The sequence below is a fragment of the Carex rostrata genome, chromosome 20 (assembly GCF_964058835.1).
Source record: "Carex rostrata chromosome 20, lpCarRost1.2, whole genome shotgun sequence".
Classification (NCBI taxonomy): domain Eukaryota; kingdom Viridiplantae; phylum Streptophyta; class Magnoliopsida; order Poales; family Cyperaceae; genus Carex; species Carex rostrata.
The window spans coordinates 5,911,968-5,975,002 of record NC_135937.1 but is presented as its reverse complement, the minus strand read 5'-3'; the positions used below and the strand labels follow the sequence as shown (position 1 = coordinate 5,975,002).

General features: G+C 33.6%; 6 protein-coding genes and 1 non-coding gene across 14 annotated transcripts; 4 read left to right on the top strand and 3 right to left on the bottom strand.

Moving 5' to 3' along the window:
* Nucleotides 1-2,314: 2,314 nt before the first annotated feature.
* LOC144572245 (zinc finger protein GAI-ASSOCIATED FACTOR 1-like) lies at nucleotides 2,315-16,619 on the top strand. 6 transcript variants are annotated; one of them, XR_013517706.1, is made up of 7 exons: nucleotides 3,079-3,291; nucleotides 3,398-3,460; nucleotides 4,331-4,762; nucleotides 4,854-5,250; nucleotides 5,331-5,539; nucleotides 6,029-7,081; nucleotides 16,547-16,619. XR_013517706.1 is itself a non-coding variant. In XM_078321722.1 (7 exons), the coding sequence occupies exons 4-7, from the start codon at nucleotides 4,612-4,614 to the stop codon at nucleotides 6,820-6,822; spliced, it is 1,551 nt and encodes a 516-aa protein (XP_078177848.1). In that variant the 5' UTR covers nucleotides 3,079-3,291; nucleotides 3,398-3,460; nucleotides 4,331-4,472; nucleotides 4,528-4,611; the 3' UTR covers nucleotides 6,823-7,147. The 6 variants fall into 6 exon arrangements, 5 of the variants coding, with proteins under 5 accessions (XP_078177847.1, XP_078177846.1, XP_078177848.1 ...); XM_078321722.1 differs by lacking the exon at nucleotides 16,547-16,619 and having other exon boundaries at nucleotides 4,331-4,472; nucleotides 4,528-4,762; nucleotides 6,029-7,147; XM_078321721.1 differs by lacking the exons at nucleotides 3,079-3,291; nucleotides 16,547-16,619 and adding an exon at nucleotides 2,315-2,464 and having other exon boundaries at nucleotides 4,316-4,762; nucleotides 6,029-7,147.
* On the top strand, nucleotides 12,656-16,619 carry LOC144572246 (zinc finger protein ENHYDROUS-like). 3 transcript variants are annotated; one of them, XM_078321725.1, is made up of 5 exons: nucleotides 12,656-12,748; nucleotides 13,656-14,219; nucleotides 14,311-14,707; nucleotides 14,788-14,996; nucleotides 15,496-16,619. In XM_078321725.1, exons 2-5 carry the CDS (start codon nucleotides 14,069-14,071, stop codon nucleotides 16,269-16,271), a joined length of 1,533 nt encoding a protein of 510 aa, XP_078177851.1. In that variant the 5' UTR covers nucleotides 12,656-12,748; nucleotides 13,656-14,068; the 3' UTR covers nucleotides 16,272-16,619. The 3 variants fall into 3 exon arrangements, with proteins under 3 accessions (XP_078177851.1, XP_078177850.1, XP_078177849.1); XM_078321724.1 differs by lacking the exon at nucleotides 12,656-12,748 and adding an exon at nucleotides 12,881-12,903; XM_078321723.1 differs by lacking the exon at nucleotides 12,656-12,748 and having other exon boundaries at nucleotides 13,564-14,219.
* A 1,072-nt stretch (nucleotides 16,620-17,691) lies between these two features.
* On the top strand, nucleotides 17,692-19,045 carry LOC144572248 (uncharacterized). The gene is made up of 3 exons (XM_078321728.1): nucleotides 17,692-18,188; nucleotides 18,277-18,352; nucleotides 18,724-19,045. The coding sequence occupies exons 1-3, from the start codon at nucleotides 17,760-17,762 to the stop codon at nucleotides 18,870-18,872; spliced, it is 654 nt and encodes a 217-aa protein (XP_078177854.1). The 5' UTR covers nucleotides 17,692-17,759; the 3' UTR covers nucleotides 18,873-19,045.
* Nucleotides 19,046-20,283: 1,238 nt separating this feature from the next.
* TRNAR-UCG (transfer RNA arginine (anticodon UCG)) lies at nucleotides 20,284-20,357 on the top strand. Its single transcript has one exon. It is a non-coding gene; the product is annotated as a tRNA-Arg (tRNA).
* Nucleotides 20,358-21,032: 675 nt separating this feature from the next.
* LOC144572117 (E3 UFM1-protein ligase 1 homolog) lies at nucleotides 21,033-24,205 on the bottom strand. The gene is made up of 12 exons (XM_078321535.1): nucleotides 24,144-24,205; nucleotides 23,927-24,001; nucleotides 23,458-23,523; nucleotides 23,254-23,322; nucleotides 23,092-23,181; nucleotides 22,932-22,997; nucleotides 22,794-22,840; nucleotides 22,652-22,715; nucleotides 22,447-22,524; nucleotides 22,278-22,340; nucleotides 21,380-21,472; nucleotides 21,033-21,296 (listed from the first exon to the last, which is right to left on the bottom strand). The coding sequence occupies exons 2-12, from the start codon at nucleotides 23,996-23,998 to the stop codon at nucleotides 21,192-21,194; spliced, it is 813 nt and encodes a 270-aa protein (XP_078177661.1). The 5' UTR covers nucleotides 23,999-24,001; nucleotides 24,144-24,205; the 3' UTR covers nucleotides 21,033-21,191.
* Nucleotides 24,206-28,540: 4,335 nt separating this feature from the next.
* Nucleotides 28,541-35,538, bottom strand: LOC144572116 (E3 UFM1-protein ligase-like protein). The gene is made up of 20 exons (XM_078321534.1): nucleotides 35,150-35,538; nucleotides 34,302-34,613; nucleotides 33,648-33,914; nucleotides 33,501-33,548; nucleotides 33,349-33,414; nucleotides 33,148-33,251; nucleotides 32,936-33,029; nucleotides 32,802-32,858; nucleotides 32,315-32,699; nucleotides 31,839-31,984; nucleotides 31,235-31,300; nucleotides 30,889-30,957; nucleotides 30,715-30,804; nucleotides 30,558-30,623; nucleotides 30,429-30,475; nucleotides 30,286-30,349; nucleotides 30,088-30,165; nucleotides 29,934-29,996; nucleotides 29,280-29,372; nucleotides 28,541-28,808 (listed from the first exon to the last, which is right to left on the bottom strand). The coding sequence occupies exons 1-20, from the start codon at nucleotides 35,321-35,323 to the stop codon at nucleotides 28,698-28,700; spliced, it is 2,400 nt and encodes a 799-aa protein (XP_078177660.1). The 5' UTR covers nucleotides 35,324-35,538; the 3' UTR covers nucleotides 28,541-28,697.
* Nucleotides 35,539-41,184: 5,646 nt separating this feature from the next.
* Nucleotides 41,185-42,046, bottom strand: LOC144572636 (putative membrane-associated kinase regulator 4). The gene has a single exon (XM_078322283.1). The coding sequence runs from the start codon at nucleotides 42,003-42,005 to the stop codon at nucleotides 41,208-41,210; it is 798 nt and encodes a 265-aa protein (XP_078178409.1). The 5' UTR covers nucleotides 42,006-42,046; the 3' UTR covers nucleotides 41,185-41,207.
* Nucleotides 42,047-63,035: the final 20,989 nt, after the last annotated feature.

The window sequence follows — 63,035 nt, the reverse complement described above, 5'->3', positions numbered from 1 at the left end:
GATTTTTATTTTTACTCAAAAAATAAATAATTTTATTATAAATAATCACTTTTTCCGAAAAATTATATTTATGTCCAAACCGCATATATTCCTGGCGGGCCGAATTTTTAATTCGGACCGCATATATTCTAGGCGGTCCGAATCGAAAATTTTTTTTTTTCTTTTCTTTTCTTCCTTAAGCACTATAACTAAAATGCAAGTTAACAATAGTTATGCCAATACACCAATTATTAAGGTTAGGAACTTTAAACTTCGAAGTAGATAGGTAATTATAATAGGTTAGTTAAATAAAACGCGTTTAATTTATCGTCTCACGAATAATTAGGGTGTTCTAGGATGAAACTTGGCAGTGTTGTTCTAGGATGTCGAGACTGTATGTCGGTAAATTTGCATGATTTTTAGAGCTGTTTTGCTAAGAAAACCAGAGGTTCAAAGTTGGACCCCGGATGAAACATTCATCGGTTGGGGCTATTTTTGCGGGCTTATATCTCCCGTTCTGTTCGGATATTCTGCATGAAACTTGGCAGTACTGTTCTAGGATGTCGAGACTATATGTCGGTACATTTTCATTATTTTTGGAGCTTTTTTGCTAAGGAAACCAGAGGTGCAAAGTTGGATCCCGGATAAAACATTCATCGGTTGGGGCTATTTTTGCGAGCTTATATCTCCCATTCTGTTCGGAGATTCTGCATGAAACTTATCAAAATCATATTTTTATATAAATAATAAAAATTTTAAGCTAATTGTAGCACTGCCAAGTTTCATGCAGAATCTCCGAACAGAAAGGGAGATATAAGCTCGCAAAAATAGCCCCAACCAATGAATGCTTCATCTGGGGTCCAACTTTGCACCTCTGGTTTTCTTAGCAAAACAGATCTAAAAATCATGCAAATTTACCGACATATAGTCTCGACATCCTAGAACAACACTGCCAAGTTTCATGCAGAATCTCCGAACAGAACGGGAGATATAAGCTCGCAAAAATAGCCCCAACCGATGAATGTTTCATCCGGGGTCCAACTTTGCACCTCTGGTTTTCTTAGCAAAATAGCTCTAAAAATCATGCAAATATACCGACATATAGTCTCGACATTCTAGAACAACACTGCCAAGTTTCATGCAGAATCTCCGAACAGAACAGGAGATATAAGCTCGCAAAAATAGCCCCAACCGATGAATGTTTCATCCAGGGTCCAACTTTGCATCTCTGGTTTCCTTAGCAAAACATCTCCAAAAATCATGAAAATTTACCGACATACAGTCTCGACATCCTAGAACAACACTGCCAAGTTTCATCCTAGAACACCCTAATTATTCGTGAGACGATAAATTAAACGCGTTTTATTTAACTAACCTATTATAATTACCTATCTACTTCGAAGTTTAAAGTTCCTAACCTTAATAATTGGTGTATTGGCATAACTATTGATAACTTGCATTTTAGTTATAGTGCTTAAGGAAGAAAAAAGAAAAAAAAAAAAAATTCGATTCGGACCGCCTAGAATATATGCGGTCCGAATTAAAAATTCGGTCCGCCAGGAATATATGCGGTTTGGGCATAAATATAATTTTTCGAAAAATGTGGTTATTTATAATAAAATTATTTATTTTTTGGGTAAAAATAAAAATCTCGGTCGCTTGGAATACTTTGACTGATTGAAATATTATACCAGATATTATTTTATCACGCTAAAATAAATTAAATAACAAACACATTTATGTTAGTTCAAGAGACGACAAAATTAATTCCAACTTCTTTTCTACTGGTTTACAAAAGAGGAACAAATATTACTGTCCGGATATATAATTATCCACACAACTGGGTAATTAAATAACTAGAAAAGGACAAAATTAAAAAAAATAGCAAGAGCAAACTGACATGGAGCCCCTGAAAATTTTCACCCATAAATACCTTGCGTGAAGTAACATGCTAACCTCGTTATATGTATTAATAAACACTGTCAATTAATACATTAATACAGTGGTTAGGTATTTAGCTGAAGTCGGTGCCTGTCAAGTGTCAACAAAGCCTGCCATTGCACAGCACAGTCAACAAATTACATAACTGCCCCTCTCTGTGAAAAGTGAAAAAGACATTTCTACCTTTTACAATATGCTGTTGGGAACTTGGGATTGAAAAAAGTTACCTTTACAATAAAGAACAGCATAAATAAGTAGCCTAGCGCAAAACGACAAGAGCTAAACGACAAGAGAAGAAGGTTCAACGGAGATTCCAAAACAGTCCAGGCCCGGGATCCCGGTAAACTTACCTCCGTAGGCCTCAGCACGAGTTAATGCTCCTCATCCTACCGCTGTAATTACAAGTCCTCTCCCTTTCCATTCGTTTGGCGCCACCGACGGCTCCTCTCGCACTCCGGCTTCGGCGACAGAGGCGGCGACCTGACGCTTCGATACATCGAGCTTCCTTTTCCTCGTTGTAGCCGCTATTTTTATCTACATCCAGGTCTCTCTCTCTCTCTCGATTCGACTTCTCTATGATTCTTCTCCTGGCATCCGTACTTGGTAGAATTTGTGATGTGATTTTAACAGCATAGAATTGTACATTTTCGATAAGTTGGGATGTTTTGATCGATCTTAGTTCGTCTCTTAGGTTGCAATTTGTTCAATTTTTTTTTTTTTTTTTTTAGACTGAGCAATCTGTTGCATTTCATTTGACTAAAAACTAGTTAGAGCAAATCGATCAAGTCGCAACCATCGTGCAATCTAATTTAGTAGTTCCACTCCTATCAGGTGCGCTTATTTGCAACACAATCGCAGTATGTTGATCGATTAGCAGCAGCAGTAAGTACTGTTTGCTTGAACTTGATTATTTTCGTTTCTCTATTTTTTTTCCCGTATGCTCTAAATTGTGGTTCAACTTTTAACTGCTATGTCAAAATTATACTGATACTGAACCTAACTGGTAACGTAAAGAGAGAGTGCATGGTTTTTTCTTTTTAATCAGGAAAAGGCTGAAGACCAATGCGTGAGTGAGTCACGAATATTAATTGATCAATAAACAAGCAACAGGAGATAATTGTAGCTTTAGAAGTTAACATCATTTATTTTATTTTTTCTTATCTTGTGTCTTGTATTCAGTTTGGCACTTGAATGATTCAGCAAATTGGTATGATAGAATCATAGAAGTGCAGAAGAAAGTATATATGATAGTTTGTAGAAGAGGAACATTAATGAAATAGAAGGTCCAAACTACCATTCTACCTTGCATCCCAACATTTTACATCTGATGCCACCATGTGTTGTAAAATCCAGGTTCGAGGAAAGCTTTGGGTATTTTCCTGGTCCCAGTATTTTTGTGCCATTTAAAAGCTGATCTGCCCATTAATTTCAATTATTTTATAATTAATTCTAACTATGAACTTTTGGTTTATCTTAGGAAAGAGGCTACGGCAAAATGAAGAGCGCACTCAACTAAAGACACTAATTCAAGATCTTCAAAGTATGTGTCCTTTATAGTTTCAGTTCTTCTCTTCACCTTCAGTTTTTTTTTTTTTGTTTCCCCTTTTTAATAAGGAGTCAAGGGTTCCAAACTTGAGCTACTAAAAGATGCATAAAGCAGAGGCAAGCCCTGAGCTCCCTTAGAGTGACTATGAAGACTGAAGACAAATTTTGTTATAACCAACTAGTTAGCCTTAGCCCCATTCTGAGTGGCTTAGTATTAGCAAATCTCAATTACTTTTGGTCATTAGCTTTAGTGTTGCTATGGTTGCTGTATGAACTGTTTACTGTTTTTGTGGCCTAAAACATCTACTATTCAAACGATGTGATTCCATGATGGATATCATAATCGCCTTCTTTTGTATTTAACCAATTTTAGTTAAATGAAATGGGCATTTTGGACAATTATACCTTATCGGGTTCAACTCTGATTACCCCTTGTACCTCTCATTTACCATTTTGATGATTGTCCCTAGTGGGAAATGCACTGTACCAGTGCCAAATTACCCCCTTGTAATTGATAGAGTCATATTGTTACTAGTGCCGGTCGGTACCAGAGCTCGAAGTACTGGTACTGGTTTTGAAAATGGTAGGGACCAATTTGTAAAGGTTTTAGAAAATAAGGGGTCTAATAGTTGCAATTTCATTATAAAAACAAATTAAGTCATGCCTTGAGCCACCGAACTTCTACCAAACAAGAAATAGTTTAAGTCAAGGTATAACTTTAGAAATCAACCAAACATGAATAATTTAGGCCGACCTAAGTTGGAATAACCAACTTAGCCCTCATTAGCTTTAGTCCACAACGAAACACCACCTTATTTATTTATTTTTTGTTTCTCTCTCTCCCTTCCAGGAAATTTTCTTCCAGCCGCAGAAGACAACCATCTCACCGTGTACCGTATCAGTCTCTTGTCCGTTTTTGCTTTGGCTTATTCAGAGATTCATCACTTCAGAAAAGAGATAGAGAGAAAGAGACCAAGAACCTTCACAATTTAGCTTTGCGAGTGAATGTTAACTGGAATTCTCGATCGGAGATTTTTGGGTCGCAACTGCTGGCAATCTAAGAAGTTGAGAATCAGAGTTGGAAAGAAAGATTGAAAGTAGCTTGAGCATGTTGCTGTTGTGAGAGCTTTTAGAATTGTGCACGTCATGCCTATGGAAGTTGAGAATTCCTCAGCCATGACCGACTCCAACTCCGGCTCAGCCGAGGTCAGTGGTTCCTCCTCTGGGCCCCCCCTGTCAGTCCCACTGCCTATTGGTCCCCCAGCAAAGAAAAAGAGAAATCTCCCTGGCATGCCCGGTAAGTATTTCTTCTATTAACACTCCTGCACCCAATTTAAACCAAATTATTGCATCTTTTTACTTTTTCTTATGTTTCCTTGCTCTTTTAGATCCGGATGCAGAGGTCATAGCACTCTCGCCAAAAGCCCTACTAGCAACAAACCGGTTTGTATGCGAGATATGCAACAAGGGGTTTCAACGTGACCAGAATCTACAGCTGCACAGGAGAGGCCACAATCTGCCATGGAAGCTGAGGCAGCGCACGGGCAAGGAACCAAGAAAGAGAGTGTATGTCTGTCCTGAGGCAACATGTGTGCACCATGAGCCATCCCGGGCACTCGGCGACCTGACCGGGATCAAGAAGCACTTTTGCCGCAAGCATGGCGAGAAGAAATGGATGTGCGAGAAATGCTCCAAAAGGTATGCTGTCCGGTCTGATTGGAAGGCCCACACTAAAACCTGCGGGTCCCGCGAGTATCGGTGTGACTGTGGCACTCTATTCTCCAGGTACAGTTATGATTAAATTTTATTTCTGATGTAACCCAATTTGGCATTGGTTGATTCTTGGAGTTCTCCCGGTTTCGTAGGAGGGATAGCTTCGTCACGCATAGGGCCTATTGTAATGCTCTGGCGGAGGAGAGTGCCAAGGTGGTGGTGGCACCGCTGAGTCAGCCGCCCAAAGAGGAGAGGATCTTAGTTCCGGTGATGTCGCCACCACCACCACCACCACCACCTGCCTGTGGAGGCATGGAATTGGCAATGCCTTTGCAACAAATGGCGCCAACCGAGGAAGAAGGTATGTTAATTGTCTTGTAGGATACTGTTTGTCTTATTTGTCGTGGGATTAGATTGTGTTTTGAACTAAAGCTGCGATTTGTATCAAGAGAAAGCGCAAAAATTTCAGCAAGGTTTTGTTGGATCTGGCCAATAAAAAAAACTAGACCTTATTTCAATTATAGGATTTTTCATTGTTGTGAGGTTTGAATGTGGAGTTCCTTTTAATCATTTTTTTCTGAGACATATTTCAAAGGACCTCTCTCAGTTAGACCTTCCATCTGCCTTTTATCCCTCTCTTGTAAGCTAGCTTTCCCATCCCTCTGCAACCTCAAATGAGGGCGAGGAAGATAATTTGTTACTCTGAAAAATGATTATTTCTCTTTCTATTTCACTTCTCATAATTCTCAATTAGTTTAATCCCCAATGCCCAATAAAGTGAATCATCTCACTTTCAATTTTCAACCCCTTATACATATTATATTCTATATTGTATTCTATTTCCTTGCAGATGCTGAGAATCCACCAAATGTACTACAGCATCCTCCTGTAGCTGCCCTCGCCGCGGCCCCCGCCCCTCCTCCGCCACCTCCTGCCCCTCCAACCCTGACCAACCCAACCCGTACCACCGCCACCACTGGTAAATCCACAAGCACTCTAAGCAGCAGCAGTGGAACTACCACCTCTACAACACCAAGTCGTTTTGCGAGTTTATTTACCTCTGCCACGCCTACTGGGCCAACCCCACAACCCACGTCTTATACTAACCTGATTAGTCATGTTCCCGAGCCACCTGCCCTCTGCCTCTCAACTGCCCCAACAACCTCAGTTTTCCCGCAACCACCTCCAACAGACCGTCGCTCATTCACTTCATCAATCCCCACCCAGCACATGTCTGCAACAGCTCTTCTGCAGAAGGCTGCACAGATGGGTGCCACATCCTCTGGTTCATCCTTCCTCAAAGGTTTCGGCCTTGACATATCATCACCATCCGCAAGTGAACAGCACCAGGATCGAGGGATTAGAGAGAGTGGGTTTCAACAGTGGGGCCAGCAGCTACCTGAGAGTCTGCCATTGCTATCAGCCAGGTTTGGTCTGGGGTTGCATTATGATAATAGCGCAATGAACTTGCCAGATCTGATGATGGGCTCCTCATCACTTTTTGTGTCGAAGCCTGCAACTGTGGACTTTCTTGGGCTGGGAATGGGGCCCACTGTGGGATCCCCGACCGGAGGAGGTTTTCCGGGCTTGATACAGAGCAGTTCAGCTGGTGAGCCCTTTGGTGGTGGGACCACGCAAGGGTAGTTATGGATTGAGGCTTCACCGCTTCAGTAACCATCCATTTAGTGCCAGGTTAGATTTGAAGATAAATATATAGGTGTAGAATGGGAGGCTATTGACCCTCATTTCCCTCTCGAGTACTATTTTCTTGCAATTATTTTGCTCGTTCTTTTTAGTAGGATGGAGGGAAGGCAAAATGCAGATCTTAGGAGTTATAACTTTTCTCTTTGCGCCCTTTTAATTTTGTTAATTATGGGCACTTCCCTTCTTTTTTTGTTTCTAGGTTTATTTATAAGTTGATAAAATCATACCAAACTTAGTGGGCTTTGTATATAACTCCATGTCTCAATAATCATGGGCTTCTTACTACTGTTGCAAATATGTCAAAAATTAAGAGAGGGATGGAGATAAAAGGTTACATGGAAGAGACAAAGGACGGGCCAATGTGCTTTTGTTCTATTGGGGCCTGCATGCACCATGCCAGATTCATGGAGGTTTCTTTTCTCTCTCTTTTATGTGAAAAAGTAGTGAATAGTGATAGATATGCATGATATGTCTAATCTGTCTATGAAGTGTTTAATAGATCCAATGTCGAACATGGCAAACTTTAAACCAGCATTGACATTAAGAAATGAAGAAGAATCTTATTTGTAAGCACCGTTCTTTTACATAAGTATAAATGGAGGTATAAATTTTGTATAAATTTGTAAATTGTAATTGATAGCTTAACCTTCTAGTATAAATAGCTAGTTACCAGCCAGTATAATACATACAAAAACCTCTTCAAAGGTAAGTTCTTTGCTTGTTGGCACTCTGGTACACACCTTTTGATCAGTATGGCACCCTAAGATTTACGGTTTCTTACAACTCTTGGCCTTTTTCTAGGATACTATTGAACATGATCTGTTGTACTAAACTGAATGATACTGGTATCGTCATGGTTGCATGGTTCGTTCTACTTCTGGTACACGGTTATACTGAGGCAGGGTTATCCTTGGATGTGAGTCTGATTTTGGTTGCATAGCTTTCTATAGTGGCATTGAATTCATTCTAGAATAGAATATGTGATTACATACCAGATAATTCTTACTAAATAATTTAATAGTGCATATTTTCCTTTCATGCCACCAAATTGCTCCATGCCTTATCTTCTAGACTGGAGTTCTGTGAATTGGACTACTTTTTCCACGCTGCGCGTTGGTTCTGGCCTCGAATCAAAATGGTTGACTAATGGTAAGATATTACATTTGCTGGCCTGCTCACAAAAGTAGCTAATTTATCCTCAAATCAAAATGGTTGTACTAATGGTAAGATATTACAATTGCTGGCTTGTCACAAAAGTACTTCATTTAAGATTTTTTAGGCACAAATCTAACCAGATGTTGATTTGAAGAGCAAAGAAAATTAATCCCAGTCTCTTTCAAGGAAGTGGTAAACATAGGCATTGGCCTCGGGAAGTTTATGATCTTTTTGTCATTTTCATAAGATGAGACGAGGTCAATTCTGTATTAATTGAATCCAAACTGTCTCAAGAAATCGTAGCATTTAATTGTCCGTAGGTTTGCTCCAAAATAAAAAATTAAAGAAGGAATGGGAGCTAAAAGAAGGGAAAATATCAATCAAATCAGGAGTTCTAAATAAAGGGAAAGATAGCTTTATATACCGTCTTTGTATTCCCTCTCTTTCTTGACCTTTTTTTTTGCCTTTATTTAGTAAACAATCACAATTCGGTAATACTTTTTATTTCCTCTCATAATGTAGTTAAAAACGAGTCATAATAATGTCACCTTTTGTTGCAAAACCTGATCAATGACATGCATCTATTCATTATGCTTAACATTCCTTCATACTTCATGGTTTCTAAATGTTGATATCTTTGAATATTTAACTAATGTTAGAGGCTTAACAGTTATTTTGAGCTAGTTGAATCAAATGTTTGATTTTGTTCAGCTATTTTATTTGAAAAAATAATATAAATGTTTCACTTTTACTTGTCAAATATAAATTGGAGTTGAGATTCATATAAAAAAATAATCTACAAATTACATGTTTTATATGATTTTCAAAAAGTTTATTTTTCTTAAACTTTTTAAATCAATTTAAATTAAAGATAATGCCACTTCTATCAGAAAGTATTAAATTAAGTAATCTTCTTGTCATGTTTGATTGCGGAGTAAATTTAAACGAGGATTAAATTGCTTGCAACACCTCAATATGCATATTTTATACCTTATTAGGTAGTCTAAGTGTGACTTAAATTAATTCAAATTGAGGAGTAAGATGTTGGAAAATTAACCTTTGCCTGTGACAGTGGGCTATATATGCAGAGCAAGTTAATTTGTCTAGATAACTTATTCCGGATTAACTCACTTCTTGCACCATTTTACTCATATTTACTATTCATTGGATGGTTGCACCATTTTACTCATATTTACTATTCATTGGATGGTTTAAGTGTGGAGTAAGGGAATTATAATGTTACTCTACAACCAAACATGAGACTAAGGTTCAACAATAAAGATGAGCCCCACGCCACATTTACCGTGGTCAGGAGAATACTGGACAAAGCGACATGAAGTAACATGGCGTTAAAAGGACTTCATCAGCATTTAGACACCATTATAGAAGCACTAACATCATGCCTCTTCTTCTCTTCACAGAATGATATGTTTTGTGGTTTTCTAGGATGTTTTGATGAATTATTGCAGCTTGAACTCAAGTCTAGAGTTAGACACTGCTCATATTCCATGTTATGATTTGTTCTTCAGTAAACTATTGAAGTTTGGAAATTTAATAGTTTGTGTCATCCAAATTGAGTTTGGTCCGGCTAAGATTAATCTGGGTCGTCTGTTTTTTTTATTGTACCCATCCAATACCCGAGGGGACACACACTCGTCCTTATCAATTGAACCTCTCGAGACTAGATCTTCATATTTTTGTCCAAAAAAAAAAAAAAAACGATGTGTTGAAAAAAAAATTGGACGAAAATTAGATTTTGTTTCTAAGAATTTTATTTAAGTCTCCGATAAAAATCAAACATACATTTGTATGTAGAGAGATGAAGTTCATTATCATCTTCACCAGATTTATGGCTCACATTTTACTCTAAATTAATACAAAGTCTAAATAAATGTTACAAAGATGCATACTGACCAATGTTAATATCAAGTCTCACTCAAACATTTTTTATTTAGCAAGTAGTGTAAGAATAAAATAATAGTTAATTCACTTATTATAATGTTAATTGTATAATACTTGGCGGTGTAGTAAAATAAGATTAAGATGATTGTAATATTAAACAAGTATATTAACCATCCATCCTTTTTCTTCCTCGTGAATCCGGTGCACGTACTATTGGACTACAGGCCCAATTTTTCTCATTTGAGAGTAGACCCAATTTACTAAGAATGAAGATAATATGAAATTACACCTACATTAAAATTAAATAAGAATGAAGATAATATGAAATTGATTGAGAAATAACTACTAAAATTATTGACACATTATATCTATAATAGCATGAATAAATATGTTCGAAAGACTAATACCGGAGGAAACTTATCAAATTTTGGTTACCCGGGCTAATTTTTTTTCTTTTAATAACTATAATTTGTATTTGTTGTTATTTTCTGTTTTTTAATGGGGATGATGTACTAAGATTCTTATTTTAATACATAACCTTGGAAGTCGCTTCCAAGTTCTAAAAAAAAAAAAAAACTATAACTTCTGTTTTCTTTTATAAGTCTTTTTATTTCCAGACAAATCCATGATCTTTGTATGACTCGATTAGCTTACCTGTACAGCTATACCCGCTGCGCAGGAATCCTGGTATATTAAATTGAACCGTTAATTTTTTTTAAATGCACGAATCTCAAAACAGATTAACAGTTGATTTAAAATAGCAGGGTTCTACAATTATTTGGGATCACAGCAGATTTATTTCCATACCTGCTACCGTATTTTGAAATAGACAATTAGACACCAAACTAATCTTTCTTCCAAGCAAAGAGTGACACAGTATTAAAGCCACAAATAGCATCCTGATGATTCTTTCCCCCAAAAAAAATTAGGGGGAATTTCACGTATACCCTTAAAAACTTCAAAATTACGTATTTTCCCCTCTAAATTTTAAAAGAGGAGAGTTCAAATGCACCCAAATGCATCCTATCTTTCAAATCTTTTTTCTCCGTTTTCAAAGTCCGAATAGTCAATCCGAACCGTTAGATGCGATCTATATATTAAGATGTGCTTGGAGACCAAATTTAAATTTTTTTGGAATTGTTTTACTATTTATTAAGCCACTTCGAAAATCGCTGATTTTACATTTTCTGGATCATTGGATCAGCGATTTTCAAAGTGGTTTAATAAATAGTAAAAAAATTCCAAAAAATGTAAAATTTGGTCTCCAAGCACATCTTAATATATAGATCGCATCTAACGGTTCGGATTGACTATTTGGACTTTGAAAACGGAGAAAAAAGATTTGAAAGATATGGTGCATTTGGGTGCACAAAAATTTGGATGCATTTGAACCCTCCTCATTTTAAAATTATGTAATTTTCTCTCTAAACTTCAAAAACTCACATATTTACCCATTTTATTGTCTTTTATACTAAAACTCATTCTAAATTTATAAAATATCTATTTTACCCTTCATTAAAAGTATAAAGAACTCCCCATCGAACTCAAATTTGAATCTGAAGGGTTCCTCTACCGTCTAATTCGCACGCATCGCAATAAGATTATTGTGTGTTCGCTTCAAGATTCGTGATAATCTAGCACACATGGATCTTAAAGTAATTCGGATTGTAGAGGAACCTTCAAATTCAATTTGGAGTCAGATGAGCATTTTATGCTTTTTAATAAAAGGGTAAAATAGCTATTTTATAAATTTAAAATGTGTTTTAATATAAAAGATAATAAAATGGGTAAATATATGAGTTTTTGAAGTTTAGAGGGGGAATATGTAATTTTAAAATTTAGAAGGGCAATACGTAATTTTGAAGTTTTTGAGGGGTATACATGAAATTCAATCAACTTGAATAATTGGCGCTTTATTTAAGCTCTAATTTTAATTAAGCGGTGATCATTAAACCATCAAAGTAAAAAATAAGAGACCGAATCGTCTGCCCCCCGGGGGGCAGGAATTTCCTGCCCCCAGAGTCTCTGCGGGTGGGACCCCATTTAAAAACAGTAACAAAAATTAAACCCTTAAACAGTAACGATCCCACTCCGGTCCCACTGCGCATAGACTCTGGGGGCAGGAAATTCCTGCCCCCCGGGTGGCAGAGGATTTGATTTCAAAAAATAAATCTAACAACTGCCATGATTAATAAGACAATTCCAAAATTTCTCACCTCTCCCGGCCAATTAAATCAATTTGACTGCCCACCAAGTTACATAATAAAAAACATTTAAAACGTAGAGCGGCAGTGTTGTGTTAAGTGAACTAAACCATATTAAAAAATGATAAGGGAGTAGATAAAGCCAAAGCAATAGTCAACGAGAACAATGATGGCGAAGGGTAGACCAAACGCTAGCCGGCTTTTTGGTTGTTTCTGTCTTTTTGCGCTGCTGCTGCCATCTCTATCATTTCTTTCGAGTCCGTATCGTCTGCATTGAGCATCTTTTAGTTAATCCATCTTGGCCGTCTGATTTTAAATAGATGGCTTTAATATTAGTGCGGATCTAATATGAACGAATCTTAAAGTTTATTGGACGGTTTAGATGTATTAACTCAAAATATTTCTTTTTGAGTTAATGCAGAGGATACCAATTCCATTTGTTACAGCTCTCATTTTTTACAATGTTCTCTCTATGCCACTGATTTGTCTTCCTTTTCGTCTCTCGCGCACTCTCCTTCCGTTTGGTGCCACCGACGGCTCCTCTCGCGCTTCAGCTTCGGCGACCTGCTTCGTTTCATCGACATCTGCTATTTTTCTCCATCCAGGTCTTTCTCTTGATTCGACTTCTAATGATTCTTCTCCTAGCATGCGTACATGGTAGAATCTGTGATGCGATTTTAACAACATAGAATTGTACATTTCTCTAAAACCACTTCTGAATTGATAAGGCTGTTTTGATCGATCTTAGTTCGTCTCTTAGGTTGCAATTTTTGTTCAATTTCTTTTTTTTAGACTGAACAATCTGTTGCATTTCATTTATATAAAAAGTAGCTAGAGCAAAATTATTAAGTTGCAACCATCGGGCAATCTATTTTAGTAGTTCCATTAGTTTTGAGCTCCTATCAGGTGCTCCTATTTACAACACAATCACAGTATGTTGATCGATTAGCAGCAGCAATAAGTACTGTTTTGCTTTAACTTAATTATTTTGTTTCTCTAATTTTTTTCCCGTATGCTCCAAATTGTGGTTCAACTTTTAACTGCTATGTCAAAATTATACTGATATTGAACCTGGCTGGTAAGGTAAAGAGAGAGTTCATGTTTTTCTTTTTAATCAAAAAAAGGATGAACACCAATGCGTGAGTGAGTCACGAATATTAATTGATCAAATAAGCAAGCTTTATTATTTATCTTTTCTTATCGTGTGTCTTGTATTTAGTTTGACACTTGAATGATTCAGCAAATTTTTATGATAGAATCATAGAAGTGAAGAAAAAAATATATATATGATAGTTTGTAGAAGAGGAACATTAATGAAATAGTAGGTCCAAACTACCATTCTACCTTACATGGCTGTCCCAACAGTTTATATCTGATAGCACCATGTGTTTTACAATCCATGTTCGGGTATTTTCCCGGTCCCAGTATTTTTATGCTTTTTAAAGGCTGATCTGCCCATTAGTTTCAATTATCTTATAATTAATTCCAACTATGAACTTTTGATTATCTTAGAAAATAAGCTACGGAAAAATGAAGAGCGCGCTCAACTAAAGACACTAATTTGGAAAAGACGACTGTCTCACCGCATACCATATCGGTCTTTTGTCCACTTTTGCTTCGGCTTATTCGGATATTCATCACTTCAGAAAAGAGATAGAGAGAAAGAGACAGAGAACCTTCACAATTTAGCTTTGTGAGTGAATGTAACTGTATTTCTCGATCAATGATTTTTGGGTCGCAAATGCGGGTGATCTAATAAGAAGTGATATTCGGCGAGTAGACCAGTGGTTGAAAGTAGTTTGGAATCCCGCTTTATCCTCCAATATTTTATGAGCTCTGATTAGTTTGGAATCGGAGTCGGAAAGAAAGATAGAAAGTAGCTCGAGCCTGTTGCTGTTGTGAGAGAGCTTTTAGAAGTGTGCGCCATGCCTATGGAAGTTGAGAATTCCTCAGCCATGACCGCCTCCAACTCTGGATCAGCCGAGGTCAGTGGCTCCTCCTCTGGCCCCTCTCCGTCAGTTCCACTGTCTACTGGACCCCCAGCAAAGAAAAAGAGAAATCTCCCTGGAACGCCTGGTAATTTTTTCTTCTATTAACTCTCCTGCACCCAATTTAAACCCAATTATTGCATCGTTTTACTTGTTCGTATGTTTTCTTGCTCTTTTAGATCCGGATGCAGAGGTCATAGCAATCTCGCCAAAAACCTTACTAGCAACAAACCGATTTGTATGTGAGATATGCAACAAGGGGTTTCAACGTGACCAGAATCTACAGCTACACAGGAGAGGCCACAATCTGCCATGGAAGCTGAGGCAGCGCACTGGCAAGGAACCGAGAAAGAGAGTGTATGTCTGTCCTGAGGCGACCTGTGTGCACCATGACCCATCCCGGGCACTTGGCGACCTGACCGGGATCAAGAAGCACTTTTGCCGCAAGCATGGCGAGAAGAAATGGAAGTGCGAGAAATGTTCCAAAAGGTATGCTGTCCAGTCTGACTGGAAGGCTCACACTAAGACATGTGGGACACGTGAGTATCGCTGCGACTGTGGCACTCTATTCTCCAGGTACAGTTATGATTAAATTTTATTTCTGATGTAACCCAATTTGGCATTGGTTGATTCTTGGAGTTCTTCCGGTTTCGTAGGAGGGATAGCTTCATCACGCACAGGGCCTTTTGTGATGCTCTGGCGGAGGAGAGTGCCAAGGTGGTGGTGGCACCACTGAGTCAGCCGCCCAAAGAGGAGAAGAGCTTTGTTCCAGTGATGTCGCCGCCACCACCACCACCGCCGCCTGCCTGTGGAAGCGTGGAATTGGCAATGCCTTTGCAACAAGTGGCGCCAACTGAGGAAGAAGGTATGTTAATTGTCTTTTAGGATACTTAGTTCTCTGGTTTTTCTTATTTGGTGTGGGATTAGATTGTGTTTTGGACTCAGCTGCGATTTGTTTCAAGAGAAAGAGCGAAAATTTCAGCAAGGTTTTGTCATATCTGGCTAATAAAAAAAAAAACTAAACCTGATTTCAATTATAGGATTTTTCATTTTGTGAGGTTTGAATTTGGAGTTCCTTTTAATCTTTTTTTCTGAGATTTATTTCAAAGGACCTTTCTCAGTTAGACTTTCCATCTGTCTTTTATCCCTCTCTTGTAAGCTAGTTTCCCATCCCTCTGTAACCTCAAATGAGGGTGAGAAAGATAATGTGTTAATCTGATAAATGATTACTGATTTACTTCTCTTTCTATTTTACTTCTCATAATTCTCAATTAGTTTAATCCCCAATGCCCAATAAAGCGAATCATCTCACTTTCAATTGTCAACCCCTTATACATATTATATTGTATTCTATTTCCTTGCAGAGGCTAAGAATCCACCAAATGTACTACAGCATCCCCCTATAGCTGCCTCGACCCAGCCTCCGCCACCTCCAACCCCAACCAACCAAACCCGTACCACCACCACCACTGGTAAATGCACAAGCACGCTAAGCAGCAGCAGTGGAACTACCACCTCTACAACACCAAGTCGTTTTGCGAGGTTATTTAACTCTGCCACGCCCACCGGGCCAACCCCACAACCCACGTCATATACTGACCTGATTAGTCATGTTCCCGAGCCACCTGTCCTCTGCCTCTCAACTGCCCCAACAACCTCAGTTTTCCCACAACCACCTCCAATAGACCGCCGTTCATTCACTTCATCAATCCCCACCCAGCACATGTCTGCAACAGCTCTTCTGCAGAAGGCTGCACAGATGGGTGCCACATCCTCTGGTTCATCCTTCCTCAAAGGTTTCGGCCTTGACATATCATCACCATCTGCAAGCGAACAGCACCAGGATCGAGGGATTAGAGAGAGTGGGTTTCAACAGTGGGGCCAGCAGCTGGAACCTGAGAGTGTGCCATTGCTTTCAGCCGGGCTTGGTCTTGGGTTGCATTATGATAATAGTGTGATGAGCTTGCCAGATCTGATGATGGTCCCGTCATCACTTTTTGTGTCGAAGCCTGCAACTGTGGACTTTCTTGGGCTGGGAATGGGGCCCACTGTGGGATCCCCGACCGGAGGAGGTTTTCCGGGCTTGATACAGAGCAGTTCAGCTGGTGAGCCCTTTGGTGGTGGGGCCACGCAAGGGTAGTTATGGATTGAGGCTTAACCGCTTTGGCGTAAGCATCCATTTAGTGCCAGGTTAGATATCGAGATAAATATATAGCTGGAGAATAGGAGGCTAATGACCCTCATTTCCCTCTTGAGTACTATTTTCTTGCAATTATTTTGCTCTTTCTTTTGAGTAGGATGGAGGGAAGGCAAAATGAAGATCGTCTTAGGAGTTAGACTTTTGTCTTTTCGCGCCCCTTTAATTTTGTTTATTTTTGTTAAATATGGGCATTTCCCCTTTTGTTTTGTTTATAGGTTTATTTATAAGCTGATAAAAATCATACCAAACTTAGTGGGCTTTGTATATAAATCCATGTCTTAAGAATCATGGGCCTTTTACTGTTGTTGCAAATAAGGGAAGAATTAAGAGATAAAATGTTAGATGGAAGAGACAAAGAACTGGACAATGTGCTCTTTGTTCTATTGGGGCCTACATGCCACCATACCAGATTCATTTTTTTCTCTTTTATGTGATAAAGTAGTGGTAGATATGCATGATATGTCTAATCTGTCTATGAAGTGTTTTATAGATCCAATGTCGAACATGGCAAATTTTAAACCAGCATTGACATTAGGGTGTGCTCCACAAATTATATTGGAGAGGGAGGGTAGGGGAGGGGAAGGAAGGTTTAGATGTAACTTTTGATTTTAACTAGTATATTTTATTAAAGTGTGACTATGTTGCCCTCATAGCAACAAAAAGGGTGTTTTTCAATTACACAACTGGTACTAAAAGGAGCTGTATATCTCGGTGCTGTGTAAGATCTTGATACTGACGAACTTACCAAAGCAATTAACAGAAGGTGCAATGAGAGAAGAGGCTTCATATGTTCTTGCGATGAGTTCTTTCTTGCTTCACCTCCAGTCAGAGAATAATTATCTCCATATTGTTAGTTCAAACATATACAAAATAAAAAAAAATACTATAAAATCTTCTGAAGTTGACTCTAGGGAAAAGTGATCTTGCAAAAAGGCTCACTAGGAAATGAGCATCAGTGAAAAAAATTGTGGGATGAAATTCACAAGGAAAATGAGCAAAATGAAGAGGAGCTTTTAAACCTGTCAGTTTTCGAGAGATGAACAGAAAATGAGCAAAATGGACGCAACGTGTGGTACAGTGACATGAAGCTTCTATATAGTATTATTCTGGCAGGACAAACTTCTTAACCATCACTTATTAGCACACTGTGCATGCATTTAAATTTGTTAATACACAAGGTAGGATTATCCTTAGAAAAGAGCCTAGATTTTTATATATCCATAATTGGATAAATTAATGTAAGAACAGTTTGATACCTATTGGTAATTAGACCCCACTATCTCTCTATCATCCAACTATAAAAAGAGCACCAATTGTTGATACCACTTAGTAAAGCTCTTTCTCCTCTCTCTCTCTCTCTCTCTCTCTCTCTCTCTCTCTCTTGCGCCTGCATTCTCTTTTCAAACTCAACTACTAGAGAAAATAAAAATGGTGCTTGTTCTCCTAAGAGACATGAAAAGAGTTAGCTTCTCTTGTTCTTCCTCTGCCTCGGCTGCCATTTCCAACAGCATAGTTCGCCATTCGACCCATTTAAGAGACCCAAAAAGAAAAAAATCGGATGACTCGAACAAAATATCCAAAAACCCACCACAAAATCTGATGAAACCTAGCAAAAAGTTCATCAGTCCTGTGAACTCTTCTAGATATCTTCTGAAATCATCTCGGCTACAATTTGATGAATCTAGGCCTTCTTTTATTGATATATTTCCAGAGCCCCGGCCCGTGAGTCTACCCGTGCCAGCACCAGTACCAGTGTCTGAGTTGGTACCGGTGATTAGTTCTTGTACCAAGGTTCAGTCAGAAATGGAAAATAAGCCAGTTATGTTGAGGTCATGTTCTACTAGAACGCAGGAACAGGTACAGTTCAATTTAAACATTAATTTCCTCTTTTTTTTTTCCTCTAAACAAATCTCTAACTAATATTTGAGTTGGCTATTTTATATAGATAGTAGAATTAAGGGTCTCTTTACATTGCAAGGGCTGTGCTGATAAGGTTAAGAAGTACATTTCCAAGATGGAAGGTATATATGTAAATTGTTCTATTTTAAATTTTGTTCCATGTTTTTAAATAAAGTACCAGTCCCCACAAACAAAATTCTTGAAAGTGTGTTTGTGTTGATTTTATTTTAACAGAGCAGTTTTTGCTTAATGCAGCGCACGGGCAATAGAGTACAAACAGCATTGCATACGAATAGTGCACTGCATGAAGCAAAAACTGCTATGTCAAAATCTTTCCCTGTGCTATACCGGTTTGCTTCTACACAAGTGCTGATCACATGACACCTACCATTTCACTTTTTTCAAAAGGGTTTTAGAATATAATTCAGATTTTTTTGTATCATATTTATACTGTTGGACAGTACTTAATTTGTTAATTGTTATAATTAAACAGGGGTGACATCATTTAATATAGATTTGGCTTCAAAAAAGGTGACGGTAATAGGAGATGTGACACCTTTAGGTGTGCTTAGCAGTATTTCCAAGGTTAAAAGTTCTCAGTTTTGGGATTCATCTCCAGCTCGTGCCTCTGTGTCATTTTAATCATATTCATCTTAACATACACATGTATTAGTAATTACTATGGTAGTATGGTGATGTTGTTCAAGGATCAAGTTTCAAAAAAAATGAAAAGGATGCACTGTGCAAAGTTTGTAAAAGCTGAGTAATGAGCAGCAATGATGCAGTGTTTCAGGCTTTCAAGTAATTACATGGGCGAGGAATTAATTTAAAGTTTGGTACTGTCATTTGGAATAGAGAAGTTGAATCTGATCATATGTACTTTTTTAATGAGCTTTGAAATTAATGTTCTTCTTTTCTGTTCCTCTTTGATCCTTTTTAAGTACAAAGTACCTTTTTAGTCTGTTCTGGGTTGAGAAAAATAACACTTTAAAACCGCCTGATCAGTTATTCCAAATATTCTTTTTTTCAAAATAAAAAATAAAAGTTGGGAATCATTAGCATCCATCCTCGGATTGAATTAGTTCGAATTCTGATCGGACGGTCCCAATTCAAACTCATTTTTTTTAGTTAATCAAGGGATCCGGACCCATGTCCTTTTGGGACCTCTCCAAAATCAACAAGCTCTAATTTAACATTTAAATTATTAAAAAATGTATAGAAATAACATTTTCATTGGAATGAAGTTGGCTCACATGTTGAGATTAAAAATACTGATACCAAGCTAGAAATAACACAAAAGCTTTCATTGCATGTATAACAGCCTCCAATTCAATTGAATGGCAAACTTATATTATTTCTTGAAAATAATGCGCATTCAAACATTTCAAATATAAAATTTAATTTAGCCTCTATAAAGTGAGAAACAGGAATTCAGTAGTCAGTAGCATATAGCGAAACACGAGACAAAAGAGAATACCAATGCAAGACCAGCCACAAACCCAAAAAATATATATATATAATAAAACAAGTGCGTGGTAAACAAGAATAACAAAACAAAATTAGTGGAAACAAGAACAACAGTTGAAAGCCTGAAATATCTTAATTTATTATAATCGTAGCATAATTAGGAGACAAACAGTGTGACAGTGCAGTGGGTTCTAAACTTTATCTGAGCGGAGAGACAAACAGTGCCCAAATTGGTGAACATTCTTCATTTTTTTATAGACGAGGGAATGATTTTTCATTTTTTTTTAATTGGTAAAAAAGCTTACAATTTATGATGGAATAGTAAGAGGGAATGATTCATTCACAATGAAGTAATTTGATAATTTAGATTACCGTCAAAAGTATTTATTATTTTAACATAGACGGTTGTAACGTGATCTACATCATATAGTATATAAATGAAAAATTATGAAACTTGATACAAATATTCTCGTTCATAAAATAATTTGTTATTTATCGTCTACATGATACTTGGTACATAAGTTGATTTGAAGAATGTTGTTAGTAAGTATATATAATTAAAAATGGTAGAGAAATATCAATAAATGACCGCATAGCGCAGTGGATTAGCGCGTCTGACTTCGGATCAGAAGGTCGTGGGTTCGACTCCCACTGTGGTCGCTTTTTTATTTTATCAGTTCATTTATTTCCCTAGTTTTTTGTTTGATTGTTCGGGCTCTTACTTTGAAATTAAGGGCCACTTAATCCTTTGTCAACACACCCGATCGCCTAATTGGCGAGCCATTTGAAGCCCGCAAAACGAGAACGGTCGGAGGGCCCATGAACGTAGATGGACGAATAGACGACAAGAAACAAAAAAAAATCTTTTTTCATGAACTTTTAAAGCATTTGAACTTAGCACTTCTAGATTATTGGAATTTAGTGAAGAAAAAATATGACGTGAATAATATGTAAAATGGTGAAGCACAATCCCATTATGTGTCGACGTGATCAAACGATAGTCACCTTTGATTTTTTTTTTTTTCAGATTTTAAGTTGGTTTATAAAAGAAAATTAAAAATTCTAACAAATAAGAAACTAATGTAAAATAAATAAATAAATAAATAATGATAGAAAAATTGGTAGTAATGTACCCAAATCAGTTTGCATGACGTACCAGTTCTAGTTAAAAGGTAGACACATCATATGAATGAATACGTTACGTAACACACAAGTCACGTAATTGACACTCAGTTTCATGATGTGCCATGACAGAACCAGTAATAGTGTGACTAATTTCCTTCACTATTTCTTTCATATACAAGCATGGTTAAAGGATGTTCAGAATATTTAAACTGCACTATAAAATATTTAAAACTTCCATTCACTTCAAATTCCACTTCAATAAGTTGTACAACAATTTACTGGATATATCACATTAGCTGTTAAAACACTCCAAACCCCACTCTATTTGGTCACAGAAACATGAAGTTAAACTCTGTTTACTGCTAAACCCTAATTCTCTGGTTTCCCCAAGGCCAGTGCTTTGAGCTTTGGCATCATTTCTTCCAAATGCTCCTCTTTTGTCAGTATCCTATCGACCAAGCAATCTTCGTCTTCCTGTGCAGTACAAAATCAGTTATATCAAAAAACGCAACATATTGTTAATAAAAGGGTAAATAATTGTATACACTTTGACTCACAGCTCCAGTTGCAGCAGCCCGCAAGGCTGAGAGAGTGACAGTAGCATTGTGATAGTCTGTTAACAACTTGAATGCAGAATCCGATAATTTACCCTGCAATTTTACATTACATAGTTTTACTGGTGAGCATACTCTGAGACCAATATTGAACCTGAATGTACCACCCCATACTAGGAATTTTTTATTTTTAGTAAATAAAAAAATGGTTTGTCACGAAAGGAGTTAATGTTTTTTTTTACAAAAATAACAAGTATCAAATCAAATTTTCGATACATCCCTTGTGTACCAAAAATTTGATTCAGCACACCACTTGTACCACAGCAAACCCAAAAAGGGGGGGTGTCCCGAATCAAATATCCGGTACACCCATTTTGTGGTATTTTTTTCAAACGTTTAATATAGTTTTTTTTTTTCAAAAAAGGGATGTACCAAATCAAACTTTTGGTCACCCCTAGGTGTACTGAAAACTTGATTCGGTACAGGGTGGGAGCATACAAACTATGCAGCCATTTGTGTAGTGTTGTGACAGGGGGTGTACCGAATTAAATTTTCAGTACCCCAAGGGTGTACTGAAAATTTGATTCGATACTTGTCATTTTTTTTTAAAAAAAAAAAAAATCAGCCCCTTACCTAAAGGACCAACTTTTTATTTACTAAAAAAAAAATCCCATACTAGTGAAGTACCAATCAGGTGTTAATTTGCTAATGTTTTGTTTCAAGTTGTTGCTGTTCTGTTCAATTTTATTTTTTATTTGCTTCATCCATGCTTATATACGAAAGTTACTGGTCAGAGTGATGCCAGACCGGCATTTAGAGAACTAGAATAAACACAATTGTTGGAGAATCAAAAGTTCAAAATGAAACTATTTTTTGCCATTTTCTTTCTTTTTATTTTTACCTTCAAGCGTGAAATTATGGCAGATATGGCCCTTTCAGGTACTAGGATAGCTTTGTTGTAAACCTGAAGAAAGTGAAACAAATATTTACAATTTGTAAATGTTGGAAGCAAATACACATCTTTTATTCTTAAATAGACAAAAAATGCATGTTATCTAAAAAATGCAAACCTTCAAAAAGAGCAAAGCAATAACTTTTGGAAGGAGAGCAATTTTATCAGTCTCCGAAGCAACCTGAGCTGTCAAATCCTACAGTGCATAGTAACAATTTGCACATCTTAGTAGAGCATAAAATTTCCGGAATATGCACTAGCTAATGCTTAAAAACAAATAGAAAAAGGACCATAAAAAATCACTTTAATTTATTAGGGAATACCTTATGGTAGGCATGCAATTTTGACAGTTCCGAATTCTCATCAGAGTTCTTCACTGACAAACCACTATAATAAACAATAACACAAAAAATCAGTTTAATCTTAATATGATAGATAAACGAATAAAGAAATTATGGGCAATACCTCTCCTCTGCTAAAGCTCTTAATGCATCCATAAAGGCATCTATAGTCTGTTACATAAATTGTAAAAAAAAATTGCAATTCATAACAAACTTAGAGATCAGAACTAATTAAAAATTTAGATTGAGTTATATAGACAACCTCTCCTGCTAGTGCTTCTACCAAGGATTGCGCCTTAACTGATAGTGGCTCAGGCAAAGTTTTTGCCTATATAAATTAAACAATGACATTGCATTATGTGCCAACCAAATAATAATATTCACCGAGAATTACCAGTTAATACATTTAGAGAAAACAATACCAATGAAGCACGATCAGCGGTGCTAAGTACCAAGGTCTCATTTGAATTATCTCCAATTTCAACACCAGTTTTCAATTTGTTACTCATATCCTATAAGAATTAATAATTATCATCATTTCCTGATAATACACAACCAAAAATGATTTAGAAAGAAAAGATTACCAAAGTGTAAAGGAACTTGTCGGTAATAGGAGTAGCCACAGTTTCCAAGAGATGCTTGTGTAAGACAGTCTAGACATTGTTTGAAGCCAATTAAATTAAAATTAAATATTTTATTTTTGAGAAAATAAGAAGACTATGTTAAAAAGGGAAAATTAATATCATTTTAAAAAATAAAATATTATTTTTTGTAAATTTGCAATATACAGATGTAGAAGGGTCGTCTTCAAATAGAGCAAGAGCTTTCTTATATATCTGCAAATCTAACATGGCCTGTTAAAGAAAAAGACAGATGTAACAGAAATTAGGTTAATTGTTCAATAAAATTGAATTTAGTGTAATTAGTCCACTACAGAATTAGAATAATCACACACTGCCTCCTATTTAATTGCCATAATTAGGTTTAGTGAGCATGTTAAATAACACTAATGTACCAGTTCTGGATTTCTGGGGCAAAATTCACCAGTTTTGCAATCAAATACTGAGGAAAATGGGATTATTGTTAGCCAACTATAAAACTGAACTGAGGTTAAATTAGAATAATCACACAATATCTCCTATTTCATTGCCATAAGTGGGTTTAATGAGCATGTTAAAGAACACTAATGTATCAGTTCTGGATTATTGGGGCAAAATTAACCACTTTAGCAAGCAAATACTGAGAGAAATGGGGTACCTCATCAAGATTATTTTGTAGAGAATCTAGCAGCCTCCTCCTTTTCTCAGCATTTTCAGATGACTTCTCCATCTTCTAAAACAAACTAATACAAGTTAATTTGTCGATTCAATTTGATCCCGATTTACTCAGCAATTAAATTACCCACCAATTTGAACTGGGATTATTGTTTAATAACAAAAATAGGGTAATTGGCGCTAAGTAGCATCGATCAAACCAAAGTGAGCGAGCGAGACAGAACGAGTGCCAGGAAAGTGAAGTGGACACGTAATTTTAGGAGGAGATAGAAACTTCTAGTGAAGTTTTCGAGATCAGAGGACACGTTATCCAGTGGACCGAAATTTTTATATATAGAAAAAAAATATATATATATATATTCATAATGGAGAAGTAATTTTTAAAAATACAGTATATAAGAAAAATGTGATAATTTATAATGTATAGATGGTAACTTTGATGGTAACTTTCTAATTAGCGAAATCAGATTACTGTTAATTAACGAAATAATGCGATAAAAAAAAATAACCTAGGACGTTGATAACAATAACGTCTAGACTGCGGAAGGGATGAAGAGAATGAAGATAAATAAGGTCTCTCTTGACGTCAGTGTTGCAAAAATTTGGTTCTTATATTTGAAAAGTCATTTCGTATTGCATATACGGTTTGCGACTACGTATAAGAATTTTTATTCGGATTTATATATGTAGACTTTAAAATAAAAATTCATATTAATTTGTATAAAAATAAAGTATTTATGACTGATTGTACATGTTAAACTGGTAATAAAATGTTAAAATATCGATTCTTATCTCATACTAAATGAAATATTGAAATATTTATATATTGATTTCAATTTGGTCGAATATGCGGCCGAATATTCAAAACCATATACTCATTTTCTATTCGGATTCCAACTAAATACGAATATTCGGTCGAATATTCAACCGAATAGACCGATTTTTAAAACATTGCTCGACGTTGAGAGCGATAAAGTCCACAAATTTATTTATTTATTTATTTTAAGTTGTTTTGTTAATTAGAGTGAGCAGTAATTTAGATTAGCGAAACATTATAAATGTTATAGACCATTACGTTTTTCTTAAATATTGAATTTCTGAAAATTACTTCTTCATTGTCAATATATTTTTTTTCTATTAATAAAAATTTCGGTCTATGGAGGGTTCCTTTAAAATTGCATCAAGATTCGTATGCACCTATGCACCTGATCCGATGATGTGTGTGAATCTTAAGATTAATGTTCTCGTTACCTTCGAGCGTCCGTTCAGGTGCTTGCATATTCTATGAGAAATTGATGGATTTTTTAATATTTAAACATTATTTATGATTAATTATATTATAATGTAAAATTAATTTAAAGTAATGTCTAATAAATCTTGTGCGTAATATTAAGATTTATCAAAACAATATTTGCTTCTATTGTAATTCAAATAAAAAGTAAATCAATTTATTTCTTTGCCGGTTTATTTTTTAGGAGTAAAAATAAAGTATTCAACTTTTTATAAGTATATAAAAAAAAAATTTTGCAAGTCTATTACTAGTCTGTAGTCACTACTTTTTAGATATATGCATTTCTGGTCCAGCCACCAAAAAGCCCCCCTCTTAAATCAATCCACAAACTATATCAGCTGTTTTCATAATATTTTATCTCCATAAATTTGTTATTGTGTTAATTTTAAGATTACTTTCAACTGAAATACATATTTTTGTTAAAATTTATTTGATTGGAGATAAATGTGAAGATAAGATGATAACTCTTATCATCACTCTCATAAAAAATAAGAGTTATATTTTATTCGTTCACTTTATTTCACTATCAAACATAATTCTAACTAGACATAAAATATATATTTATTTATTCACTTTATATAATTCTCAAATAAGAGTAAACATAAGAATTATCTCATTATCAGTGCATTTTATTTTCAAATCAAGTATAATTTTATCATTATTCTCATAAAAAAAGAGTTTTATCCTTATCTTTTTACTTTGTCTCACTTCTAAACATAATTCTGACAAGATATAAAAAAAAAATTATTCATTCGTTTTATATAACTCCCAAATGAGATTGAAACTAAGAATTATCCCAGTATCATTACATTTTATCATCAAACCAATCATAGTGTTATTATCACTTTGAAATATAAGAGTTGTCTCCTCAACGCTTCACTTTATCTCACTCCCAAACATAATTCTAACAAGTCATAAAAATTATTTTTCATCCATTCGCTTTATATAACTTCAAGTGAGAATATAAATAAGAATTATCTCATTTTAAGTACACATTATCCTCAAATCAAACATGGTTTTATTATCTCTTATTAAAGATAAGAGTTATCTTCTTATCTCTTCACTTTATCTTACTTCCAAACATAATTCTAACAAGTCATAAAAAATATTTTTCATCCATTCAATTTATATAATTTCAAGTGAGAGTATAAATAAGAATTATCTCATTTTAAGTACATATTATCCTCAAATCAAACATAGTCTTATTATCACTCTTATTAAAGATAAGAGTTATTTACTTATCTTTTCACTTTATCTCACTCCTAAACATAATTCTAACAAGTCATAAAAAATATTTTTCATCCATTCACTTTATATGACTTCAAGTGGTAGTGAAAAATAATAATTATCTCATTTTAAGTACATATTATTCTCAAATCAAACATAGTCTTGTTATCACTCTTATTAAAGATAAGAGTTTTCTTATCTCTTTACTTTATCTCACTCTAAAATATAATTTGTTTATCTATTAACTTTATATAACTCCCAAATGAGAGTGAAAATAATAATTATCTCGTTATCAATACATTTTATTTTCAAATCAAACGTAGTCTTATCTCACCCTTATAAAATATAAGAGAGCTGTCAATAATTATCTTATTCTTTCAAACTCATTTTTTGAACCTATTGCTCAATGCACATTTTAGTGTTATGTCAATATGCACTTATGATTGTGTTAATGTACGTTTATTCAGTTTTTTTCTTAAAGAAAAAAAATTTATTGAAAGTACATAAAATAATTCTAAAGACTATAATTTTAAATAACGCGTTATAGCACTACTATAGCATTTTCGAACCACAAAAAGCTATGGCACTATCAGTACTGGTACGCTATAGCGGTGTAATATGACAATAACATCATTTTTTTCAGCGTTCTGCTGAAACGCGATAAAGCTATTTAAATCTTTACCATAGATGCTTCGGTAGATACGTTAAGAAGTTACTAGCATTATTACGGATAACCTCTAGGAGTTGCATAATTTTATCAATATTCATGCCTTCACTTGTCTTCTTAGCTCCGTTGATTTACTAATTATCAAAACTCTAGTGTTCAACAGGTCGAACAATGGAAAGGCAACGGATAGGAACCGATCCATTTCGTTATTCAGTTAACAGCGCGACACAATAAATCCGAACTGCAAAGAAAAAGACAGAGGATGGGGCCCGCTCTCAACGAGCGTGTAGGATAATGTTAAAAAGAAGAGAGGTTACTTGCTGTCCCAATTCCCAAATTGAAAATGCCTTGTTGACTGTTGAGCAAGAGCAACTGAGCAACCTAGGTTAAAATATATTTCTATATTCGCACCTTTGGTTAAAATATTCTCCATATTGTGACAATGAACAAATATATTTTTTCAAAAGTTGCAAATATACCCTCTCAATTTATTTTATTAAATTGAATTAACAATGCAGTGTTTAACGCATTTTTAGTTGCCCTGATGTTCTCTCGAGTTATAATGAACTTGCTAAACAAAAGGAACCTGTGATGTTTAGCTCAAATGATCAATTTAAATTTTTAATCATGATCTACTTGGCAATTAAAGCATCCGTGTTTGAAATTATTTATTTTCTAAGTTCATGTAGTATAAGATCGAGAAGTTGAATAATAAATTATTTTGGTGTGCTCAATTTTAATAATTTCCATTTTTCAACTACTCAGTCTAATACAAAACAAGCTCAAAATTTCAAGACATTCAGAACTAAAACCATTGATTCATCAAATACAACAAATTAACAGTTCAAATTTAGAATAAAAAATGCAAGTGTCTTCATTTCCCTAAAAAAGGGAAAAAAATGAACACATGCAATTTTTTTTTTTTTTTTATAAACCATACAAATTTCCCTCTGGAATAAAGATTTTAACATGATTATTTTTTTTTACAAAAACTATAAGGACCGAAATGGCATTTCGGTCCTGAATTTTTTTTTTGAGGACCGAAATGACATTTCAGTCCCAAGTAGTTTTTACAATTTTTCAACATATTTTCTCCTCGAAATATGTGAAAACGGTTGAGACCAAAATGTCATTTCAGTCCTAAAAAAAATGAGACCGAAATGACAATTTTAATTCTTATGGTTTTTGTAAAAAAAAAATAGTAATCATGTTGGTTTAATAAAAAAAAAATTCTAATTATGGTTTATAAAAAAAATTCCATACAAAAGGTCAAGATCACATGACACCATTTGCTCTAAGCACCACTCAGTTATTATAGAAAGAATGAAATTGCTGTAAACTTATTAGGCCGAAAATGAAATTTATATTTCAGTGTAAAACAGATATATTATTACTAGGGCTGCAAAACTCTCAATGCCTAACATTCTTATCAACTTCAATTAAATAGCACAACAAAACTGTCGTTAGAATCACCACAAGAGCTGTTACAACCTTTCAAGTCTCCCCTATAATTGCTCATAAAAAATATACATAATACTTTTTTATTTTCAAAATTTTTCCAGTGCAACCCTAGTTTTCTGAGTTTGTCAAACCCAAAACCAGTGATTTCAGCTCCGGCATCTTTTCTTCTAGAAGTTCCTTTTTTGACAGCATTCTATCATCCAAACAATCTTCACCTTCCTGTAAAATACAAAATCAAATATTAAACCATTAAAGAACTCTAATGTAATTGCAAAAAGAGAAGGGTTAAAATATCTTCATTTTCTGTGCCATCCATCCACCCTTTAATTTTCTAACAAAAATTTGAAAACTTAAATGTTAAAATAAAATCATTAAAATATAATTTTCTCTGTATACACACAAAAAATTATCACTTTTCAGTTTTGTTTTTATATAAATCAATAAGTTGAAAAATCAATACTTAGAAATTATCCACATGAGTGTCTTTTTGCAAGCTCTTGATAATAATTAAAACAAAGTAAAAATATCATAATTTTTTACATGTGCATAGAGAAAATGATATAAGATCATATTTAATGGTTTATTTTGACATTTAAGTTGTAAATTTGATGTTATTGAAGTTTTAAAAATGGAGGCACGGTGAAGGCACCAAAAATGGATGATTAAAAAATAATATGTTTTTCAACTCACAGCTCCAGCTGCGGCAGCTTGCAAGGATAAGAGAGCCACAGTAGCATTGTGGTAGTCTGTTAACAGCTTGCATGTTGTATCAGGTAACTTCTCCTGTCATTGTCAAGTTACAAATTTTCAGAGAGAGCATGTCAGTCTCCAAAAACCAATACTGTGCCCACATGTAACTGCGCTACTGATCAGGCCTCAATTTGATATCTTCTCATTGTTTTCTGATGTTATCATGTTATTTTTGTCTCTCTTTCTCATTGCCTTCTTCACTGCTGCCTGGAGTCTTTGAGAAAGTTTCTGATCCAGGCAAGTGCCAGATAGGAATGTAAAAAAGTTACACCGTGACCAGATACGTCACAGTACGACACATGTGCCGTGACCATTCGCATGACATGACCATCCTTCAAAAAATTGGCACAACACGACATAGCACGTGAACTCATCACGCATGATCAGGACCATTAGATCTTTGATTAAATGATAAATCTTGAATAAACTAACTTAAATTACGAAAAAAAATAGTTAACATGTGACCAGATCACATTTGGACACGACATGTGTGGTCATGGCACAGCATGTATTTTATTTACATCCCTAGTGCCAGACCAAATCTAGAATTAAAGCCTAAAGCTAAAAGGAGCCTTTTTTTTCCATTTTCATTACCTTCAGGTGCGAAATTAAAGCAGATATAGCTCTTCCAGGTGCTTGGATAGCCTTGTTGTGTACCTAAAAAAAATGTAAACATAATTACATTACATTTAAATTATACATATTAAAATAAAATTACACACCATCAGGAAAGACAGAATAAACAAACCTGCAAAAAGAGTAGGGCAACAACTTTTGGAAGGAGAGCAATGCTATCAGTCTCCAAAGAAACCTGTGTTGTCAAATCCTAAAATTCACAGTTATAATTAACAACTCGTGTTAGATAACAGATACATGCTACAGGTTTGACACAAATAGAAAAGCAAAATATGATGAATTTTCATTTTTTTAACTTATTAATAGATACCTTACGGTAGGAATGCAGCATTGATCTTTCTACTCTTTTATCAAGCTTTTTCACAAGCAAACCGCTACAAGATAGATTTTTTTTTTAAAAGAAGGTCAATTCGACACCAACAAATAAAACAAAGGAAAATGTCGAGAAAATACCTCTCTTCTGCTACAGCTCTTAATGCATCCATAAAGGCATCAACCCTCTGTCACATAAATACAAAACCTCTTAGGTAATATAAATTTTGAAACATGAGAATTAAAATTTTGTGGGATGCATAAACAAACCTTTCCCTCTAATGCTTCCACTAAGGATTGGACCTTAGCTGACAGTGGACCAGCCAAAGTTTTTGCCTACACATTAAAAATAGGTATCAAACAAATAATTTAGTAATCAGATATTTTCCAAGAACCGGAAGCTAATGCATTAAGAGCAAAAATGTACCAGAGAAGTACGATCAGCAGTGCTAAGTTGCAAGGTCTTATTTGGACCGTCGTCTACTTCTACACCATTCTTCAATTTATTGTCCATATCCTACAAGAATCAATGATTCACATTATTTCTTAGCAACTATGGAGGCAAAAAAATAAAATAAAAAATAAAACAAACAAAGATTACCAGAGTATGGAGGAGTTGGTCAGCAACATGAGCAGCCATAGTCTTTAAAAGATGCTTGTGCAAGATAGCCTACATTATTTAACCAATTGTAATTTTAACATTAGATAGCATGCAACATAAGGTTAAATTTAATTGAAAATCTAATTGTTACTATTATGATTTTTTTTTTTCCAGAAAGCATGTAACTGTTAATAAACCAGTCAAAATGATGATGCATGGCATTTTTAAGGGTGCAATCATTTGCAGGTTCCATTAAAATAATCTTCTTTGAGGAAATAAGATCTCCATGTTTAAAAATGATAAATTCATATAAATTAAATAATAGATAGAGAATGGTGCAGTATACAGAGGTAGAGGGGTCATCTTGAAACAGGTCAAGTGTTTTCTCGTACATTTGCAAATCTAGCACAACCTGCAAAAACACATAAATAAAAAAGTTAATAAGATGGAGCAAATTCAAGTGTTAAATGGTGAGAATGATTCTAGAGAACCTATCCTTTGACCCAAAAATTAAGGGAAAAATTGCCCATGTGAGAGAGGATCAGCATGCTAAAAGAAAACACAATCATGCTTGGTTGCTACTCAAATTCAAGGAGGATTAAGTTGCTTACTCCATTTTACTCCTCACATTTACATCTCATTTGGCAGCTTAAGTCATGGCTTAAATTATCTAAGATGTTGGAAAATAAATCTCTACCCATGATAGTGGGCCCTACGGAAGGAGTAAGTTTGGAGTAAGTTAATTCACCTGTAGAGGTGGAGCAACTTGCTCCGGATTAACTCACCTCTTACTCCAGCTTAATCCTTTTATTTTACTTCTTGTTTGGCAGCGCAAGTGTGGAGTAAAGGGTTTACTCCACCTCTTACTCCACAACCAAACATGAAGTGTCACCCATGGAGGAATACTGAGGCAAGTTAAACGATTGAAAGGTCCTACTGAGGACACGTACCTCATCGAGATGCTTTTGTAGAGAATCAAGCAGTCTCCTCCTCTTCTCAGCATTCTCAGATAATAACGTGTTTTTCCTCCTTTTGTAGTAATCAAGTAGCATCGGTCTCAAGTGCATGGCCAATTGCCTAATTAGCTCTTCCGAATCTGTTGACCAATCATTAATAAAACATGGAAGTTTGTAAATTGAATTTGGTTTCAATGCAATAAGCTATGCACAATATAGAAATTCTTAGAAAAGAAGTTTACAGGTTTTACCAATAATTACCAATTATAAAGTCTTAAGCAACCAAAAAACAAACCCAACAATTATTTGGCTGAGGTGGGGAGAAGGTCAGGTGCATTCGCACTAGATTAGCAAACGTCAGATATATGATACAAATATATAATTCAAAAATCTAAAAGCAAATTCAACATAGGACAAAAGTAGAGAGAGCATAAATCGCCTTCAAAATAAAAATAAAACTTTCTTCTGACCTCCAATTTCCTCTAGCTCAGGCGTAAGAGATGTGATTTTCTCGGCAACCCATTCTACAGGAACATTCGGATTCTCCTCTTTTACTTTATCAGAACCCTTTTTACCACCGGTTGAACCGACATCTTTACTTTTTCTCTGATTTTTCTTTCCTTTAGCAGGGACAATTTCGTGTGCATCTTCGTCCTTGTCATGATTACCACCTTTTGCTGTTTTGCCTCTTCTCTTTTTGCCCTTTTCAGGCACACTTGCATTGCTACCCTCGTCATCGTCTACATCTTTTGACTCCGCTTGTTGTTGTGAAATTGGCACAGTCTTGGGATTTTTGGTTTGATTGGTTGCAAAAATAAACGAGTCTAGTTCCTTTTCTAGTTGATCGAAAATTCCCTGTAAAAGGCAAATTTAAATTGTAATTTCTAATTTGCATACAGAGATTTTTCTGCAAGAAATATTGGTCTTATCAAATCACAGTTAACATAGCGACCTTACTTTGATAAAAGCATTGCTGAAAACACATGAATCCCCTAGAATGACTGCAGATGAAGACTGTCATAAAACCATAATTAGCATCAATAAAAGTAGATTCAAAGACACAAATTAAAGAAAGAACGAACAAAGAACACCTTGGTCGCCTTCTGTAGAGATGGACAAAGAGACAAAATCTTAGAAGCATCCGCATCCACAATGTATGAAGGTAGCACAGAAAGGCAATCGATCCTATCATGAAATAATGTCAATAATCTTGCTAAAAAAAAAAAAATCACAGTAGTGTTCCCTACAGTACCAAACATTTCCACCAGCACTGGATTTAGTTAATTCAAGAAAATTTTCATACCAGTTGCCGTGATCTACAGCATCACTGACAGCAGCATCTAACATATCCACCATAGATGGGTGAACAAAGACAGCCTCCAGTGGAATACCGTCTGGATATCTCATCTACATTGAAAAAAATCAAATAAAAATTATAAAAATACCATACTACTTGTCTTGATTTGAAGCGCTACAGCTGGATATGTTGGATTTCATGGTTTACCTGTAAGTACTGTTTAGGTTGTGGGATAGAAAGCTTGTGAAGCACATCATAGCTGATGTAGGAATTCTGTGATTGCGATCCATAAAAAATGCATTAAAAAATGGATAAAACAAGCTTGATTCCGAAAAACAATAATTAAAATTTGTTTATACCTGTGAGAAGAAGGAATCCACGCACTCCTTCTGGGCATGTGCAAAAACCTGACAACAACCATTTTTCAGTAGTACAACAAAAAAAACAAGAAGAAGAAGAAGAAGCTGACTCCAGACAGGACAAACGAACAAAAAGTTGTCACTTACAGCTGGGGTCCACTGCACACCAGCTCGGAGCGAACCAAGAACAGCTCCATCCTTTAATAACCCATTGAAAATGGATTGAAAGAAGGTACCTTCTACTGATACCCCACTGGCACCGTCTATGTCTTGAAGCAGTTGTTGTAAAGAGTTCCAAACAATAGGCAAATTTGTTGGGACAGTTACCGCCCTGGTTGCCCCACGCACCATGGCAGTTATCCTTTGCACATATGCTGGTGTATATATCTGCCCACCTTCTAGCCTCCCTTTCACCTGATTTAAAATATAATATATATAAAGTAATCCTTCCCCGTTCACAAAAGTAAATATCAGAACTTTGCAAAAGAGATCCACATCCACTAATATAGTATTTGTAAAATCACTAAAATTTAACGAGAAACTCTTTCCCTCAAACTCTCCACCTCATCTTCTGTAAAACCCTAATCTAACAATTTCTTTAACTGAAAACAAACTATCAATGTTTTGGGAAAAAAAATAAACTACAAAGCAAAGATGGTATTATGTTAAATTGTTCTTGTACATTTAAATAATGTGTGCTTCCGGGAAGTATTAAAAATAACTATTCTTCTACAGATATGGGCAAACATGAGTTAGTTTTACAATTTAACTTCATGGAGCAATGGATTGGACACTACTCACCATGGTGCCAAGACGAGGCTCGAGAAACGAGGCAACAAGCTCAGAACCAATATGCAATTGTGCCGCAATTTCAGCGAGAGACATCTGACTACACTCTTGCAACTTTTCATTTATCTCTTCAGCAACTGAATCCCAGTAAGATTGAGAGATAATTTCTCCATGAACCATCATTAGACCCACATCTTCGGCAATTATCCTCTCCGCTTGCCTCTCTATGTAGTACAGATCAACTCCTATTATATCAGCTAGATCAATTAAGGATACTCGGCCAGATCGATTTATCTCTTTTTCCATTTCTTGCTTTAGTTGATCCTGTGATCATAAAAGGGTAAAAAAAAGGTTAATTTCTATGAATTGTATTCCAAAGGTTTGCATTTGAACAATTTCCCTCCTGCATTGTGGCTTTTCTACATAAATTGGAATTTTTAATATATATATTCTTACATAATTATGCATTTTCCACATAATATTTTTTTTTGTACATAAATTGGCATTTTCAATATACTCACATTCTGAACAACTTCTCCTCCTTTTATATCTATTAAATTGCATTTGTACGTTTCAAAAAAGTCGGGTTTGGCAAGTTATGAAAACCTTTCCGGATTATTAATAAATGTCTTCTCCTTGGCAAGATTGAGTTCAGTTTAGAAACCTCCAGGCTACCCAATATTTCCAATTTTTCCAATATTGAATTTTTTTACCGAACTGAAATAGTTAATTGAAAATTATTTTGAATATAAGTTAGAGCTTCTGATGAAATGCAACTAAAAATTCGGGCAGTTCAAAATAAAACTAAATTTTAACAAGATCAGGGGTCCGTTTAAAAAAAAAATACGGGGCGGAATTACAGGGGTGATGTATTCTTTGCCAGTAACGGTATGAAGCAGATCGAAATCGAAGAACCGGTGCTCCTGGAGCTTGTGGACCAACTCCACCACGTTCCTCTCCGAGAGGCGCACGCTCGGCTTGGCCTGCTGCGCCTCCTCCAGCTGCCTCATGAGCTCCAACAGTTCCGCATCCATTTTGGTCCGATCACAACTCCTAATTCCTTCCAGACACAGAGCGCGGAGCAAAGAGAACTGAAGAAAGAAATGGTGCTCTATCGTTTCGGGTCGGATTGAACCGGATTGGCCCGTGAATTCTAACTTGTATTGGATCGGATTGACGGTCCGGATGCAAACTCAATTTAATTTAGGAGATCCGAATTCAGATTGCGAGTAGCTCTGATTTTGAGAAACTTTTTATCTATATAAATTATTAAATTAAGACGTATGAAAATAAAAGGGAGTATCTTGTTTCTAACAAAATATAAAAAGATCTAATTTATTGAAACTGTAAAAAAATTTCAGATTGGACTCGATGATTTGAATTCATTGTTATTTCCTCTTTTTTTTTTAAAAATTAGACCTGATGATGGAAAAATATAGAATATGGCCGTCACAGAACCATCAAGTGATAATGGATCTGCCTTATTGGATCAGATCCAAGTTGTTTTTTTTTTTAATTCTGCAAAAACAGTAGAAATGACTAATTGAGTTCGATCCACTTCTAACTTGATTAAATGTGGCACCCATATTCTCATTTCTATCATTAAAAGAAAAATTAACAATGGATGTGGACTGTTGAGTTCGATCTGAAATCTAAGATCGAACTCAATGAGTCAGATTTTTCTATATTTGTTGGAAACGAGATACTCTTTTTATTTATGTACGTCTCAATTTAATAATTTCTATAGATAAAAAAATTTCCTCATTTTGAGTTTGTATAGGAGTGTCCCATTAAAATTTGTACGAATAGTAAAGAAGTTTTGTAAATTTTAACTTGAATTGAATTGATATAAATTTAAATATAATGATCTGAATCTCAAATTAGTATGTGCTGAGAAAAAAATTAAGAAAAGAAAAGGAGAACAAGACATTTCATAAAATAAAATAAAAATTAACTTCTTCTATAATTTATTATTTATTAATCACTATTATTTTTTAAATAAATAGATGTACTTGCTAAAGTGGTTGAGCCTATCGTATTATGTTCGTGAGAAAGAAAATAATTGTACTCGTGAAATTACAAATTTATCATTTAATTCTTCCTCTACTTCCTTCGTTTTATTTTATTTGTTCTCAATTTATGCTATTGTGACATCGACCTTGGTTCAATCGAAACGGATTCGGGTCCGACAGGTCCTGTCCGCTGCCTGCTAATAATTGCATTGCTGTAGGTTGGCACATCTGTCCGAGAGAGCGTATCCTCTGAGATATCTCAACTTTTGCGTGACCGACGTGTCCGCTGCCTATTCGGGTTAGCGCAGGGGCCCAGCATTATTTGAGCTTCGAGCTTCGAGCTTCGCGCAGAACGTATTTGAACGGTTCAGAATTTCCAAAAAGTTACGCAAAATATGAGATATCTCAGAGGATGCTAATTCTCTGTCCGCAGCCCGGTAATCAATACATTGCTGTAGGTTCTTTTGTGGCACATCCGCACAGGCGGATGTGGTGAAGTCGTCATGTTATTGTCATTTGTCAGTCGTTTGGGACTTTGGGCTCAGAGAGAGCAATAGAATGAACAGAAATAGAATCGGCCCAATGTGCAAAGTTTCTGCTGATTTTAAAGACAATTATGACACCAATTTGGGCCCCTATTTTCCATAGTTAGTCGAAGCTCTTTTCTTGGTTACTCTGAGAACTGATTGTCTCGGTACGGTTGATTTAGTTTTTGGTTCGGTTTCACTCAGTGTCTTTTCAGCTTTACATTTCTACAAGCGGTGACTGTTCAATTCGGTTGATTAAGTTCCCGGTTTGATTCAGTGCTTTCTTGGCTACGATTCGATGTAGTATGCCGGAGAAACAAGATAAATAAGGGTAAAGAGGAAACAATTATTAGACTTCTACGATTACAATCAAGTAAGATCAAATTTGTATCCACGAAATGTACACACCTCTGTGTGTTTTTTTATTTGTTTTACAATTAAATACTTTTAAAGATCCTTAATATCATGTAATATCTAGTTGGTAAATTTTTGCATAATTTTAATTGTTGCCCGGGTGCTGTCAACCAAAAAAAAAAAAAAGTTTGAAGCTCCACTCCAGTAAGAAAAATGATACTAACCAACGAACTTATTTACCGGTTCAAGTTTCAAGAGCGGAAGTACAGGTTTGAATAATCTCATTCATCAGGAATTCAGAATCGGTCGGTTGTTGAACAGTTAATAACCCTCCAGGCTTTTAAATAGCCGTTAGTAAAATACGGTGAGGTGCCGAGTATTTCTAATCAATAATAAATGAGTCGCTTGTCACAGCCGTTTCTTGCAGAAGTAGAATTACGAGCAACTGTGGCAAGTTTCACTGAATGTCTAGACTCTAGAGTCTAGAGTATCAGTAGTCAGACTATTCCCTTTCTTTTTATAAATGTAGTTTTAGAAAATTTAAAATCTCTCCTCAAAAAAAAAAAAAAAAAATTAAATCAGCACAGTTTCAATGAAAACTCGGATTCTACATAAATACAAACTTAATATGCCCTGAGTGATCTAGCTAGAATTAAAAAATTTGTCAACTATCAAATCTAGCTATTGATCTAGTAGCAAAAGTAATACTCTCTGAGATTATATGTTAGAAACAGTGTTTAATTATAGAATATTATTAAGGTACATGATTTTTAATATAAAAACTTTATAATTGATTTTAAGCGTTTCATTAATCAAGAAAATGCAACATGTTAATTATTTGATTGTTGACTTATGTAGAAATAGTGTATTGACAGCCACTGTCAAACAATGTCAAAACAAAAGACTTATGTAGCAATAGCTCTAATAAATTGAATTGTTAAAATTGAGAAACGAGAAATATGTTGGGCTTGATTATTGAATCCGTATCCTCCTAGATATCTGACTCGAGCAAATTACAAACGGACGGCTCAGATAGTTCCAGTCAGATCAAAGTTGATCCATTGTCCAAAGAAACTATAGGGGTCTATTTATAAATTTATGTCAAGTTAAAAGAACTAATCTGAACCGTCTGTTTGTAATTTGCAGTCAGGTACCTGGGATGATCCGAATTCTTGATCATGGATCCATCCTACATTCCTTTCGTTGATTACGGAGAGGTTAAATCTTGATAAAATGCGTACATTTTATAATCATCGTAATTTTCAAATCAGATTGTAATTATAATTCCTTCTATCTTCTCTTTCTAATTAAATTATAATTATAGTCATTTTTTAAATAAACCGAAGCGTTATCCAAAATTATATTTAGTAAAATAGTCGTCTTTATATACTGATGTGACCTCTTTGATTTCCACGTGAAGAAAAGAGAAAAATAGTCACCGAATTTCCTATACGGAGTTCATAACAAAACTATTCTAATAACTATTTATTATTATTATTATTATTATTATTATTATTATTATTATTATTATTATTAGAATAAAGCAGTGCCCGAGTGGCGGTGAGATAAGAAAAGCGATCTGAGGCGATCGGGAAAGGGAAAAAAAGCTTCGCTTCTATCTCATATCGGACTGAAGTAACGGATCAGTCGCGGATGCCTTCTCTTCTTCGATGATGGAAGGCGAGTGATCTCCCGTCTGTGTACAGTAGGTATACCTTCCGTTTTTAGTTTGATGTTTGTGTGTTGTTTTGTGCTGCTTTCTGCATCTTTCTCTTCCTCTGTCTTTTTTCTTCTCTTTCTGTTTAGAGGTGACTGTTCTGGCTGGTTGATTTACTTCTCTGATCCGAGATGATCAACAAAGAATAGCAACTGTTCCTAATTTAAGATATTTGTTTTACTTATTTAAGATATATTGTTACAGTCCAGTGAAAATGAATGGACAAGAGGAATTGTAAGAGTCAAGCAAAAGAGATATTGCCTCTATATAAGGAGTGAAAATGTAAAAGAAAGTACAGATATAAAAAAGAACAAGAAACAAATCCTGATTTCTATTTTTAGAGAGAGAAAAAATATTCAATTATATTGATTTGAGTGAAAGTTGTTAAATTCTTATCACTCTCATACTTTCTTTTCTCTCTCCAAAAATAGGAGGCAGAATTTGTTTCTTGTTCTTTTTTCTCTCTGTCCTTTTTTTTTACATTTTCACTCTTTTATATAGGTGGCAATATCTCTTTTACTTGATGCTTACAATTCCTCTTGTCCATTCATTTTCACTGGACTTTAACAATCTATCTTAAATAAGTAAAACAAATATCTTAAAGAAGAGGGTTCAAATGCCTCATTTTTGTGCCTCCATTTTGAAAAACCTATAATAACTCAAAATTTAAATATTTAAATTCAAAATAAAATCGTTGGATATGAACTACATCATTTTATCCATGCACGTGTAAAAAATTATGGCATTCAACTTTGTTTTGGTTGTCATCTTGAGCTTGTAAAAATGTATACTAATGTGGATAATTTCTAGACGTTGATTTTTTAACTAATTGATTCACATAAAAGTAAAACCGAAATGTGATAATTTTTTATGGGCACATAGAGAAAATAACATAGGTCACATCTAACGGTTTTATTTTGACGTTTAAGTTTTAAACTCTGAGTTATTTAAGTTTTTAAAAATGGAGGCATGATGAAGGCACAAAAAATAGAGGCATTTGAACCCTCCTCTATCTTAAATTATGAACGATTGTTATTCTTTGTTGACCGTCTCGGATCATTCCCAGTCTAATTTAATTCAGTGCCTTCTCAGTTTTCAACTGATGGATGACTGTCCTGATCCGGTCGATTCAGTTCCCAGTCTGATTTGGATTCAATGCCTTCTTGGTTGTGATATATGTACAGATAAAATTATTACTAGGCTTTTACATGATGCATACACCCTTGTGCATTTTTAGCTTTATTTAGCTGTATGTTTTCCCAGACACTCGTTGCCTAATTTTATGTAATTTTTCAACTAAAAAAATTACGGTTTTCAACTAAAAAAAAAATATTCTAATAATTAGCATTCTACAAATTTAATAGTATTTACATGGTATTAACGGTTTATACAGGGTTGTGCATGAGATTCTGCCTAAAATCAATTGCTGCTGGTATCAGTCCTGCAGCTTGTAATTAGTGCAGCTTTGACTGACAAATATTTACTGGGTGCATTTTGACTGCCTTTTTCTTCCTCGGTAATTTACATGTAAGTTGCTGTAATCACTGACCTCTGATTTGTTGCTTTTAATTAAGACTGTATTGATTACCGAGCTACAAATATTTGTTGCTTTTGACTGGTAGTCTGGTACCACCAAAAAATTTACTCTTTTCCATTTTATTTTTCTTTAGGCTTTGGTAAGCCTGTATATTTAATTACATGCATGTCTGCATTGTATTACCTATTGCATATTTAAAAAAAAAAAAAAAAAATCTAGAGCAAGGCTTGTTTGCAGACCAAATTTTTCATTTAAAAAACCTTTTTATTATTTTTTAGATATGTAAAAAATCAAGATTCTAGACCACAGAGATCCTGATCTTCTACCCATTTAAAAAAAAAAAAATTTAGGCCTCCAAGAGAATTTTTATATGAAAATGACTGTGAAGAGTTTGAATTGATTGTTTCAACTTTTAAACATAGAGATAAGAAATATTACTACGAGAGTATTGAGTAATTTTTCTCGTATGAGTAATTTGGATTGACTGTTTGAACTTTACACATAGAGATTGGGTAAAAAAAGCAAGCAACTAAATACTACCAATCTAAAATCCTTATCCAGATAGAATCATTATTGCACAATAAGTATGACTGTTCGAGGTTTATTTTACAGAAAAAAATTGTAAAACTGAGAGATAATAACAGAAGAAAAATACCCAGGAACATGATAAAACTAATTTAGGGTACTTAAATGTAAATCTCTTTTAGCAAAGCTTGGTGACAAGTAAAAAATTGTAGCCACTACTAATTTCATAAAACCAGAAATAAAAATTCAACCTCTAGAAATCTCTTCTCTTTCTTGATTTTCACAACCCACTGAAACCCTAGGTACAGCAAATGAATTAGGAAAACTAACATCACTAACACTTTTTCTAATTGGCACCAAATTCTCTTGAGTCTTTTTACAATATGCAATTGCTCCTTGAATTGAGCTCTCCTCCTCAAACCACCGGTTTAAGTCGCTTGATGAAAACATAGACGAACCCGATACTTGCGAAGATTTACCCGTCAATCGCCTCCGAATTACACCCGAAAATGATTTCCTATGACTGGTTCCCTCTTCTAGAAACTTCTCTCTATCAATGGTGCTCTTTAGTGTAACATTAATCACCTTAGCACCAAATTGCTCGTTCTCTTCTTCGATCGAGTTGTTGGTTTTGGTAAACAGGGACTTGAGATAGCCCTTTGAGGCCTTAAATTTTGAAGTCAAATGGGTTTGTTTGAAAAACTTGAGCCTCTTTGGCCAATGTTTATTGGGCATCGATTTAATCACCGGCTTCTCATCGGGACATTCAATCAGTGTATCCTTAGAGAAATTGGAAAGGGGTTTATGGAGAAGTTTCTGAACAAGTTCGAACCTAGGTGGAAGTTGTAGAGGTAAGAGATTTCCTTTATAGAACAGTTCATCGGCTGGAAATGTGTTGGTTTCTCTCTCTAGATTGTTTGAGCTCATTTTGAACTCAAAATCTCCACGATCTTCTGAAGGACTCAAGATTTTGGGGCTCAGATCCATGTCTATGTAGTCTTCTTTGATGGTGATTAGAGGAGAAACAGAGAGGGTTTTAGCCATGGCCAAGCCCAAGTGCTTTGTTTAGGTGCAAAAAGGAGGGAGAAGAGGTATCATTTAAAGTTTGAACGAGACAAAGAGAGGATAAGGAGCTCAGTGTGATAAATGCAGTTTGGGAGATTGTTAAATGGGTCCCGCTCCCCACACTATTTAACACTATTAAATATTTATCGCTACTTCTTTTTAGGTTAATTTTAAGGTAAATTGGATTGTATTATATTATTATTATATATAAGTTGAGGGAGCTGATAACGGCCACCGCTGGTGCATTTCTAGATCTCTCCTGAAAACATAAATGAAACGATATTCATAAATTATGTAACGTGTTAGCAAATATCAATGGTTTAAATAGCGTTTATCGCGAAATAGCGTACGGGTTAAAAAAATCGCGCTATGCTCAAATAGCGGCGCTATTTGGGCATAGCGTCATAGCTTTTTTGGTCGGAAAACGCTATAGCGCCGCTATAGCGCGCTATTTAAAACACTGGCAAATATTATGTATGAACTTGAAGTAGAAAAAATATCTCTTTTATATTATTACAAAAAATTCCCTTGAATTATAAATCAATTTGCGTTTAGAAGTGTTTTGGTAAATATACGCATCAAGATAATAGAATTGAAGTTACACAAAGATCTCAATTTTTCATAAAATCTAGGCATTTAGATTTTTCACCGTGAACATATATGATCTTTATTTAATACACATAATGTGTACACATAGTCAATTACTAAGACTAAAAGGCGTTATAGTAAACTAATTTTTGTATTAAAAAATAATTCGTTAATTCATACACCTTGATAAATTAATACATTTCCTCAAAAATAAAAAGTTATAAGCTCTACACTTTTCAAACGAGTACTTTATTACAACATTTCTAGTTATCTTTGATGTGATGTTTCGCAAAAAAAAAAAAAAATGATGAGGAAATAAGTATTTATTATGATGCTATGATTCTCTACCTTTGAGAATAAAATAAGCGAGAATACTATTAATCTGTTTACGTTAAATAATAAAAATATATAGTCAATTGCTTTTTTTTATAATAAATCTTATAATTTTGATTGTGATGATTGAGATTATGAGATATCATAAAGTTCATGTATATCGACATTCACCCGGACCGTAACTCCGCTAAGCTTAATTATAAAGTTTATGTGTTATTTGATTCAGTCAGAACTAGCTAGCTGAAGCCCCTTCACTATTAATTTTACAGTTTTTGACTCATTCATTATTATTTTTTTTTATTTGGATTTGGCTACGGAATTTCAAAACTTTCGAAAATACAAAACACTTAACGAGATAATAAGTCTGACGGGGTTTATCAACGCAGGACCTATGTTACAGTTGCCATTAGGATTACATTCAAAAACGGAGGAGAAACTAAGACTTCAGGTGGGGTTTTCATTAAGAACCAAAGAAAGCAAACTAAGCTGGCCAAACACTCTGCATGGCATTTCGTCGAACACCTTAGCTATGGGTTGCATAGAGAGCTAGGTGCTACGGCTCAATATTCGAGTTTTCAAAATTCTAACGGTCGATCTGAACCGTTTATTTTGTTCTCTATATTAATATGTGTTTGGAGACCAAATTTTACATTTTTTGGAATTTTTTTACTATTTTTTTAAATTTATTGAATATTGCTGTTTTTTATGGTCTAGATTTGTCTGAAAAATAACGATTTTCAATAAATTTAAAAAAATAGTAAAAAATTTTCAAAAAATGTAAAATTTGGTCTCCAAACACATATTAATATGGAGAACAAAATGAACGGTTCAGATCGACCGTTAGAATTTTGAAAACTCGAATATTGAGCCGTAGCACCTAGCTCTCTGTGCAACCCATAGCACCATAGCCAAATTCTTAAGCTAAATCTAAAAGAAATTTCAAACGATGATGGGTATTTTTTATGTAAAAATTAATAAAAAAAAGAGAGAAACAAAAAGAGTATATCAAGATTTTGATTGATAGAAAGATTGGTAGGAATTATACCGATCTTAAAAATAAAAAAGTTTGGAACGGTATGAAATTCATCGATCTTAATTCATATCAGAAAAAAATAGGTTTTGATCGGTACTATTCAAACCGATATAAACAATATAAATATTTTAATCAAATTATATATTATATTTGAGTAGATGTTTTTAAGTTCACCAAGTCTCTTGATGAACTCAAGTCTAAAAACCCATCGAATTGGCTTCAAACGACGAATTTGAATCGTTGAAACCCGCCTACCTTACAAGTGATTCGTCTACATGTAAATTTTTTTAATTTTGAAATTAATTTTGAACAGAGTCAATGGTTAAAAAAGTTTCAAAAAATGAATGCATTAAAATTAATTTATTAACCTTCTAATTTTGACCGCTTTACTCTATACTAAATTAATTCGAATGTTTAAAATTTTCACACGTAGACACATTACTCGTAAAATAGGGGGGTTTCAACAGTTCGGATTCATCATTTAAAGCTAATTCGATGGATTTTAGACTTGAGTTCATCAAGGGGGTTGATGAACTTAAGAACACCCTAGGTCTACTCTATTATATTCATATGAATCATGATTTGATTAAATTAAAAATTGCTTCAAAGTTCTGATAGGCGAGAGAATCACCGATCTAAACTTCATTTTTTTTGTTTTTGCATTTTTGGCTGAGCCTTGTTGTGAAAAAAAAAATGAGTTAAGATCTGTAAATTTTGTACCGTTCCAAACTTTTTTATTTTTAAGATCGACATAATTCTTATTAATCTTTCTACCAATTAAAATCATAATATACTCTTATTATTTTTCTCTTTTCCTTTTTATTAATTTCTACAGAAAAAAATTTCCAACGACAATAGCTGTGATAATATTTATATTAAAAAAATTAAAGAAAATCTTGTGTTAAAGCGGGGATATCTACAGTATTAATTTCTACAGAAAAAAAAATTTCAACGATGATAGTAGTGATAATATTTATATTAAAGAAATCTTGTGTTAAAGCAGGGGATATTTACAGTATTAATTTCTACAGAAAAAAAAATTCCAACGATGATAGCAGTGATAATATTTATATTAGGCCCTGTTCGGCTGCATTACTATTTCCGTAGACTCATGCTTATTTTCACAAAAATAGTAATTTTCAGTTTAATTCGTGTGTCTATGCTCATTCTCAATTTGAGGTCCAACAAGCTCTTAAAAAAAAATCTCGTGTTAAAGCAGGGGATATCTACAGGCACCAGCAATGAAAAAGTTTGTTGGTTTGCCCAAAGATATCATTGAAATTAAAATAATGTCAAGCGACAGGAGCAAGACTCGTTGACCAGTGCTGACATCTAATTTGACCACTTAAAACAAAACAGAGCTGTAATTGCACCATACCTCCATACTCTCGCGTTCTGTGCATCATATGGCTTTGTGAATTTTATTTTATTTTTACAAGGACAAGTCCGCAGAGTACTATGATTTATTTATTTTTTAAGTACAGAAGCACTATTAATTTTGTATTGTATTATGCAATAAATCTGTAGATGAGAAACTATGAATTATCCTCCAAATCAGTTCAGAAGCACGTGGTTATACAAGTCACGCACAATCATGACCGTTAAATCTTGATCTAATAATGTTAAATTTTAAATAAACTAACAAATTATGAAAAATATAATTAATGACCGGTTATTTTTGGACACAATACGTGGTCACATTGTGACTAAGTGATCGTACATCCTAATTTAGTCACGATAAAATGGGTAAAATTTTAACTTGGTCACACTAAATCCAATTCACAACAGCACGACTCACACCACACGTATTTACACATCTATCTCTGAGATATTATAGTGAATAAAATAGTGGAAGTTGAGTCAAAAATGTATTCAGAACTTATTTGAAATATAGGAATCTGCCTTATAATTCGTATAAATCAAAATTATACGGTATGAATCCAATATAATTATCTGATTGTATCCGGTACCTCGCCTTATACGCACGCAAGATGCATGCAGTTAGAATTGTCGAAATGAATGGTATTAATGTATAATTTCTTTTCAAAAAGGTTCTGAATAGACAGATCAAAAGATTTCCAAACAGTGAAGTAGAAGATAAAATGTTTAATGCTTGTCATGATGGCATCTCATGGTCCTCAAAATGATCGTTTAATGGGCTGCATGAATGCTTCACATAGTGTTACGCATACTGTTTACAATTTACTTCAAAACAAACTGTTTTCCTGTAGTCACTTCCAAATATTTACAGCCATCCCATAATAGTTATATTGCTCTGACATAAATTAAATACAAATCGGTAAAGCTTTTAAGAAAAAGCAGGAGTCAAGTTGACCTCCATTATTGCCTTATTGGGACGAAACCCTTACTCAAAGGGGTTCCTTTGCACGCGATAGAGATTAGAGACGACGTGCTCGATGAAGGGTTGGGCGCACAAAATCCTGGTCCAGAGGAGGTCCTAGGTGCACAGTTAGAGGAGAGTCCTACGCGTGCGGCGAGTAATGCGTATCCTCTGCATTAACTCAAAAATAAATCTCAACATTTTGATTTTAAACGGAGTGAATTTAGCTCTGCCTATAATATAGGAACCCTTTAATATTTGTGCAGATATAATCCGCACGAATTTGAAAACAGATCTGATAATCAATATGCATTAACTCCAAAGATTCTCTTTTGAATTAAAGCAGAGGATACGAATTCTGTGGCGAGAGAGTTGTTGACCTCGGCTCAAAGTGAGATCGAGAGGAGAGATTGTGTGGGGCCATTTGACTGTCGGAAAGTATACGAGAGTCGAGAGGTAGTTTTAACTTTATATTATCTAATTGTGATATAAATAAGTGTTCCAACTGAAATGTAAATTTTTGTCGTATTAATAAAAATTATAAGATGGTAAGTTGCTACTTTACTTAAAAAAAAAATAGTGTACTGAATAAAAATAATTTTCTTTAAAGATCCCTCGGAGACAAGTGAATTAAAATTAAAGACGGGTTTACCCGATGAATAATGATAGTAAACCACTAAACCTTACCGGAAAGCTTTTACCTGGAGATAAATAACAAAAATCTGTCCAAAAGTTATCTCTTAAGAGGTGTTTCTTCTTCTTTAATTACTCGGGAAATAATCTCTTGAAAGTTTGTTGTCTGTTGAAACAACAACCAAATTTATCCGACCATAATTTATAAGAGGGTCCCAATGCCTCATTTTTTTTCATACCTCATATCTTATATTTTTGTTTTTAAAGTCTAAATTATCGATCTGAACCGTTCAACATAATATTTATACTAAAATATGAATGGAGATGAAATTTTATATTTTTTGAAAATTTTTTATTATTTTTTAAGATGAGTACAAAATCACTAATCAAGGAATAGCTCGGAACAACAGCTATTTCTGGGTTCGGAATAGCTGCTAACCCAACATTTCATAGGAATAGCGGAATAACAGCTAACCCAAGCTATTCCTTTGTTGAGAATAGCATTTTTTTTTCATCCAAACGTGTTGTGTTGAGAATAGCTCGCCATAAATAGCAGTTATTCTTGAGTTAACGCTATTCATGTGTCATCCAAACGTACCCTTAAAGAATAGTAATAAATTTCTAAAAATTATAAAATTTCATTTCTAATCATATTTTAGTATATATATCACGTTGAACTATTCAAATCAACAATTTGAACTTAAAAAATGAAAATATAAAATATGAGGTATGATGAGGTATTATGAGTATGAAAGACACGAGACATTAGAGCCCCCTCAATTTATAAACCCTATCAAATAACTTTTGTACAACGTACGATCCAAAAAACAAGGGGCCCAACTACTTCCACGGTTTAATCGTACGCATTCACGAGCTATCGAAATCAATCGGCAAAGCAGATCAAGATACAAGCAGTCTTGAGTTGAAACCATTTTGAAAGCATGTTTTTAGCCGAAAACTGTTCATTAACACCATATTTGTTGCCTACAGGCTTGAAACATGCACCCAAAAAAAAAAAATCACCATATTTGTTTAAAAAACTTGATGTACAATTGGTAGCTCAACAAATAAGCTCTAGTTCTAACACAATTCAAAAAATATATATTGAACTACTTCCGTAGCTCCAAATACCTAAATTTATTTATATTATTTATGTTTTTCGGATAGTTAAATTTCTTCTTTCATTCTCAATTTAATATTATTGGATCCCCTTACAAATTTCGAAATAGATTAACAAACACAATTAAGGATGCATAATTAAATCAACATCACAAACCTGATCATGGCTGTGATGGGAACTAGATCACCTGCTCCTCTATGGAAAGAAAATTCCTACCCTAAAGTCACTGACACGTGAGTCTAAAATGAGTTTTGACATTTAAATATTGAATATAGTTTTGCCTTAAAACCTAATCCGGACCCACGTGTCAGTGATTTTAGGAACATGAATTTGCCCACAGATAGGCAGGAGATTCAGTTCTGTTGTGATGGAGGGAAGTGATCCAATGATGAAACACAAGAGAGTTGCTCCGCGGCTCTCACTGTCTAGCAATCTTGATCTCATCACATAGCACGGTTGTCACTGCAAAGACTTCAATCAACGATACAGATACGAGTTATGTCTCAAACAAAATCTGATTGCAACAAAGTTCATGTGCACAGAAACCCTTTCAGAAGGTCTTTTAGATGACATTGTAATTGTATGTAACTTTCAGATGAAACTTTTGTTGAGTACACATTATAATTTTAGAGCTCGGTGAAATTAGAATAGAACACAAATGAACCAATCATTCAAAATTCCGTTTGAGTTTGGGATAGGGTTTGGATTTGGATTTTAATAGGTTTCGGTTCGGTTCAGCCTAGAGGGTTCGGCCCAGAGGTTCAAATTTTGGGTTAACTAGTTTGGGCTTGAATTGGGCCAGGGGTTTTAATTCTTTGTTTGTGATTTCCTTTTTGTTCCTTCTATTACCGTCGTGGATTATTATTATTATTATTTTGTTTTTGAGTTAGCAATTCCTTTTAAGCTACTTTTAAAATTGCACGGTTTATCATTCATTTCGCTTATTATGTATATATACAAATCGTTTAGCTTTTTTGGGTTCAAATTTCTTGTTCTGTAGTTATCTTTCTTAAAAATCACTCAGATTTTTGGGTTAACATTACAAATTAAATATGATATGGAGCCCAGAAATGCACCAAACAGTCGAACCTACTCTAGTTTCTCATTAATATTCATAATTCTGACTATTCGATCAGAATTTATATGTGATCCACTTCCAACATTTGTAATTTACAACATCTTACAATAATTTGATTTTATAATTTTTAAAGCCTAAACAGTTGATCCAAACTATTCATCATAATCTCTATATTAAAAAATGCTTGGAGATCAAATTTTACATTTGTTTTATTCTTTTTACTATTTATTAAGTATATTTACAAAACTACTATTTTTAGACAATTATGGATGACAGAAAAATAACAATTTTGTAAAATACTTAATAAATAACAAAAAAAAATGTAAAATTTGATCTTCGCGAACATTTTAATATAAAGATCATGTTGACTAATTTTGATTTACTGTTTGACTTTTTAAAGTTACAAAACTGAATTATCATAAGACATTGTAACTTACAAATGGTAAACGTGGATCCCTCCTTGCAGTAAAGATTTCAAAAGTATGTCTGATAGTTCATTGAATTTGCACATTGGATTTCAAAAGGTCATTCGCATAATTTATTAGATTTGTATTTGAATCTGGCACGATCTAGTAAAAAAAAAATCTAACTTTTTCAACAGCAAGCTGTATATTTTTGGGGGTAATAATACACGAATAAGGCTCCGGTGCTTTGCAAAGCGCAGAACGGTCTGTTCTATGGATCAATATTTCTGTTTACAAAGGTCAAGCAATTGATGCAAACTATTCAACATGATCTCCATTAAAAATATACACGTAGGGATCAAATTTTACTTTTATTTTATTTTATAGATAAATAGAAAATCAAAGATTTTGAACAATCCAGAAGTAGTGAACTCTTAGCTATAGAAAATAAAACATTTGATCTCCAACTACAATTTAAAAAAAAAAATTTGACAGTGTCTGTCAAGGGTAATCTCTAAGTACATTCTCATTTTAAATTTTATCTTGTTTAATATATAAGAACATATTATTTTTATAATTACATAACTATTTGTAGTGATATGTACTGTGACATTAATCCAGTAAAATTTATAGTCTTGGTGATTATTATAATTATTTTCTCCTTATTCCATTATTGCTGTAATAGATAATTTATTCATGGATACGTTTATCATGATAAACAAAAGTTAATCCCTATGTTGTATAAATTAGATTAATATTGTTCCAATTTGCAGTTTATAATGCACAATGATATGTTTATTTACACGCGCATTTTGTGTTTTTAAGCACTTTAATATAAAATTCGAAATGTTTACGAATTTGATTCAAAATTTGCTATAATAATAAATATAAATTTATAGTTATAGTTATACAATTGTATCTATAGTTTTTTTAGGAAATACATATTTCAATAATGTTATAATTCAATCAGGATTCGGATTCATCAAATGTTTAAACCCTCTCGGAAAAACAACGTTATTTTAAAAGAAGAAGAAGAACCCGAATTTTTATTTATATCATATTAAAAAAAAAATGTTTTGAGGGATTTCAAAAAAAAATACCAAGGCCGCAAAGCCAATTTGTAATCCTTCAAAAAAAAACTCAAAAATACAATGTAATATTAAATATATTTAGATTTTGAGGGACCTCAAAACTAATCTGCGATGCTCCCAAAAATTGAGTTTCAGATTAGTTTAGAGGTTCTGGTATTTTTTCGAAATTTCATAATTTGAGGTGTTTTGATTTTTTTTTTTTTAATATAATATAAATAAAAATTTCGATAAGAAGGAGAAGAAGAAAAAGACATAGCAAAATCAATTTTGGGCTTGAGGTGGGCCCGGATAATTATGAGCCGCTATATCACTTAACGTTTTTTTTTTTTTTTTGATAAACTTGGCAGAGGCTATGAAGTTTGCTTGTCAGTTGTCACTTTATCAGAGCGGAGATTTGGCATAGAAGCGTTCAAATTTGACAGCTGTTTTTAGGTCGAATGATGCATATGCCTTTTTAGTACAGGGTACAGGTCACAAGTCACAAGGTTATTTCTAATCAAATGTTTAGTCAATAAGTCCAACCTCACTAACCACTAACCAACCGTCGAACTTAAATAAATCTCAATTAACAAAAATTCTCTACTCCTGTCGCCACAGCTGTATTACTGTACACCGCACTTCATGTATTTCTTGTGTGAAACCAAAGAGCCACATGCACTGGAGTCCGCATCGTCTGCATTAACTCAGAAGAGCATCTTTTGAGTTAATACATATTGACCATTCGATTATAAACGGAGTCCATCCGACCTTTACATAAAACATAGAGGTCTTTAATATTAGTGTGGATCTAATTTACATGTATCTTAAAACTGATCGGACGATTCATATGCATTAACTCAAGAGATTCCTTTTTGAGTTGATGCAGAGGATACGAATTCCATGCACTGACCATAATTTTTTTTTAAAATAAAAAAATGAAGTGTAGGAAACATATTGATTATTAATTTATTTTTGATGGACAATTGATGATTAAATTTTATTGGGATATTAGAAGAATTCAATTTCTTGAATTTATGTATATATTTGTTACAAAATATTTAAAAGTTACTGAAACTGAATCATTGGTTTTGTCTCAATTAGAACAATACAATCAATGAGTCCTCACCTCTTATTTCTTCTCCATTTTTCACCACAGGCACATATGGGGGAGACGCTAATGGTTCGGTGCCATTAATTTTTTATACTGTGTAACTGTTGGTGTGGTAAATTGTGAAAATATAGAATCAAACTATTGATTTCGAAATTCAAATAGTTCCGTCTCATTCGCCTCTCCCCATTAAGACCAAATCATTAGTTCTGTTTCGTCTATTTATTGAAAAAAAAAACAATTCATCTTATTTCAAACAAACTAATTTTCTAGTTTCTAAAAAAAAAAATTGTACTAACAGTAACCGGTCCAATACCAAATTCTTGAACAACGGAAAGGATGCTGGATGGCCCACAAAAATTAATTGTAGCTTGAATTGTTGGTAGTTGTACAACTTTTTTTGTTCTCCACTTTCAAAAATGAAGAAAATAAGACGAGCACTTTGCAGTTAGCACTTAGCACAGAGTCCGCATCGTCTGCATTAACTCAAAAGAGCATCTTTTGAGTTAATACATATTTTTCTTTTTTTTAGAAAGGCCAAAGACCCATTCCATTGAGCTGGAAATAGCTTACATTACCAGTTTAATATCGAAGTACCCAACAGATGTACTCCAACCCATGCAATATACCAGCAAAGCAAAACAGTAAAGATACAAGCCAACAACAGCATAAAAAGCATAACGAGTTAATACATATTAACCATCTGATTGTAAATGGAGTCCATCTGACTCCAGTCTAAAACATAGAGGTCTTTAATTTTAGTGCGAATTTAAATTAGCACGAATTTTAAAGCTGATTTAATGGTCCAGATACACTAACTCAAAAGATTCCCTTTTGTGTTAATGCAGAGGATACGAATTGGTTAGCACATGGGGCTGTGCCGGCGCCTAATGTATTTGAATAAAAAAAAAAAAAAAATTGATATTTTATTCCTTGGTATTATTTCCTGCCTATAATAGCGGCACCAGTTTCTCCTGGATTGGCTTTTTTTTTTTCATTTTCTTTTTCTTTTTATTTCAACCTCACTCGGAAGTTGCGCTAATGGATTTCCAGAATCGTTTTAGTTACGGTCACTGCTGGTAAATATCAGGTATAACTAGGACATTAAAGTACTTGTTTTGCTATTTTTGGTAAACTTACTGGTAAGAATATATGCGATCTGATAGGAAAATTATGTGGGGATTAGATGAGGAACTGCCAGAGAATTAGATATAAAGGCATGGGATCAGGCCCAATCAAATAATCTGTTCATTCGTTTTACTTATTTGATTGTTTGGTACGTTTATTCTCAGCTTCATTTTTTCATGTATATAACCAATCCTAACTGTAACGTTGGAAATGACATAATATATTTGTCTACCTATCAAGTTATAAATACTTCTCAACTTCTTTTTTGGCATGTTGTACACTGGGGTGGAGGCACACATTCAAATTATGGGATCAAACATAAATAGAGGTTAATCATATAATATTTTTGTTCTGTAAATGAAGGTCAATTTTGCCGTATCTCTAATATTTTATTCTAAAATATATAAAAAATTATATATAAATATAAAAATTATAAATAAACAGAAATCAATTGATCTCATTTCTTCATAGTGACTCCGTTACTGATTGTACATATTATTAAGAAAAATAAAATAGAATAGATAACGTCACGCAAAGAAAAATCTTTAAGCTGATGAGATAAAAGCGGATATAAATATTAACAGACCTGAATTGGTTTTATATAACACATCGGTTATATATTTTATATTTAAATTGTATTGTATGAAGTTAAACCACTTCTGTTAATATCTTTATTGAAAAAAAATAGATGTATATTTTAATTTAATGATATTTTCTTTTTTGTCTCTATGCAAATTTAGAATTAGACACAACTTCTGATCAGTTGACATCATCCTCATGTGATGGATTCTTGTGAAAAAATTCATGGATCGGTTGTCAACAAACTTCATAATTCTCTATGCACCTACTTCCACAATCTAATGTATCTGTTCAAACTTTAGTTTGAAAAGTCAAAATTTGCAGTTGTCAAATATTCATTTGTAATATATGAGGAGGATTCAATTACATTCTTTTCGGTGACATCGAATTACACTTTATATTTTTAAAATTTAAATAATTGATTCAAACCGTTCAACATAATGGATATGTTAAAATATACTTGCAGATCAAATTTTACATTTTTTGGAATTTTTTTACTATTTATTAAGATATGTACAAAAATTCAATGGTCCGAATATATCGATTTTGTTGAATACTTAATAAATAGTAAAAAAAATTCAAAAAATATAAAATTTGATATGCAAGCACACTGTAATATATCTATTATGTTGAACAGTTTTGGAGAAAAGGAAGATAGCACAACTGGCTAGGAAAAAGTCATAGGATTGTTGTACCCAAAGGTCGAGAGTTCGATTCTCCCTCACGACTTCGCAACTTCTACGAAGGTTTTAAAAAAAAAAATGTTGAATGGTTTGAATCAACTATTTATACTTTAAAAACTTTGAAAATCAATAGTGTAATTCGGTATCACCAAAAAGATGTAATTGGATTCCTCCTCTTGTAATATTTAAATAACATCTGAAGGTAAACTGAAAATATATTTTCTTGCCGTCAATTTTTTTTGCTAATGACCAATTATTATTAATTAAACCCTTTACCTTTGTATTTTATTTTTCATTTTGGTCATGCAAGAAATCGCTCCGGTGTTCTCATTTTGATCGATATATTGACTGACAAATTTGAATGATAGGTTCAAATATCATTATGTTTAAACATTTAGAATTTGAGTCAGCGGTAATTAAAAATTGAGTACAGATTATTTTTTCTAAATAGGTTCGGGTTCAAATTACCTCCATAATTTCTTTCCCGCCTTTGCTTGAAGCGCTTAACGAATCACATCTTTACCTATCAAATTGATTGTAATTTCTAAATTACTAACTGAGTCTAGTTAATTAAAACGAACTAGACTGAAAGTATTTCCTTAATATACCACTTGTATTGTTTTTAAAAATACCGGAATGAGCTATCACCGGCTTAATGTATATAAGAAAAATAGTAATAGGAACTTAAAGTTTAGAATAACACAAATAAAAAAACAATTCTGAATAAAACATAATAATTGACCATAATCAAAATTAATAAGGCAATACAGAATAATAAAGATAATTTTTGTCATGTAAATCTTATGCAAATTAATCAAAATTATGTCAATTGAGTGTCAATAACAATTAGGACCTAATTAATATGTTACAAAACAAGATTTGTCGAATAATATAAATAGTTTGGAAAATTTCAAAACAAAACCTCTGGAGTGAGTCTATGGTACTATGCATATTACGATTTGGCACCATGCTACGGCTCTATATTCGAGTTTTCAAATCCTAACAGTCGATTCGAACCATTCATCTTGTTCTCCATATTATATGTGTTTGGAGACCAAATTTTACATTTTTTTTTAATTTTTTACTATTTTTTTAGATATTTAGAAAATCACTTGATCTGAAAATTCTGGACCATCCAAAAACAGTGATTTTCAATAAATTTCAATTTTTTTTTCCAAGAACTAATATGTTAGAACTTGAGATTTAGTCTGGACCAGAGATAAGCAAATTAAATTTCAAGAATTGACGAGGTCTATTATTGCACTGGATACAAACTAATTTATTTTTAAAATAGGCGACTGCCTACCTCTGTTCTATTCTACTTCTACTACTGTTTTTGAATCGCATTTATCTAATTATTGTACAAATATAAGTAAATTATTAGCTAATCGGATTTTGCATATTGATAAAGCTATAATTTCAATTACAAATAACGATGCTTCATCCAAAAAAAGTTGCATAAACATTGAGTGAATTCAGACATGTTGTACATAAATATAGTGATAACTGACAAATATAAGAACAATTTTTCCGAATAATAATATTATATCCGTATGATTTTTTTTCTGGCACCTTTTGAGCGACTTAATATTAATATTATGTCCATGTATTTTTTTTTTTCGAAATTGACAGATTAGACGAATAACACGAGATATTCATCTCGCGCTGCTCCTGAAATTTGTAAACTTATCTTGTAAAAATTCACTATTTTAATAAATTATTACTATCTTATTAGATTCATATTATATCACAATCACAAAATCTAGGCTACACTGATTTTTTTTAATGTGACAAGTACATAACAATGTTTTAAATAGCTAGCTATAGTCAGGCAGATCCATATAGTCTCAGGGAGGGCAATAGTCTCTTATGGATTTTGAGTTTTAGTGGAGGTCTATCGGTACCGATCGAATTTGTCCTCTCCTGAAACTTTTTTATCCCCCTCGGAATGTTTGATTTGTAATTTGAGTTAAATTTAAGGTTAAAATCAAAATAAATTTCTCAAATTATGATTGGTAGTTAGAATTATAAGTTCAGAAATTATAAGTCAGAGCATCAGAAAGTATAAATCAAAGCATTGTTTTTTATCGAGTACCCAATTAGTTAATGGGTTTAAATCCGATTCGATATTTTTTTGTCATCTCTGACGAAAATCTTGAATCTGCGTTGTTATAAGATACACTTTAGGCCCTGTTCGGTGCATCGATGGGAATGAGTGTGGGCATAGGAAAAGTGAAAATTTGAACTGCTTTTTACTGTTCCTATGAGAAAAAAAAATCAGTTCAACTGAATTTTTTTTTCCCACGGGAACAGTAATGCGGCCGAACAGAACCTTAGTGTTTTTGGACCTTAAAAATTATAGTACTATTAGCTATTATTAACACTATAACAAACTATAGCAGCACAATAGTGTTTTTTTTAGGAAGCGTCTAATTGTCCACAGCCTTTTGTCCACCATTTGTTCACAGCTTTGACTTGCGCGAATACTGTAAAATTACTTCTACATGCTGTATAATTATACAATATATCACATAAAATATATCAGTTAACTACAAAACATTCAGCAACTATTTTAAGTGATCACATAATAGTTAGAAAAAGATTGCAACTTGCACAACATGACAAAATAAATGTACTTTCAAACTGTACTTTCGGAAATTGCAGTTATAGGAAGTTATTGGCAGTTAGAGTTAGTTATTAGCGGTTATTGGCACTGAGTTGAATCTTGTATACTGTAAAATTGAATCTTGTATACAGTAAAATTTTCAATTTAATCTTGTATACTGTAAAATTGAATATTGTATACTGTAAAATTGAATCTTCTACATGGTAAAATTTACAAATGAATCTTGTATATTGTAAATGTACAATTGAATCGTCTATACTGTAAAATATTCACATAATACTGTAAATTTTCAATTGAATCTTGTATATTGTAAAATTTCTAAAACTAAACCATAAAATATTACCATCTATACTGTAAGATAAAATGTAAAAAATGCTACATTTCAGTTTAAACTACAATCTGCAAACAATCATGTATACTGTAAAATTGCAAAATATAAACCATAAAATAATACCATGTATACTATAAAATTGCTAAATCTATATATACATCCATCATCACACACAAAATCTATTCACCACAAAATAACATCCGTTCACCACAAACAACATCTGTTCAACACAAGATAAAAATATTCACTGCAACATTCAGAATAACATAACAACAACAAAAAAACTATGGACAAATAACTTTTACATTAAAAACCTCCTGTGTTCATTGTTCAGATGAGTAAGAAGCCTCTCTATCATCTCTTTCCTCCAGATTTTCACAAGATGAATACTGTAAAATTACAAGATGAATACTGTAAAATTACAAGATAAATACTGTAAAATTAACAAATCATCTCTTTCTTCCATATTTCCACAAGATGAATACTGTAAAATTAACAAGGCAATACTGTAAAATTAACAGATTAATACTCCATCACCTCTCTATCATCTATTTCCTCCAGATTTTCACAAGATGAATACTGTAAAATAACAAGATGAATACTGTAAAATTAACGGGGCAATACAGTAAAATTAACAGATCAATACTCCATATCGCCTCTCTATCATCTCTTTCATCCAGATTTCATTTGAAATGCTAGATCTGTTACTGCATACAACGAAAACAACAAATTCAACAGAAAACTTACTAGATTTGAATTTTACCGTGCTCTTCAACAAAAATAACTTCTATTCGATCGCGCTCCACGATTGAAGGTTCCATTGTGATCATGTATAAAAAATGAGATTGAGTCAGTAATCTCAATTAAAATCGACATTGCAAAGAAAACATGAATCAGAAATATACAATATTTCTTACCAAAGCTTGAAACAATGCATTCACTGTTCGGAGTAGCGAGCCGAAATCGAACCAGTACTTGATTGAAGCAAATGAAGGACAGAGACAAATCGAACCAATACTGTAAAATTACAAGTTGAATACTGTAAAATTACAAGATAAATACTGTAAAATTAACAAATCATCTCTTTCTTCCAGATTTCCACAAGATGAATACTGTAAAATGACAAGACGAATACTGTAAAATTAACAAGGCAATACTGTAAAATTAACAGATTAATACTCCATCACCTCTCTATCATCTATTTCCTCCAGATTTTTCACAAGATGAATACTGTAAAATTAACGGGGCAATACAGTAAAATTAACAGATCAATACTCCATATCGCCTCTCTATCATCTCTTTCATCCAGATTTCATTTGAAATGCTAGATCTGTTACTGCATACAACGAAAACAACAAATTCAACAGAAAACTTACTAGATTTGAATTTTACCGTACTCTTCAACAAAAACAACTTCTATTCGATCGCGCTCCACGATTGAAGCAAATCGAACCAGGTTAATCGAAGCCCTTGTGACCCTGATTGGAGATACTTGATTGAAGCAAATCGAACCAGCTCACTATTAGTGAATATCTCCTCGGTTCCTGCGACTGAGACACGCGAACGAAACAAAAATGAGATTCGCGATCGAGAATTTCATTTGGATTTGAATAGGCGATTCGCGAACGAAGAGAGAAAGAAGAGAGAGAGAAAGAAGAGAGATCAGAAAGAAGAGAGAAAGAAGAGAGAAAGAGAGAAAGAGAGATCAGAAAGAGAGATCGGAGAGAAAGAGAGAGAAAAGAGAGATCGGGTGTTTAAATAGCAAGACGAAGTGGAGGTGGAGACCGACAGTTGAACGGGAGTTGGATAAGGTGCTGTGGACAGATGGTGGACAAAAGCCAGTGGACAAGAACCTTTTCTCTCTTTTTTAATCTTTCCGCAATGACATAATAATTGTTGTTTAGAATCTTGCATGATACATACATATTTGTACGAAAAATTAAGGATCATTGATAAATGACGTGTAAAGTTTGTCATATGCTTATACCGACTGACAAACATAATTTAGTCAATCCGTAATGAAACACAAACATATTTTGTGTAATCTCAAACAGATATAAATATTATAATGCATAAAGGACAAAAATACAGGGTAAAGATTTTAACGGAGCAGTTTTGGCTGCATACAGCGCATAAACTATATGTAATACTGTTTTTGTCTTTCTGATTTTATAACATGTGCGTTGCATGAACCTAAAACTGCTCTGTTAAAATCCTTACCAAACTACAGGGAATTGGTGACCTAACTGGAAATATGTTAGCACCGAGCCACCGATTACAAGGGAGCTGTAATGATCTGGCGCAAAGAATTGGAATTTGAGGTGATATTCGGATACAGCCAACAAAAGCATTCATTGGGAGACGCGTTTGTTTGGTGCACGGTTCCTTTCGCCCGATTGTCGTCTCTTGGCAACTTCGCATTCCTTCGATTTTTCTCAAATTCAGTTTGATCATTTCCAATCGGATACAGCCATACAAGATAAAGATGTGAAAATGAAGAAATTTAAAATAAACTTTTATTTTATTTATTTTGATATTATATCACGAGAAAAAAATCCACACGACACCCGATTACATGTTACATTTTCGAAGTTTTCAAAATCTAAATAGTTAATTCAAATCGTTCAACATTATATATATATATTAAAATGTGCTTGCAGATCATATTTTACAATTTTATTAAATTTTTTTTACTATTTATTTAGTATTTTACAAAATCATTATTTTCATATTATTGGATTTTTTTTACCCATATTAATAAATAGTAAAAATAATTTTAAAAAATATTAAATTTGATCTGCAAATACATTTTGATATATTCATCATGTTGAACAGTCTGCATCAATTTTTTTAATTTTGAAAATATAAAGTATAATCCAATGTTACCGAAAAACAGTATAAGTGGATCTCCCTTATTATATCACAGTTATAGAAATATATTATTAATGTGACAGAGCAGTTTATCTTGTAGTCTTCGTCACTTCAACTGTCACATAGTACAGCTTACAAAAAAACAATGTTTTTTTTTTTTAAAAATCTTCCCAACCAATTAATCACAAACTGTCACATAGTGTATTGATTAATTTGATTGATTACAAGCTGTCACATAGAGAATTTGAAATTTGATTGATTTTGGCGATAGCGACCGTGAATTGATTAACGGATACAGTGGATGTTGACACCACTCTAAAGTCTAAAGTGAAGTATAATACGAACACATAAATAGCAACTTAGGATTAATTCTCCACCAAAATACAGTTGCCATCATTATCCGATTCCGGAAATTAGAGAAGAACATGCATGGATTAGGCAATAGACCATGTCAAATCTAATTTTAAGGAGGGAAATAAAGGAGTTTAATTTCATTGCAAAAATATAAATTTTAAGGAGGGAATTGTGTTTAGTTGTATGCCGAATTAACTTTAAAAAAAGTATTTAAAGGTCCAAACAAATGATCTTGAAAGAAAAGTATTTAAAGGTCCATACTTACTAACAGAAAGTGAGATCTTAAATTCGACCCATGCAAAATATAAATATATAGTTGTCACCGAGGTGCATAATCAAGGTGTGAAATTTTTTTTTATTTAAACAGACTATTAAATACAATTTTGCGGGCCTTGGGAAATAATTATAAACAACCGAAATTTTTATTTATACCATATTCCAAAAAAAAAAAAAACCATATTTTCTGAAGAATTTCAAAAATACCCGGGCCACCAATTCAATCTGCGACCCCATTTTTGGAGGGCCACAGATTGAATTGGAGGCCTCCCAAAAATCCAAAAAATGAACCGTAATATTTTGGGGGCCTCCAATTCAATCTGCGGCTCTCCAAGAATGGGACCGTAGATTGAATTGGCGATCATGGTATTTTTGAAATTCTCTGTTTTCAGAGGTGTTTTTTTTTTTTTTAAAATGGCATTAATAAAAAAATTGGTATAAACAATAAACAAGAGGGTCTTTACGTAACTTTAAACAAATTCAATTGCAGTCTCATAAAAAACAAAAACAAAAACAAATTAAATTATTGTATCGTCCAATGGTTCGGCAAGAGCAAAAAATAAATGGCCGTTTTACAAATACGAACGTGGCAAGCATGTACACAATTACATGCATATTTCCATAATAAAATACATTTTGTTTTAATCCTGTCCATCCATTATTTGAGGTTAAACAATATGATGCCGCCAGGCTCTTGCATGCATGTTTAATAAACAAAAAAAAGGAAAATTTAATATCAACGGTATGCATTTATTTTTGTGAGATCGCATGTTTTTTTTGGGTGGAAATATTATTTTGTAAATGCATGGTGTGCAATTTCAAGTATAGCTTTGAACTTGCCAAATCGATATACTATAGTTCAGTAACTGTGAATAAAAAAAAAAATGGACGACATTGCATGATGAATAGTATGTCACGTTACTACGTTAGTAACAAACGCCATGTAAAAATAGAAGTAATAATTACAACAAACATCATGTCAAAGTGCTTACTACTAATGTAAAAAAATAGAATGATTTCATTTCACCCGGATAAAACTAATCAGGGTTTACCTACCAAAAAAGTCACATATATAAATAAATTATGTACAAAATATTTAGAATAATATGAATAATGTTTTAAAAAATTAAAATATTTTTACTCTTATCCTTCTTGATGTAAATTATGTATAAATTTTTTTTTATTTTAGAAATTCAAAAATCAATTTACCGGAAACCAGTGTTGTAAAAAAACGTCTGTTTAGACTGATTAATCAGTTAATTAGTTGTTAGCAGTAATCAAATCGTTACAAATTTCCTAACTAATTGACCAATTATTCCCGAACTATTTTATTAATCTATGACATCGAAGACCACGTCAACATAAACTGTCATCCTCATATAAGTAGCTGTGAGGAGAGACTGAGATTCCAGCCATGTGGAGTTTAGGTAGAGGAGAAATCTTTCCCAAATAAAATTTTCAAACAAGTTGTTTTAGTTTATTTATTTAATTTCAGTATTTGAAACTAATTTTAGAGAGCACTTTAAGGGGTAAATATTTTAACAGAGGGGTTTTGGCTTCATGCAGCTCATTAACTACACGCAGCGATGTTTTAATTCTATAGTCCGTGAGCTGCATGAAGCGAATACTGATCTGTTAAAATCATTACCTCCTCTTAGACAGGTCACCATCACATGCACTTTACCTATTACGGAGAAATCCAGATGTTTGCTAAAATCCCAAATCACATAAGAAAAATAATGTTAAGTCTTGTATGCATTTTAATGTCGACTGAGGCTACCGTACTATGCATAATATTAATATATGTTTTTATTATGAATTTGAATATTTATTTTTAAAGTCCAGACATATTTAAAGACTAAATTTTATATTTGTTAGAATTAACATTATTTGATTTTCTACCTATTTAAAAATAGTAAAAAAATTTCAAAAAATGTAAAATTTGGTCTCCAAACTAGGGGTGTCAACGGGTATGATACGGATCAGGTGGAGATATTTTCATACTCGTACCCGTTATGATAACTAAAACAATTTTTTGCCCTTATCCATATTTTTGAATACGATACGGATCTTGTAAACGGATAAAAAAGTGCCATTAACATTTCGATTTGTGTTTTCAATGAAATATTTTTCAAAATAAGAAAAAATAATAATGAATACAACTAATTTGTATTATGAAAATTTAATAAAATACAAAAACTTTATTGTATCGTGTATCATCTTCATACAAATATATATCTATATATGATTTTATTTTTTGAAAATTATACAAAAACGGATAAGATAACGAAAAAAAATCAATACTCTTACCTGTACCCAATTAGCTAACGGAAAAAAATCTTACCCTTACCCGTGTTTTCAGATATGATATGAGTCGGATAAACGAGTAAAAGGGTGTCACTGACACCCCTACTCCAAATACATATTAATATGAAAAATAAGATGAACGGTTT

What these genes read in the sequence shown, in the direction of transcription:
- LOC144572636 (XM_078322283.1), bottom strand. Translation starts at nt 42,005, where the DNA reads ATGGCTAAAACCCTCTCTGTTTCTCCTCTAATCACCATCAAAGAAGAC.
- LOC144572245 (XM_078321721.1), top strand. Translation starts at nt 4,612, where the DNA reads ATGCCTATGGAAGTTGAGAATTCCTCAGCCATGACCGACTCCAACTCC. An exon ending in AAATCTCCCTGGCATGCCCG is followed by an intron (nt 4,763 to 4,853) that starts GTAAGTATTTCT and finishes TTGCTCTTTTAG; the next exon opens with ATCCGGATGCAGAGGTCATA. An exon ending in GGCGCCAACCGAGGAAGAAG is followed by an intron (nt 5,540 to 6,028) that starts GTATGTTAATTG and finishes ATTTCCTTGCAG; the next exon opens with ATGCTGAGAATCCACCAAAT.
- LOC144572248 (XM_078321728.1), top strand. Translation starts at nt 17,760, where the DNA reads ATGGTGCTTGTTCTCCTAAGAGACATGAAAAGAGTTAGCTTCTCTTGT. An exon ending in CTACTAGAACGCAGGAACAG is followed by an intron (nt 18,189 to 18,276) that starts GTACAGTTCAAT and finishes TATTTTATATAG; the next exon opens with ATAGTAGAATTAAGGGTCTC. An exon ending in GTACATTTCCAAGATGGAAG is followed by an intron (nt 18,353 to 18,723) that starts GTATATATGTAA and finishes ATAATTAAACAG; the next exon opens with GGGTGACATCATTTAATATA.
- LOC144572117 (XM_078321535.1), bottom strand. Translation starts at nt 23,998, where the DNA reads ATGGAGAAGTCATCTGAAAATGCTGAGAAAAGGAGGAGGCTGCTAGAT. An exon ending in TACAAAATAATCTTGATGAG is followed by an intron (nt 23,524 to 23,926) that starts GTACCCCATTTC and finishes TTTCTTTAACAG; the next exon opens with GCCATGTTAGATTTGCAGAT. An exon ending in ACAAGTTCCTTTACACTTTG is followed by an intron (nt 23,182 to 23,253) that starts GTAATCTTTTCT and finishes TAATTCTTATAG; the next exon opens with GATATGAGTAACAAATTGAA.
- LOC144572116 (XM_078321534.1), bottom strand. Translation starts at nt 35,323, where the DNA reads ATGGATGCGGAACTGTTGGAGCTCATGAGGCAGCTGGAGGAGGCGCAG. An exon ending in CTCTACAGAAGGCGACCAAG is followed by an intron (nt 32,859 to 32,935) that starts GTGTTCTTTGTT and finishes GTTTTATGACAG; the next exon opens with TCTTCATCTGCAGTCATTCT. An exon ending in TTGCCCTACTCTTTTTGCAG is followed by an intron (nt 29,997 to 30,087) that starts GTTTGTTTATTC and finishes CATTTTTTTTAG; the next exon opens with GTACACAACAAGGCTATCCA.
- LOC144572246 (XM_078321725.1), top strand. Translation starts at nt 14,069, where the DNA reads ATGCCTATGGAAGTTGAGAATTCCTCAGCCATGACCGCCTCCAACTCT. An exon ending in AAATCTCCCTGGAACGCCTG is followed by an intron (nt 14,220 to 14,310) that starts GTAATTTTTTCT and finishes TTGCTCTTTTAG; the next exon opens with ATCCGGATGCAGAGGTCATA. An exon ending in GGCGCCAACTGAGGAAGAAG is followed by an intron (nt 14,997 to 15,495) that starts GTATGTTAATTG and finishes ATTTCCTTGCAG; the next exon opens with AGGCTAAGAATCCACCAAAT.